Genomic DNA, 72,089 nt, shown 5'->3' with positions numbered 1-72,089 from the left:
GTCTCGAACGGGAGAGATACGTCTAAAACTGGGCTTTGACACTAGATGAAAAAATCATTTAAACATTTTAGAGCGCGTGATTGATGTGAGGACGCGCATGTGATTGTAATTGGGGTTTATGAAATAAAAAAAATTAATACATACATGACAGAAGTTTCGAGGGTTTGTCCGGGTCCATTAACCCAAGGCGTTAAAGTGAAAATAACGTTGTTTTCGTCATCGGTTGATGATGGTGATGGTGGAGAAGGGAAGCCGTTTAAAGGAAATAAAGTTTCTAATTCGTGAAAAGGTGAGCGGGAAAATGGAGTATCAACTCCGAGCAAATAACTAAGAGAGAGAGAGAGAGAATAAAAATTTAACAAAATCGCAATAAAGGTAATACTACTTACCAATCTGGTCCAGCGGTGCAAAAGTGAGTTTCTCCGTTTCGATCCATTTTTTAGTGACTTAGAAACCGATAAAATTTAGTTCCTAACTCGAGTTAAGTGAAGTCAAGAATGATGGTCCCGAAATAAGTCTTAATTCTCTTTATATAAAAGAAAAGGGATAGTAAAAAGAGGGTTTCCAAAACCATATGGTCTTTTTGACCAACCATGAAGTTTATTTAGGTGGTAGAATAAAGGGCCAGTAGAAGCAAAAAAAATGGGTTTTAAGATTGCTTCAAAGCAGTTTGAGGGCCTAGTTTCGCTTCTACAATGAAAGAGCAATATCTAATTTTAAAAAGTCTTATTTGTCAACCTTAACAACGTAAGACTTACGGACAAGTTTCACCACGAAACAAATGATCAGATAAACGAAGTAGTGCTTTTGGTAATGTCGAATGCTTTTCAGAGTTTTCTGGCGGAATATTTGGAACCTCTTATATTTCTAAGAGGCGTCAAAATTGTACAAATAATTATATTTTATTACATCATCATGATATACTTTATAATGCAATAATTACCGGCAACCGGAAACCGAGCGTGAGGAACATCGGCGTGGGGCTCTGGGAAACAGGTGCTTGTAAAGGTTTTAGCCAATTAGGATATTTCGCGGATACTTTGTGGTAAACGACTACAACCTCTTCAGGGAAAAATTCCCTTAAAACAGTTTCAGGGCCTAGTTTCGCTTCTACAATGAATGAGCAATATGAAATTTTAAAATAAGGGCGATGCTGCCATTGGGGTCGCGACAAAGAAATGTAGTAGACCAAGAGCCAGTGGCCTGGATCTTACCTCATAAAGTACAAAAGGTCTGACCATTGGAATGAGTTCAGTTTTGATGCTCATTAATAGATTTGGCCGTCTTACGCGTCACAGCTGGGGCATTTGAGGGGGGCGGGGTCATGTTTGACCCTAATGAGGTATGATTTCTTACCTCATGAGGTACATGAATAAAAAAGGTGGCAAATAATAGAACTGGAAATGGCGATTCCAAATATATGAAATCTGACGTAATCAAAGGGGGCCATCAATAAATCAGACGGCGGTTAAAATGGTCGAATGAGGTATGTATTTTTACCTCATGAGGTACATGTATGAATCCGGTTCTGTTTGATAGATCTGGTCGTGCTAAATAGCAGAATATAAAATCTGACTGGAAAATACGCGGCTTAGGTTTATTCTGACGGCCTGATTCTTGCGTCAGACTATCACAACTTCGTGCCACATAAAGCTAGATTCCCACTCGACCGAAAAAAACTGGTGCAAATCACGCAGCATACGGTAAAAATTTTACCTTACGCTGTAGACTGTTCACACTATGACTGAATTTTGAGTTTGGCGGTGGATATTTTTGGGTCACGTGACAGATTAGAGTGGTTTCCATAACATTTATTTCGCACTCTGAATTGGTAGCTCTGTCCCATTGTCGCTTAGATCGTACAAGAAAGTATATTTTCTAACCTCCTCAATAAAGACTTCCTTATTAACATCTTACCTCTATATACTTCCATTAGATACATTTTTCTTTCTTCGTGGCATGTTTCCGACCAAAAAAAAATACATGGCGGCTATCAATTTATCTAGTGTATGCGTGCACTCTTGAAATTTATGACGTAGTCAGTGGGATAATTTCATGGGCTGAGACACCGGCGTAACGCCGAACACGACCGAAAAATAGAACACAACTTGTGCCCGGCCGAGCGGAAATTCAGTCGGGCTCGGCGTAAAGATTTTTCGGTCGAACCCCTTTCTGCCGGGTCTCCGTCGTGATTTCCGTGGAGTGCGAGTCTAGCTTAAATGTAGCAGGTGATATATTGCAAAACCAGCCCCACTGATGTCAAGTCCATTAAACTTAACTTGTTTGAGCGAGTTGCCTCTGTTTCTATCGAGGTAATGTGGTGAAATATTTTTGACTGTGATAAATGAGATGAACTAAAATTGGCATCATTTTATAATATAGCTATTTCAATTCGGGGGTAAGGAGAGTTTTTGAGTTTGGGTTTCGTCAGTCCCCGCCTAGGTGCCTTATTGTGCGCTAAATTTAGCATAGAGTTTTACAGTGGCCCACACGGAGGGAGGGTGACTATGACGATGAAACCGTATATATTGATTATCAGACTGATTCGGATGATGAACCAGATGACGTTTAAAATGTAACATTTTTGTATCTTTATTTGCATTAAATAATAATTTAACGTTAGAAGGTTTCATTGAATGAGTGTGAAATAAAATGTGCCTGCATAGAGCTATATCAGTTGAAGGGGGAAACGTCTGCCAATAAACGGAGCCGATTTTCACCCTCCCTCCGTGTGGGCCACTGTAGAACTCTAATCTAAATTTTGCGCTCAATAAGGCACCTAGGCGGGGACTGACGAAACCCCGACTCAAAAACTCTCCTTACTCCCGAGTTGAAATAGCTCTATTGTTAAATGATGCCGATTTAAGTTCATTTCATTTATCACAGTCAAAAATATTTCACCACATTACCTCTATAACTCGCTCAAACAAGTTAAGATTAATGGACTTGACATCAATGGGGCTGATTTTACATTATATCACCTGCTACATTTAAGCTAGACTCGCACTCGACGGAAATCACGACGGAGACCCGGCAGAAAGGGAATCGACCGAAAAATCTTTACCCCGAGCCCGACGGAATTTCCGCTCGGCCGGGCACAAGTTGTGTTCTATTTTTCGGTCGTGTTCGGCGTTACGCCGGTGACTCAGCCAATGAAATTATCCCACTGACTAAGTCATAAATTTCAAGAGTGCACGCATACGCTAGATAAATTGATAGCCGGAAACATGCCACGAAGAAAGAAAAATGTATCTAATGGAAGTATATAGAGGTAAGATGTTAATAAGGAAGTCTTTATTGAGGAGGTTAGAAAATATACTTTCTTGTACGATCTAAGCGACAATGGGACAGAGCTACCCATTCAGAGTGCGAAATAAATGTTATGGAAACCACTCTAATCTGTCACGTGACCCAAAAATATCCACCGCCAAACTCAAAATTCAGTCATAGTGTGAACAGTCTAAAGCGTAAGGTAAAATTTGTACCGTATGCTGCGTGATTTGCACCGGTTTTTTTCGGTCGAGTGGGAATCTAGCTTTATGAGGCACGAAGTTTTCATAGTCTGACGCAAGAATCAGGCCGTCAGAATAAACCTAAGCCGCGTATTTTCCAGTCAGATTTTATATTCTGCTATTTAGCACGACCAGATCTATCAAACAGCACCGGATTCATACATGTACCTCATGAGGTAAGAATTCATACCTCATTCGACCATTTTAACCGCCGTCTGATTTATTGATGGCCCCCTTTGATGACGTCAGATTTCATACATTTGGAATCGCCATTTCCAGTTCTATCATTTGCCACCTTTTTTATTCATGTACAGACTGTTAAAAAAGTCTTTGCGCGTTGCAGTTTTCGCACATATTTTACTATATTTCAAAAACTATTCAAGCTAGCGCTCTGGAATAAAGTGCGTTATAAAAGTTTTGCATTTCTCTTATTTTACCCGTTTCACAGTTGTCCTTTGCATACTTATACCGGAAACCGGAAATGTCAAAATTATCAACTTTGAAAATATTGGATTCTCGAGGATATAAATGCGATTTTCGGATTCCTTGGGGTCGATTCATATTTGAAAAGTTTTCACCAAATTCAATTCGGATGAATAGGTCACGAGTAATCAGCCTTTATTCAAAATCTGGCAACTTCGATTTAAATGGCGATAATTCACAATCGAGTATCGAATCTATGTCGTAATAATGCTTGTTAGATGTTATGGCACTTTATGCATATATATATGATTGGTCTTGTGGCGCGATACTTTGAAACAATTCAGACGCTCGTTAAAGGGATGGTGAAGTGGAAAATTAAGTAATTTTTTATTGATTCTTCTATAAGACCAATCTGCATACAGTGCATAGTGAATTATCCAGGAAATAACACCGAACGATTTTTATACGTCAATTAGTTGGAAATTTCATGGACAATTTTAAATAAGGATCTCCGACCAATCGCGTCCTTTTATAAACAATTTTCTCGTGGCACGTTCCGTGTTGAATCAATTTATCGCGAGATTTGAAAAAATTTGCGCGATGTGACAATTGTGGCGCGAGACATGGAACGTGCCACGAGAATTTTGTTAACAAAAAGGCACGGCGTTACGCGATTGGTCGGAGGTCCTTATTTAAAATTATTCTTAAAATCTTAGCCTAATTTGAATATTAAAATCAATGGGAGGTATTTCCTAAATTTTTCATTATGCAGACTGGTCTTATAAGAACCGATAAAAAATCACTTTAATTTCCACTTCCCCCTCCCTTTAAGAGAAAACTCGCGTCTTTTGAAGAGGAGAAGCGGTTTGAAAATATTGTTATTTGGGCCATGATATCATAATATTTAGAACTCATATTAATTACGTCTAGGTCTTCAGCCCAACTCATTGAAGCCTAGTGAAAATCTCATTCATGATGGCATATGCGCTTCACGAGATCCCTTCAAATAGACATATTCGACTATTCCATTTAAGAAACAACATCAGAGGAGATGGCTTCTATAAGTTCTATGCTAGGAAGGTTGGCTACGCGATTGAGCTTCGCTAAACGGAGCCTGGGGTTGCCCATAGCCTCCCGCGGATAGAGCAAATGTCAGGCCATTGAAAGATTTTATTTTAGAGGTAGGAATAGGACAGAGTAATCTAGGCGCGCATCAAAGTCCCGGACCCCCTTCCTCGGGACGGTGGGATATGAAAGAAGAGGCGGCTCATAACGACAGAGGAAAAAAGGAATTACGTATTTTTCGCCGTCCCAGTCAGTAACGTCATAAAAACCTAGTTTAAGTGAGCCAATCTGAAATTTTAAACTTTTAATTACGTGTTGGAGGTAGGAGCTGTATACTGGGCTATGAGTCGGACTGAATTAAACACTAACCGTTCTCTATTCCTACTTCTAAAATTAAATATATCTCTGGTGAGGCTTAATAATAAAGCCGACCGCAACCAAAGCATGGGAAAGGCGTATTTCAAAACTGACGTTCAAAGCTACCGATGGAAAAGCCTAAAAACTAAATGGAAAAAATGAAAGGCGGTGACAATTATCACAACTAAAAATAACAGCTAACAGCTAAACCGAGCCCGAACGGTAAAAACTTGAAGTTGGTCTCTGCGCTGCTGGTCTGCTACTCCTTTTGTTTATTTTCTATGGCAAAAACACTATTTTTGGGCATCGAGGGGTAGTGAAAAAAAAACATCAATGCAGTTACTTGCTCGATCATTTATATAAATATATTACTTCGGGCGTGATAAATGCAGTTAGGGAGTAATGGGGATATTAGGGAATTTTGTGTTTTAAGACTTTTATTATGAGGGAAAGAAGACATGCCTTTTTTGAAGAATTTTTCGAAAACTTTTTTTATCTTTATTAATAATTAGTTAAAAGCTGACAAATATTAATAAAATTTGGAGGAAAATTCTCCTTTTGTTTATTTTCTATGGCAAAAACACTAACTTATGGAGGTAATGGGATATTAGGGAATTTTGTGTTTTAAAAAATTTATTGTGAAGGAAAGAAAACAAGCCTGTTTAAAGCTATTTCGAATAACTTTTAATTTCTTTAAAAGTTGAAAAATATCTATAAAATTATTTGGACGAAAATTTTCAAATAATAAGACTTCCTTCGAGTTTCAAATTGAAGAATGTTCGTGTGCTTTATTGAACTATTTTTTACAAACAAGGCAGTCACTTTCAGTTTTAATTGTTGCTTGATTTTTTATTGGACCTCCCCTAGCCTTTAAAGGGAGGATGAAGAGGAAAATAAAGTGATTTTTTATCTATTCTTCTTCTAATTATAAGTCCATTTTGCATAGTGAAAGTTCCAGGAAATAAAGTCTGCGAATGATTTTAAAATTCAAATTATTCTCAGATTTTATAGATAATTTGAAATAAGCAAGTCTGACCAATCGCTTAACACCCTGCCATCCTGTTAACAAAATTTCCGTTGCCCGCTCTATATCACGCATCACGATTCTCACATCGTGAGAAACTTTTATTAAACCTCGCGATAAATTCCATTGGGCATGGAGCGTACCACGAGAATTTTGTCAACAGGAAGGCAGGGCTTTACGCGATCGGTCGAAAGTTATTATTTTAAATTATCCATAAAACCTAAACCGAATTTGAATTTTAAAATCATTCTGAGATATTTCCTGGATGTTTCACTATGCAGAATAGTCTCATAATTAGTAGAAGAATCGATAAAAACACATTTTTTCACTTCAACCTCCCTTTAAAAACATTCTTCGTCTTATTCTTAAAGACAGACATAAAGTCTAATGAAATTAGGAGGTAAAGAATTGTAATATTCAACAGATCCGCCCGGTTCGCTGGTATTCTTTTCTGCGTAAGATTAACCAGCTCTAATCGTGACCGGTATTAATATAATTAATAAGCTAACAATTATTCTTATCTAACATAAAAAATAGTTTTAGTGTATGGTTTCAGGCTCTGAAGGACAATTGGCCAGCCCATGCGTCCCGACTCGTTGCAAGATTTCGGGCGAACGAAGGAAGTGACGCTTTTCACGGGGCCGCTCTTTCGCCCGACTTGAGCCCTATTTAGTGTTTATGTCTCTCATTAAATAAAAGAAGTGTTTAAGGGCAAGGGGAGGTTAAGTAAAATATTAAGCAACAATTGAAACTGAAAGTGACAGTTTTGTTTGTAATAAATAGTTCAATAAAGCAAACGAACTATCTTTAATTTAAAACTCGAAGGAAGTCTTGTAATTTGAAACTCGTAGGAAGTATTGTTATTTGAAAATTTTCCTCCAAATTTTATTAATATTTGTCAGCTTTTAACTAATTATTAATAAAGATAATAAAAGTTTTCGAAAAATTCTTCAAAAAAGGCATGTCTTCTTTCCCTCATAATTAAAGTCTTAAAACACAAAATTCCCTAATATCCCCATTACTCCCTAACTGCATTTATCACGCCCGAAGTAATATATTTATATAAATGATCGAGCAAGTAACTGCATTGATGTTTTTTTTTTCACTACCCCTCGATGCCCAAAAATAGTGTTTTTGCCATAGAAAATAAACAAAAGGAGTAGCAGACCAGCAGCGCAGAGACCAACTTCAAGTTTTTACCGTTCGGGCTCGGTTTAGCTGTTAGCTGTTATTTTTAGTTGTGATAATTGTCACCGCCTTTCATTTTTTCCATTTAGTTTTTAGGCTTTTCCATCGGTAGCTTTGAACGTCAGTTTTGAAATACGCCTTTCCCATGCTTTGGTTGCGGTCGGCTTTATTATTAATCCTCACCAGAGATATATTTAATTTTAGAAGTAGGAATAGAGAACGGTTAGTGTTTAATTCAGTCCGACTCATAGCCCAGTATACAGCTCCTACCTCCAACACGTAATTAAAAGTTTAAAATTTCAGATTGGCTCACTTAAACTAGGTTTTTATGACGTTACTGACTGGGACGGCGAAAAATTCGTAATTCCTTTTTTCCTCTGTCGTTATGAGCCGCCTCTTCTTTCATATCCCACCGTCCCGAGGAAGGGGGTCCGGGACTTTGATGCTCGCCTAGATTACTCTGTCCTATTCCTACCTCTAAAATAAAATCTTTCAATGGCCTGACATTTGTTCTATCCGCGGGAGGCTATGGGCAACCCCAGGCTCCGTTTAGCGAAGCTCAATCGCGTAGCCAACCTTCCTAGCATAGAACTTATAGAAGCCATCTCCTCTGATGTTGTTTCTTAAATGGAATAGTCGAATATGTCTATTTGAAGGGATCTCGTGAAGCGCATATGCCATCATGAATGAGATTTTCACTAGGCTTCAATGAGTTGGGCTGAAGACCTAGACGTAATTAATATGAGTTCTAAATATTATGATATCATGGCCCAAATAACAATATTTTCAAACCGCTTCTCCTCTTCAAAAGACGCGAGTTTTCTCTTAAAGGGAGGGGGAAGTGGAAATTAAAGTGATTTTTTATCGGTTCTTATAAGACCAGTCTGCATAATGAAAAATTTAGGAAATACCTCCCATTGATTTTAATATTCAAATTAGGCTAAGATTTTAAGAATAATTTTAAATAAGGACCTCCGACCAATCGCGTAACGCCGTGCCTTTTTGTTAACAAAATTCTCGTGGCACGTTCCATGTCTCGCGCCACAATTGTCACATCGCGCAAATTTTTTCAAATCTCGCGATAAATTGATTCAACACGGAACGTGCCACGAGAAAATTGTTTATAAAAGGACGCGATTGGTCGGAGATCCTTATTTAAAATTGTCCATGAAATTTCAAACTAATTGACGTATAAAAATCGTTCGGTGTTATTTCCTGGATAATTCACTATGCACTGTATGCAGATTGGTCTTATAGAAGAATCAATAAAAAATTACTTAATTTTCCACTTCACCATCCCTTTAACGAGCGTCTGAATTGTTTCAAAGTATCGCGCCACAAGACCAATCATATATATATGCATAAAGTGCCATAACATCTAACAAGCATTATTACGACATAGATTCGATACTCGATTGTGAATTATCGCCATTTAAATCGAAGTTGCCAGATTTTGAATAAAGGCTGATTACTCGTGACCTATTCATCCGAATTGAATTTGGTGAAAACTTTTCAAATATGAATCGACCCCAAGGAATCCGAAAATCGCATTTATATCCTCGAGAATCCAATATTTTCAAAGTTGATAATTTTGACATTTCCGGTTTCCGGTATAAGTATGCAAAGGACAACTGTGAAACGGGTAAAATATGAAAGAGAAATGCAAAACTTTTATAAAGCACTTTATTCCAGAGCGCTAGCTTGAATAGTTTTTGAAATATAGTAAAATATGTGCGAAAACTGCAACGCGCAAAGACTTTTTTAACAGTCTGTACCTTATGAGGTAAGAAATCATACCTCATTAGGGTCAAACATGACCCCGCCCCCCTCAAACGCCCCAGCTGTGACGCGTAAGACGGCCAAATCTATTAATGAGCATTGAAACTGAACTCATTCCAATGGTCAGACCTTTTGTACTTTATGAGGTAAGATCCAGGCCACTGGCTCTTGGTCTATAGTATTTCGAAGTTAAATGTATAAATTCGCGTCAACTATATATGCGTCTACTATTAAATATTTACATTTTACTTTCGAGTTACATCAAAGTCCGTTTGCTCTTTTTAGACACTTAGTATAATATTTTAAATTTTCAATATTGATTTCTCAACACTTACTCCCTTCAAAATAATTAATTTCATGATAAAATGTTTTCGGAAAATGGAATTATTCTTGAAAAAGCTAAGATATGTAACTTTTTAAATTAATTTAGAGGGAATTCTTGAAAAAGCTAAGATATGTAACTTTTTAAATTAATTTAGAGGGAATAGATCGATTAACAGTAAAATCAGTTGATTGAATTAAATATTGATTAAGGATTAAAGGAACAATAATAATTTAAAAAAGTTGCAATATCTGAACTTCAGTCAAATGATAAACCTCACACATATCGTTTGTTCTTTTCGGCCTTGGTACAAACCAAGACGTTTTTACTCGTGCGGGGGAGAATCCCCCCTCGCACGAGGTATTGGTCCCGGTTTTCAAGGTCTCTCTAGCGTAGCTTTGGCAATGCATGGCGACAGGAATACCGTGTGTTCGGGCTTTTCATCCCCATCATTGCGATTTCGATTTTTTAAAGTAAACACTTATTTGGTGACTTCACCAGAACGCACTCTAGCTGAAGCCGCAAAAAAGGATAAATAGACTCCGCCTCCTCCGAAGCACGCGTTGGTGCGGTGGGTTAAGGATGGTGGCGCGCGATGGTGCTAGTGGATAGCTTAAGTCTTTAGAAGGAGTTGTCTGCTGCGAGTTCTACTGTTAATATTTATTAGACTCTCACAAGTTCACAACTGGAGGTATGGCGTCTAGCATAGAATTGTTTATCTAATGGTCGCTTTTTTAGCTCCTATTGTTTAAATTTTTATTATCTTACATATCCCGCACGAGTGTCCGTTCTGCTGGGGCAGCTTGTTTTATATTAATAGTAAGATTTATTCACTTACTTGCTAAATTCGAAGCCGCGAACCTTGGCTTAGGCGTCCAACGTCTTATCCGATATCGATGGCGGTTTCCGAATCAGTCGTCTTCTCGTATATTAACGGCAGAAACACGCGTTGACGAACATACCAGGCGACGTTTTAGTTTACCCGGATCTCGATTAACTCTTTTTCTAGCCGTAATTAACATTGAAATTAATTAAACATTAGTAATTAATCCTAGTTTGACCCGGGTGGTAAATATAACTAAACCATCTTTCGAGGTATTCGAAATACCCCGGCAGCTTAGTCCAGAGTCTTTACGGTTCCAAAATCGGCGCTATAAATATAAATATAAAAATTGTAATTGGTTACGCTAGAGTTAATTATAATTCTAATAACTTACGGATAATAGAGAAAGCCAAGGATAAAGCCACACCCTCCTTTGTCCCGCTTTGAGAACAAACGTGCAAGCGCGGTGACGTCATAAAAGCCAACGAAAATTTTGAAATTTTGAAAACATTACTGCGCCATGTAGAAAAAACCCATTGGAATTTATTAATAAAACACTTTTTCGTTTTAAAAATAAAATACGAAAAGCGCTTAGGTTTTATAGTTCTATCTCCGTTATCGTAATTAAACATTCAAGTTACAAATTTAGTACAATATGTTAGCCCGCTTCTAATCGACCCCCAAGCTACTGGAATAAGCCTGGCTATTCAAAAACTTATTTCACTTTGAAAGATTAATTACTTAAACAATATAAGAGATAGGCGGAAGCCCATTCAGTAAAATACTATCCTATTAATCCTCTAATTAAAGTAACTAAAAACCCTCGGCTACGACGATGGAGGCTGGAAAAATTAAGAGAAACGTATCTTTAACTTTACAATCCGTAGGATTTCTCCTTCAGGACTAAAATTATTATGAAATTAAAACCGCGAAAAAACAAAAAACTTGCAATGGAAACTTGGGTTTTTTTCTTTCATAAAACTTCCGTTTCGGCAATTAATAAACAAAAATATAAGATATTTTAAATTTTTTTTGACATTAATAACAATATCTTAGGATTCTTTAAAGGAACTACGCCTTATGACAAACAATATGAAAATAGGAACTTGAAATGAAATTTTAAATGAATATTTTAGAACCATTCAAAGAACGCGCTTGGCGTAGTGTTTTCTGATGCATATTTTTGTTTTAAAAAAAAATATTATAATTCTTAATGTCTTTGTGAAAAATAGTTTTGTAGATAACACTTAATGTTATTGAAATTAATAATACTTTACATTGTTTATAAATATCAAAATTGTTATTAAAAATATCAAAATATCAATATTTTTCTTAAATATAAAACTATTTTAAAAATAACAAACAATTTTTTTAAATATATCAAACTAGTTTTTTCAAAATATAAAACTTTTTTACATAACTTTAACATTATTGAATTTAATAATACTATTATCTTAAATCAATGTATAGTAAACATTTTTTCTTAAATATCAAACTTATTTTTTGGAGTATCAAACATTTTATTCGAAATATCAAAAATTTATTTTAAATATATGATTTTTTTTTCAAAAAATATAGCTTTTAAAAATATCAAACTTTAACATTATTGAAACTAATAATACTTTTATTTTAAATCTATGTATATTTAACTTTTTTCAAAATATCTAACTTTTTTTAAAGATGTTTACCTTTTTTATCAAAATGTTTAGCTTTTTGAGAATATGTAACTTTTTCAGAATATTATTAAAATTAATATTTTAATAATAAAAAAATTTCAAGGGTTTCTAACTATTATTTTTTTTCCAATATGAAACTTGTTTTAAATTTCCTTTATTATTAAATGTATTTGTTTTGTAATATTTAACATTTTTTTAACACGAAAATAGTTTTTGAAATTCAATTTCACTCATTACGACATGCAAAGTCTTTTACATCACCGTAATTAATACGTAATACTAGGCTTCAAATATTGACCTACATTTACTCATTCTCTCTTATTCTTGTCTTGTTCCGTGTTACTCTCTCGGGCTGCTTTAAGCTCCTTGTCAGGGTTAAGGTCTTGAGCTGGTTGAAACTCTTGGGCTGCTTGAAACTCTTGGGCTGCTTGAAACTCTTGGGCTGCTTGAAGCTCTCCGGCTGCTTGAACCTCTCCGGCCGCTTGAACCTCTACGGCTGCTTGAAGCTCTCCGGCTGCTTGAAGTTCTCGTTTTGGTTGAAGGTCTGCGTCAGGGTTAAGCGCTTTGCCGGAGTTCTTGTTTTTAATTTGAAATAAGTCAGCATTACCTAAATTTTATATCTTATAGGAAATTTTTGACGTAGAATTAAATTTAGAAAGGTTGCGCCTCAAAATTTCTTAAAGGATATAAAAAGAAACACCACATACGAGAGGATTGGCCACTTATAAGTTTTCCTATCTTTTCCAAGATTTGACCTTTCACCTGATTATTGGCTCTTGTCATCAAAGATAATTCTGACCTATATTTGAAATGATTTTCTCTTTTGATCATATTATAAACGCTCGGTCCTAATTTCAAAAGGCGAAAAATGAACACTAAGATCAAGATAGAGAAACGAAACCATTTGACTGAGATTGAAAAAACTTCTGACCGAACACCTTGTCAATTCCCTGGTTATATTTTTCCATTAATAAATTGATTGAAAGGTTATCTTCGTCCCTCGTGTACCGGTTCCTTTTAGTTGGCCTAAAACTGAAGGAAAACAAAAATTAAAAATTATGCGTTCATGTTCCATTTATACCAAGAGGCCGAAATGAAATCCATTAACAGTAGTTTGAATTACGTTCTACACGTGAAAAAACCCATGAACGTATCGGTCAATGATTTCGTGAATCAAGTTGAATCTCGAGATTCGGAGCTCGAGAGTAATTTAGCGACTTTCATGGGCCACATTCGAGGAACCAAGGATTATTGGTATAAAGTTCTCAAATGTGTTTTGGCCATGATTAGGGAGTATGGCCCCCAACTTGGCTTTTAACTTTTAATCCGGCCGAATACGATGACATTGAACTTCACGACCACCAACGACGAGTGAATGTTGACGTGCCAGGGATCGAATCTATGTCGGTGGCTGAACTATTAAATTTAGATCCTCTTAGCGTTAGTTTACATTTTCACAACAAAGTGAGGTTTCTCCTTTGTAAAGAGAATCCGGTTCTAGGACCGATAGCGCATCATTTTGTGCGCGTCGAGTACCAATCTCGCGGCTTAGCCCATTACCATTGCTTGTTGTGGGCTAAGGAAGCTCCCGTGATTGGTTCCTCTTCGTCAATAGCTCTTTTGGAATACGTGCAGAAGTATGTCACGTGTTCAATCCCAAAAGCTGCTGAAAGTCCAGAACTTTACCGGCTAGTAAAAAAATTTCAAACACATAAATGTTGCAGCAGTTGCTACCGAAAGGTTAAGAGAGGAAATAAGGAGCTGAAAGTGTGTCGTTACGGTTTTCCTCGAAACGTAACAAACGTTGCGACATTGAACTCTGCTGAATCAGTTACGCGTCATCGTAAAATGAAACGAAGTCAAAAACGCCTGTATGATTTGCCCAGAAATGAGAGCGAAGTTTTTATCAATGACTACAATCCGGCATTACTTTTGGCATTGAAAGCCAATATGGATTTGCAGTTTGTCGCCGATTCCTCGGAACAAGTGGCGATATACGTCACGTCGTACGTGAAAAAGGGAGATCGGGCCGAAATGGATCAGTGTTTCGCAGAGTTGGCACACGAAAGCTTGTCTAAAAGACTGTTCACTTATGGACTGAAATCTTTGACAAATAAATCGTTCGGTATTTACGAAGCCTTTGACATGATGTTGGGTCAGAAATTGTTTCAAAAGTCTGACAGCACCAAGTTTATTAACACTAACGTGAAGGAAAACCGATCCAAAGTTTTGAAATGTTACAAGGATCTTGCGCGCTTGAGGGAAATTGATCCTGAAAGCGAAGACATTTGTCAAAAAGGGTTTGTGGACGATAAGTATCCCAACAGACCCGATAGCTTGGAAGATTTAAGCTTGCGCGAGTTCGGCCGATTTTACGATTACGTCAAGTACTCGGAGGCCGCGAAAAAATCTGAAAATGTAATCGACTAGAAAAATAATCTCGGTTTGATGAGAAAGAGGATTAAGCCCTACATAATAGAACATTACGTTCACGACCCAATGGAGGAACCAGAAAAGTACTGCCACGCTCTACTAATTCTGTTCAAACCATGGCGAAACAAAGCTGAGTTATTGGGCGAATTTGCAACTTTCGCTGAAGCTTTCAAAAGCTCATTATCGACTCTAGAACCCATGAGAGAATACCATGAGAAATTTTCGGTTTCCAAAGAAGTTGAAAAGAAGCGCAAAGCCTCTGAAAAAGCTAAAGAGACTTCTACTATTTCGGATGCAGAAAGCTATGACGATGAAAATGCCCTTCAAGGGAAAGAAATCGTCGTTGAAACGGAAAATGCGATGCACGATGTCGAAGCCGCTATGGAAATTGATTACGAGGGAATGACACTAAACCAAGTTGCGTTACTCAACACTGATCAAAAAAGGGTGTACGACAAAGTCATGGATCACTTTACCCAAGAGGGAGGGCAAAATGAAAATTTTTGCCATTTTGTGTCTGGTCCGGGTGGCACTGGAAAGTCCTTTCTTATTGCCACTATCGCCAACGCCGTTAGACGCCACTTTAAAAATGCTCGTAGCGTCGCGATCGCCGCTCCCACGGGCTTGGCTGCTCTAAATGTCAACGGCGTAACGTTGCATAGATTACTTATGTTGCCAGTAGAACATGGGCGTACCGCGGAATACTATTCCCTCAATTCTGAAAATATTTCCATTATGAAACAAACTCTGGGAAATTTGAAACTCTTGATAGTCGATGAGATCTCTATGGTGTCTTCGGTCTTACTAACTTACGTTCATTTGAGGCTAAATGAATTTTGGGAAATGAACAAGCCTTTCGGCGGTGTCGTTTGCATTCTCGTTTTTGGAGATTTCTTCCAATTGCCGCCTGTACAGGGTAATCCCGCGTTTTAAAAGTCACTTCCCAGAAAGCGAGACTAAGATTTAATAGCATTGGAGGCACTGATCTTTGGAAGTATTTCCAATACGATGAACTAACGCAAAACGTACGACAGAGTTTATGGCGACCTACTAAACCGAATTAGAATCGAAACACTTACGAAAGATGACGTTTCAACCTTAGAAAGTAGACTAGTTCCGGGAGGGAACAAAATTGAGGTGGCTATGAATCTTTACGTTAAGCTGGTTAAAAAAGGATTTCATCCCATCTGTTTGATGCCGAAATTGGCCATGTGCGATAAATTCAACATAAAAATGCTCGAAGAAAGCCGATAGAAAGTTGAATGCGAAGACAAACTCGTTGATTACGAGAAAAAAATTACCAAAAACATTGTCAGGAGACTCAAAATGATGGACAATGAGCCGTCTAAAACCGGAGGTGTTGAGAGCAAGCTGTATCTCTGCGTTGGATCTCGAGTAATGGTTAGGAGAAACATCAATTTCGAAGAAGGTGTTGTTAACGGCACCATGGCCGTTATAACGGGATTCCAAAAGAACGAGCGTGGGAACATCATTGGTATCCGGGTCAGAGTAGATCGGGAACCAAACGACGAGAACAATAAGCCCGACTTTGTAGTCGAGAAAATGAGCGTTAAGTTCTTGCTAATGACCAATTTATACGTGAAACGAACGCAGTCCCCCTTAATTTTGGCATACGCCATTACTATTCACAAAAGCCAGGGAATGAGTTTAAAATGCGCAAAAATTGATTTGGGATCAAGTTTATTTGGAACCGGCATGGCATACGTTGCTCTATCGCGAGTGACTTCCTTGGCCGATCTCCATCTATTGCAGTTAGACCCGAATAAAATTATGGCAGATGGACGAGCCATTGCGGAGTATAACAGGCTGCGTCAAAAACACAGACCTGATCTTCCACTTATAGAAATAGTGGGGTCGGAAGCAAAGAGAGGTACTAAAAGGCCAACGTCGAAGAGTATTTTAGAGGGTGAAGGAGAGCGATCTGATGAAACGGCAAAAGAAGGACCAAATAAAAAGATTAGACTACGTCTTCAGAGTGTAGACATTTTTCCCTTGAAAGGATTTGAAAATGGAGATGGATTAACGTGCTACGCAAATAGCGTTTTGCAAGTGCTCTTACTGATTCCGGAATTAAGAAACATGGTTAAAGGGCATAAAGGATCATTGAGCAATAAGCCTATTTTGAATTGCCTTCGTAACACTATTGATCATGTTGAAAATTCAAATTCGAGTTCCGGTAACGATGGTTTCAATTTGCGAACGGCTGTTGGTCTGCCATTTACCTACAAACAACAACAAGATGCTAGTGAATTCTTATGGGTTCTCTTACCAAAACTATGCGAAGAAATGGAAACTTGTGACTCTAACGCTCTTCAAGAACTATTATGGACAAAGTCGCTAAACGTTACCAAATGCCCGAACTGTCACCTTGAAAAAAGTTCTGGAAACATTATCCAAAGCTGCATCTTCACTCTTCCTTTGCCAAACCTCGCTAAAATTAATTGGAAACTATTAATCGAAAGAATGAGACCAACAATGATGGCATGCGGAACTTGTAAACACAGAGAAATTAATGAACGTGATGTATTGATTTCTGCCAGTAAGTAGGTATTTCTGTGGTTTCCAAGATTTACTGTAGTAAATTGTCACCCTATTAAGATTTTAACCAAAATATCGGGATTCGAAAATCAGAAAGTGGTTTTAAACCAAAGCGTTTACAAAACTAGGGACGTGATCATTCATAAAGGTTAATCTTTAAACCAAGGTCACTATCTGAATTTTATTCGAAAAGATAACAGCGGGTACGAGGTTAGTGATACAACAATCACCAAGCGTGACAGATTCGTCAGTAACTTGACTGATGTCTCAATCATCCTTCTAGAGTAAGTCTCTCCTTTTTAAAGAGAACCCAGCCAAAATAGCGTTGTTAAGGGTGATCACTATAAATTGGTAAATTAAGGAAACATAAGAAATTTGCCCTTGAAATATACGGCGATATTAGTGTAAAATGTAAGCGACAAAAAAATTAAATTGCAGGGTAAAAAAATAGGAAGAAATTGTAGGGGGAAAAAACTAGGAGGAAATTATAATTATAATTATATATTCCCCGCAAACGAATGGTCCCTACAAAATCGCAAAGAAGATAGACCGATTGCGATATCAATTAGAAGACCCAGAAACTGGAGAAAACAAAGGAATTGAGAATATCGCTCATCTAAAGCTGTATTGGTCAAACAAAGATGTCTGCCAACCGGAGGGAAGCCAGTCATCCTCAACTTCAAGCAGTCCCTCTTCAAGTTCTACAACGTCACAGTCCGTACCTATACTTCAGGACGCTGGAGTCAGTACTGGTGACGAACGTCGTGAGACTCGACGAGAACGAAGACAACGACTGTTGAGAGACCAAGAAGCGCAGACTGAGTCGTCTGGAGAAGAAACGAGGAGCAATCAAACCTCATTTTCATCCAATGATAATGATGGATCCTCTTATGTTCCCTCGGAAGAAGTACCAGATCTACCTGCGGAAGCTGAACCAGACCCATTCGCCTTATTCTCAGATCCTCCCGCGGTTTTCCGAGTGAATCGGATACCGCCAGACCTATCTCCTTCCTCTCCTGATAGGAGCTCGAGGGAGAAGTCTCTCCCTCTACCCTCTCCTTTATCTCACCCTGACGATTCCGGTTCTTCCTCTGAATCTGAGGAAGACGATACGGAATTGTCCAACCCTGTTCCCATAAATCCAATGCGATTTGTCAATCCTTTTCGTAAAGGATGGAAACGTGAGATAGTACTGAGGAAGAATTCAAAGCCTGGAGGTCCTGAACTGGACATAAATTATTACCGTCCAGCGAACTTTCCTCATAAGACTCTTCGGTCTCGCTCAGACGTAGAACAATATATGCACGCGCATGCAATCACAGATGTGACTTCTCGTGATTTCAACTTTTCGTGTCAAGCAATCTCGCGAGAACCATGGGAGACTGTACGGGACTCTCATTGACAAGCATCTATGCAAGGAGATTCAGCATCGGTAAAGCCGTTTCCCGTGGAACCCTCGGTGAGACCCAAGACTACTCCACCGCACATGGTCCCTGATGAAAGGTACACTGCGAGGCGTACAAGGCCCGCCGAAGACAAAGGCCAAATCAAGATGGCGCCGAATCTACGCCGCCTGACACACACGGGCCCAACTCGCCTTGCAGCAGACGACTTTTCTTTGGGGGGGAATGTAACCGTCCACACCAAGCACCTCCTTCCCGGGGAAAAACCGCGTCGTCTGCTTTGTTCATTTTTCATTTTTTACATTTAAATTGTCCCGAAGTGGCGCCTTAAGCGCCACTGCTGTCAAACTGACTAAAAAACGTTTTCGCGGAAATAAAAACCCCCGCCTCCGTCTGTAATGGGGTCAGAGGTCAGTAGTCAGTCAGTCAGTTGTAGTTCATTGTACTCGCGCTCATGTTGAGACGCGTTTTTTTCTTTGTCAAAATAAATACGAGTTATTTCTATCTATTTCTGCGTTTTCTTTCTACAATGGACTACCTAGTAAATATAGTTAGTCATGGACAATAAGTCCTTTAAACGGGTAGCCTGGGAATTTCTTAGTTTTCTAGTTTTAATTTAAATTCTTTGTGAGCCGTGAAAATTAGGCCCCTTTCCTACATTTAAATTTTACGGTTACAAGTGTAGTTTTAATTTTAATAATTATTTATTTTAATTATAAGGTATCCAAGAATTTAACCAAAAAAACTGTATTTTGGGTTAATTTCACCTTAATTTTACTTTTTAAGTTTAATTTATAGGTTTATCTCGATTAAGTTTAATTTATAGGTTTATCTCGATTAAGTTTAATTTATAGGTTTATCTCGATTAAGTTTAATTTATAGGTTTATCTCGATTAAGTTTAATTTATACGTTTATCTCGATTAAGTTTAATTTATACGTTTATCTCGATTAAGTTTAATTTATACGTTTATCTCGATTAAGTTTAATTTATAGGTTTATCTCGATTAAGTTTAATTTATAGGTTTATCTCGATTAAGTTTAATTTATAGGTTTATCTCGATTAAGTTTAATTTATATGTTTATCTCGATTAAGTTTAATTTATAGGTTTATCTCGATTAAGTTTAATTTTAAGGTTTATCTCGAATAAGTTTAATTTTTAGGTTTATCTCGAATAAGTTTAATTTATAGGTTTATCTCGATTAAGTTTAATTTATAGGTTTATCTCAGAGGTGGATTAGGGGAAGTTACGAAAGAGGCCGAATTTCTGGATGGGCAAATGCTTTATAAAAGCGATGGGGGAACATAGAGCTACTCTTTATTTTTAAGCCCCCCCAAAAATGAGAGAGAATTCGCGAGGATAGCAGGGTAACGATATCGCCACCTAACGGATTGAAAATAGCGTCTGCTTTAGTGTATGATGTACAAGGCTTACTCAGTCAAGAGTCGTTTATAGTTAGAAATGGAACAATCGTCGGGAAGCGCGGACTTTCCCATTATTAAGAAGTTAATAGAACAATTAAAAAATTATCTCAGCTATTTTGTGACTTCCTCTGAAACTAGAGTAGCGTTGGTGGCCCATTTTTTAAGTTCCAAAGCAGGGTAAATACCTTTCCGTTTAACATCCGATTTCTTTGGTGGTATTGTGACGGGGTTTATTAAAGTCAAGCACTGGGTTGAAACTGATTTAAACCGCGGCAAATGCTTAGCTATATTTTCCGATTTTTCGCTACTTTTTGTCGGTTTTTTATCTATGTTACAACCTACAGACTTATTACTCATATTTTGTTTGACCATTAAATAAAATTACATTGAGTTAATACTTCTTCATAAGTTTTAGAGCTGTTAATACTCATAATAGGTCGCGAAGAGTTTTCAAGCTTAACTTCGGAGGCCATTTTCTCAATTTCCCGTGTTACTTCTCTTAACATCCACTAGGTAGAGACCTTAATCTTACTCCGTTGATAGAGGGGAGGAATTTTAACCCACCCAGCCGTTCCTCTTCCTCTCTCTCGTAAATAAAATGCCCGCACAGTGAGCCCTATGGCTCGTTCATGACTTTCCCTAATCCACCTCTGGTTTAGTTTAAAGAACTGACATGTTAATGCGAATGTTAATTTATAACAATATTACAGTCTGGAATATTTTGAAGTTTTAATATTTCAAATGGTAAAAGGGAATGAAATTCAACTATTATGTGATTATTTAACAGTTGCTCAGCTTGAACAACTCCAAATTCTTTCTAAGACTTTCAAGGCATTCCAAATCCCGCACTATCTCGCAAAGCCATATTCATTGCGTCGCAGAAAGATTCGTAGCTTTCGTGGATTACTGGCAAGTACAATTTCAGGGCGCATGTACTAGTGTGAGGCAAGCGACTTACCAGTTTAATTATTTCTTCGGTATAACCCTGAAGATGTTCAAATTCTATGGAGGGTATGTTGTCAAAACCCAGTGGAGGAATATCTTCGCTTCCAGTCGCAAATATCAATATATCTGTGACAGTCGCGTTCGTAAGGCCATCCTGACAATCAAGTGTGTAGTCAATAAAATATTGCAAGACTTTGCACTCCACATCAAACATCATCGTGTGCTCTTCGGAGTAATTGATGTCTGAAAACAAAATTATCGATTTTGACGCAGTTATTTCGCTTCCATCATAGCAATACTCTGCCTTAAATTCATCTGGGAACATTTCAATCTTTTCATAAACTCCGAAAGATTTCAAGCCTTCTATAAACCTTTGTCGAGGTTCCGCCGTATTGGTAAAAACGCAAAAGTACAGCAAGTCTTTCAACAGCCTCTCTTTATCACCAATTTTTAAAATTGGATAAGTTTATCCTGCTAAGAATGTTAGATGAGAGTTTTTTTCCACGAGGTCTTGTAAAACTTTCACGTCCTCACAACTAGCAATCTCCTGCAGTAAAGCTCTCAATTCATAATCAGGAACGTCATCAAACGATGGTTGCAATAATTTTGTATCCAGAACCAACGAGTCGAAGGTTATTTTACTGAGACATCGGGGACCAAGACCCCCGTGTACCAACGAAAGTGCAAAAACTAGTCCGGCGTAGAAATATAGGTCTTTTTCTCGAGCAGAACTGTTACAACTAAGCATTTGCCCATGTTCTGGTCCAGCAAAAACATGGCTGTTCACTATATCCTTGACTAAAATTCTCAGGAACTCGCGGGTGGGGCCACCAACGTCGAAAGTCTCCTGTTTGGTAATTCCACTTGAAAGCTTTCTCAGATTATCAGTGAAACAAATGTTTAATTTCTTTTCTGGTTTAAATGACGGTCTTTTGAACGCCCTTAAATCTCATTCTAAGAGAGACTTGCGGTTTACAGATATGAAAAATATATTTTCGTCTTGACTTCAAAGAGAGAGCTCAGCTAGGATAGATTTCAGATCAGACTGATCAGTATTTTTCAAAATAATGACTTCATTGTTTTCTTCGTCGTGTACCTCATCTTCATCCTCAAAAGTAAGAATTTCGTCATCAAATAGGTCCAAATATTTGTCATACAAATTGGTTCATTTTTGGTCTTCAGTGTGCTTTGTGGCATCTATGCAATGCTTATCCTGAGAATTTTCAAGATCCTTTGCTTTAAATTCTTCCATTTTATCGCAATCTTGTTGCGTTTGCGGATTTTTTGGATTGGTGGTATCACTTTCTTCATTTTTGTTATAATCGTGGGTTTCATGCTTCTTCGGATCATTTGGTTTGGTGCTCTCAATATTTTCTATTATGCTCACGGCACAATATACAGAACCGGTAATATTATTGGACTGTTCAGCTGAGGGATTTCCAAAATTTTCTGTGATATCAGGTAGACTATTACTACTGTCAGCTTCTGATGATAAGCTTGGCCCGAGCTTTTTATCTACTTCTGTGCCTGTTATCAATTGCACACTTGGCCTAACATAGACTGGTTTTTGTTTCCAAATGCGGTGTACAAATTCTCCGTCCAATACAGCATTAGCGTTTTCCAACTTCGGCGGTAAAACTGAACTTCCCACCGAGTTAAGGAGCTCTAGTCTAAAAATGTATAAAACGAAATGATAAACAAGGTGTCGCATTTTAATAATTTAGTATCGTTGTATTCCGAGGAAACCGATGTTTGAGCAGTGTTAGACCCTCTAGTATGCTTCTATTGGGTTTTAAGCTGCAAAGCTAATAGTAATTAAAACATGAAACAATAGGAGATCACAACCATTAGGTTCAGAGAAGAGAAAAAACTGTGTTTATTAACAAAGACTCAGAAAAGAATAATAATACATACACAAGTATTTATATATGTTTTACTGCTCGGTTACATAGATGGCTCTAGCATCTCAGTAAATTTTATAATGCGGGAAAGTTGAATGTTCCAACACTCCCCCTTTTTCCCGTATTTGGGCTATTGTCTTATGCCCATTTCATACGTGCAGAAATCCAGTTTACGACGTTCTACTGACTTCCTTAAAACGTCTGCTAACATATCTTCGGTCGCTATCCATTGTACCGTAACATCTTGCCCTCTAATCGCTTCGCGAACAAAATGATGACGAACATCAATATGTTTGGTTCGCGCATGATATACGCTGTTCTTCGCGAGATCCACCGACCCTTTGTTGTCGCACAAAATTGGCGTGGAGGCTTTAGCGCGTTGAACTTGCAGTTCGATGAGAAAGCGACGAATCCAGATTCCTTCGGTACATGCCGCTGTTAGTGCCATGTACTCAGCTTCAGTCGTAGACAACGCTACCGTCGGCTGTTTCTTTGAGTTCCAGGCAATTGCTCCGTTGGATAAGGTAAAGACGTAGCCAGTAAATGACCTTCTATCGTTAATGCAATTGGCATAGTCTGCATCCGCATATCCCATGAGTTTAACATCGTCAGATTTCGAAAACGTTAACTTATAAGCCGTTGTACCTCGCAGGTAGCGCATTAGGCGTTTCGCAGCTACCCAGTGGGCTTTTCCTGGATTCGAACAATACTGACTCAAAACTCCAACAGCATGAGCCATATCTGGTCGAGTAGCCAATGCTGCGTAAAGCATCTTCCCAATGACTGATTGGTATGGACATTTTTCCATATCCTCTTTTTCGGACTCTGTCGTCGGCTCCATGAGTTTGGATAGCGGTGCGTTTTTATCTAGAGGCGTTGTGACTGGCTTGCTGTCATGCATATGAAAAGTTCTAAGTAGATCTTCTACATACATTGACTGATCCATAGTGATGGTTCCTTTGGCTCTGTCACGAATAATGCGAATGCCAAGTAGGTAATGCGCTTCTCCAAGGTCTGTCATTTCGAAATTTTTTCGCAGTTCAGACTGCAGCCATGACCTGCTTTCTTTGTTGCTTGAGAATATCAATAGATCTTCCACATATACCGCCACTATGAGCACGTCATTTTCGTTCAGACGATAGTAAACGCAACAATCAGAGGTGGCGCATGTTAATCCAATGCCTCGTAGCATACCATCTAATTTTGCATACCATGATCTTCCAGCATGTTTCAATCCATACAGGGCCTTCTGTAGTTTACAAACGAGGACGTTTCCGTTCGTGTCTTTCATTTCAAAACCCTTTGGTTGTTTCATGAAGATCTCTTCTTGGATGTCACCGTTTAAATAAGCTGTAACTACATCCATTTGATGCACGTCCCAATCGGAGTGTGCTGCCAATGCGAGTAGTACACGTAGTGTGGTGTATTTGACTACTGGCGCAAAGGTTTCAGCGTAGTCTATTCCATCTCTTTGGAAGCAGCCTTGAACCACTAGTCTAGCCTTATAGCGTTCTATGGATCCCTCGCCGTTTCGCTTGATTTTAAAGACCCATTTATTTCCTATCGGCGTACAACTGTCTGTGCGTTCCACGAGTGTAAAGGTGCCATTTTTCACAATGGAATCGTACTCTTGTTGCATGGCTTTCTTCCATTTCAAAGCATCTACGCTTCGCAACGCTTCTTCGTACGAACGCGGCTCATTTGTACAACCTTCGTTTTCTTCATTAGCTAGTACAGAAACAATTGGACTTTCTTCGTAGTCATCTGATTCCTTGAGGATGGGGACTTGCTGTTTGGCAAGCTCCACATATTCGTCTTGTCCATAGCGAACCGGGGGGTGCCGGTTGCGTACAGGATATCTTGGCTCTTGATCTACAATGATGTTAACTTGGTCGCGATCAATTTCTTCTTCTGGTCGATTGATGACTTCTTCCAGTGCACCCGCTTCAGGGTCGTACACGACCTGTCTTTCAACTGCCGGTTGCGGCTCGGGAAGGGCCGCTGCAATGACTTCTGTTGAGGCAGTTGGAAACGGTGTAACGTCAACGAGAAACGGTTCGGTGTCTTCTTTGGCGTCATTTGATCTTGCCATTTGACCTTCAATAAATGTGACATCTCTGGAAACAGTTAGCTCGTAGGTTTTTGGATTGATTAAGCGGTATCCCTTTTGGGTGGAACTGTATCCAATGAACATTAGTTCTATTGCTTTCTGATCCCATTTCGTACGCTTTTCTTTTGGAATGTGTGCAAACGCCTTGCAACCAAAAACCTTTAGATTCTTCAAGTTTGGCCTTTCGCCACTCCATACTTCTAATGGCGTTTTGTCCTTGACGGCTACGGTCGGTGACCTGTTCTTCAGGTAACACGCCGTACTGACTGCCTCGGCCCAAAATCGTTTTGGCAGATTGGCGTCAGCCAGCATTGCTCGCGCTCTTTCAACCAACGTACGATTCGTTCGTTCGGCTACTCCGTTCTACTCGGGACAATATGGTACCGTAGTTTGATGTGTAATACCATGTTCTTGAAGGAAATGGTTCATCCTCGTATTCACGTACTCGGTTCCGTTGTCCGTTCTTAAACGTTTGACATCTTTCCCCGTCTCTTTTTCAACTTGTACCTTGAATGCTTTGAAAACCTCAAGTACCTCGCTTTTCGCTTTCAGAAAATAGACGAAAGTCATTCGTGATACGTCATCAATGATGCAGAACATGTATCTGGCCCCACCGATCGAATTTTCCGTCATGGGTCCACATAAATCTGAGTGTAGTAGCTCTAGTATATTTTGGGCCCGCTGCACTTTCTTCTTTGGAAATGCAGTCCTATGCTGTTTCCCCATGATGCATGATACGCAAATCGTTTGATCAGGAATTAATGGGCAATCCATGCCATCTACCATCCCTCTTAGGCGACGCATTCCTCCAATGCTTAAGTGTCCTAAGCGTTGATGCCAAATTGTGAACGTTAACGTATCGGACGTGTGGTAGATCTTCTCCCAGGCAACGTCTAGCCTATAAAGACCATTATCTTCTACGGCATAGGCAAGGACTTGTCCAGTTTGTTTACATTTGATTCTAATCTTTTCATCAAATTCGACGACTAGACCATCTTCCAGAAGCTTAGAGACTGATATTAAATTCTCACGTAAGTTCGGAACGACCAAAACCTTGCTCAGGCGCAGAGTGGTCACTTGACCCCTGACTTTTACTGGTAGCGTGACGTTTCCAATGCCGCTGGATTGTAACGTTCCTCCTCCGGTCTGGATTCTTTTTGAGGTGTAATGTTGATAATCCTCAACCCATACTGCCTGCGCTGTCATATGTGATGTAGCGCCTGAGTCGATCAGCCAGTTGCCCTTCCCTTTTGCTGTACCATCTTCATAATAGATGTACGCCCTTTCCGACATTTCCTTCTTCTTGTGGTCACCCTTTTCTTTTGTTACATCCTTATCCTTGGACCAACAATCCACAGCTTTATGGCCTATTTTCTGGCATTTGTTGCATTTCCCTTTGAAACGTTTCTTCTTAGAGCTAGAGTTGACATTACCCGTGGAAATATGCGCTGACTCAATCGGCTTTGGCGCTGATTTATCTGCTTCTTGCAACAATTTCGTTACCACTAAATCAGTTGTGACAGTTTGTCCACAATTTTCTAGTGCCATAACTAATGGATTATACATTTCTGGTAAGCTGGCTAGGATAATACCCGCTAAAATCTCATCTTCGATATTAGTAGAAATCGCCTTTAGTTGTAATGCGAGGGTTTTCTTTTTATTTAGGTAATCAGCCATACCCTTGCAATCTTCAAATCGAACGTTGATTAATTCTGCGATGAGGGTTGCCTTGCGTGCAAATCCCTTGTCTTCGAAGCGTTTCTTTAGTATATCCCATGACGCCTTGCCATTCTTTGTTGCTAGATCTCGAATTTCTGTGTAAATATGAGGCTGAACGCCAAGACCAATTGTCGAGTACGCTTTCTTTGCCTTCACCGCATCATCTGCTTCCGTTTTTGTTCCATCAACAAAATCCCATAGATCCTTTTCAGTGAGGTATAGTTCCATAGCGAATTTCCATTCATTGTAGTTGGATTTCCCTTCTAATTTCTCAAAATTCATACCTCACGAACTCATTCCAGCCATTGATCCACTTAGGCCTTTGCTTTGGTGTATACGTATAACTTTATACGGATGGCGTGAAGCAAACCTAACTAATTTTATTAACTATCTAAGATAACTATTAATTACGCAGTGGAATCATAACTGGGCCCATAACCTATTGGGTTTTAAGCTGCAAAGCTAATAGTAATTAAAACATGAAACAATAGGAGATCACAACCATTAGGTTCAGAGAAGAGAAAAAACTGTGTTTATTAACAAAGACTCAGAAAAGAATAATAATACATACACAAGTATTTATATATGTTTTACTGCTCGGTTACATAGATGGCTCTAGCATCTCAGTAAATTTTATAATGCGGGAAAGTTGAATGTTCCAACAGCTTCTTTTTATCATATATATATATATATATATATATATATATATATATATATATAAACTTATTAGGTTGGGACTCAAGACTAATAAAGCTATTGAAAGAATGAATAATAAAACTAAAGAAAAAAAACGTACCTCTCTCCCATCCCCCATCATATAAGAGTGGCTATAAACAAATACAAAAAAAGAAATTAAAAGAACAACAGATAAAAACACAACTCCCACTCAATCAAATAATAAAATAAAACCCCCACTCCCAGAAACACTAAACAGTTCATACTCAGTATATTTTTCTTCTTAAAATTGAAACATATTGCCTTAAAATGGAAATATATTGGCTTAAATTGGAAATATATTTTTAAAATGGAAATATATTGCCTTAAAATGGAAATATATTGCCTTAAAATGGAAATATATTGCCTTAAAATGGAAATATATTGCCTTAAAATGGAAATATATTGCCTTAAAATGGAAATATATTGCCTTAAAATGGAAATATATTTTTTAAAATGGAAATATATTTTTTAAAATGGAAATATATATTAAAAGGTTGAATTATGTCCTGTTCGGCGCCCCATATTTAATGCAAGTTTTTTCATTTTAACCAGGGTTGAGAATGAAGTAGGAGAAAAATCGGCCGACCTTTCAAGGCCGAACTAACTAGCGTAGACTGTACTCGTTTTCCCTATCACCATTATCAAAGTGTACATAGTTCGTATTTTCTTCTAGACTTTGGGGACCTAGAAAACTAGAAAAGGAATTTTCTTTTTTTGGCGCTACCAGGCCTTCATCCTCCAATTTCTAGGGATTCAGTTTCAATAGTACTCTATTGATTTGAAAAGGTAGGGCTCTTCTTTAACCAGTAACGTCCCCCCCCCCCCGCTTCAAACGTCCGTTTTTAACCAAGGGCACCGACAACTAAATAATAAGACTGGTTTTTAGGATAATAAAATTTGCAAAGGAGCTATAAAAAGATTTAAAATTTTCGATGATTAATGATTTTAAATTGGTCGGACGTCCTTATTTAAAATTATTCTTAAAATCTCAACCTAATTTTAATTTTAAAATCACTCGGGATTATTTCCCGAATGTTAAACCATGCAGACTGGTTAGTAGAAGAATCGATAAAAAAATCACTTGATTTTGTACTTCACCCTCCCTATAAAGGTTAAGCATAATCCTTACACTGCAGGAAAAGGTACAGCGTATACACCGATTAATTTTCCTTATCCATTGATTATTAGCCACGAAACCAAAAGTTATCACGACCTTTGATTTTAACGCCAACATGCTAAAATTGCGTGCTTCACTTTTTCCCATTGCCGAATCACGCATAACTAACACTCTACCATTTCATTTCATTTTAAAACTTGTGTTCTTGAGAGTAGAAAGTTCAAAAAAATGGGAGACTTCCCAATTCCAATGAAATCGGGTTCAGCCGACCCGTTTTCTAATTGTTGTTCGTGTCGGTCCGTGTGTACTCGAGCCCATGGGCGCCTAGGGTATCCATGCAAGGCAAATGGTGTCGAGTTTACCGATCGATGTAACTGCGGGGTTGTGGGGAAAAAGGTGCTAGTCTGCAAAAACCAGCATATTCCTAGCACTTCCCGCCCCACAGACCCCCAAATAATTGTGGGAAGAGCAGGGGAGCCAACTCCGGACCTCATCGAAGAATTTGAAAGAGGTAGCTAGGATTCGCATTCCCAAGATGAGGATCCCAACGAAGATACATCCTCAGAAGAACTTTCCGAGCTGGAGGTTAGGTTTTGACTTAATAAAATTAATATAAAATAAGGCCAGTTTGACGGTCCGGAACATTTAGTGTTGCGACCGCCGCATCAAGCGTGGCATAGCGTGAAATTAGCCTGTCATTCTTTGTTAATTGGCCAGATTTCTTTAAAGACCATTTTAAAATAATTTTATAAAGCATTCGAGGGTAAATATTGCATGCACGCATGATTTGAATAACAGCCCAATTTTTTAGTTTTCATATGATGTAAAGGACAAAATATAAATTTTATAGCCCACCCCTGCTCTTAAGAAACGTTGTAGGAGTCGCGGTGCCCGGGCAAGATGCGAACCAGACTCCGTGCGCCAACCGGCTCAAAAAAGGCTGCGACAAGCCCAAGTGTATATATATATTTAATTAAATTCAATGGTAAACGACATTTTTTGTAGGATGTTATGGACGGTCTAGATATCACCACTAAAGATAGACTTCTCCGAAGATACGCCCGGTTGATTCCGGAATCGCAAGCCATTTTAGGAGAAAGTAAGACATTTTCTAATTGTCTAACAACAGAGACTTTCCGTGTCTCTTTCCATAGACATTTATAGCTGTGTTTTTAATTGGACTTCAGTAGTCCTACTTTCTATGCTATATAAGATTCTGACTGAACACGACTATGAATACGGTCTCTGCACGAAAACAATGGGATAAGAAGTAGGGGTCTAAAGCTGGTTTACGGGTTAGTGAATATGGCGTTGAAAGGACATACTCCTGTAAACAGCAAGGGGACAAGAAAGGGGGAATGAAATGACGTCACAGGCGAGGAGCCTATACTTTAAATGAAGAGGATAGAAAGAAGAGAAGTAGAAGCTAACGGCTTTGACAAGGCATTTTTAGAGTTCTCGCTTTTCGTTTTTAATTTTACACAGAATTATAGAATTATATTTATGGTAAAGTCCAAGCGTCTGGCATTTCCCGGACGCGCGCACGATTTGGAGAGAGAGAGAAGCTAAAGGTAAATTTAAGGAGTGGAAGACAGGGTTCAACTTGGAGAGATAGAGAGAGGCGAATGCGATGGCGCGCTGAATGAACAGAAGTTAGAGAAGGAAATTTAAAATTCCCCGGTTACTATATTTCAACCAATGTGAGGGCAGTGAAAGATACGCCCGCATGCTGCAAAATGCACAAAGCGAGAACTCTCGACCTCAGCCTTCTACCCCTCTACATTATACTCTCCTTGCTTTGAATAAGCTTCCCGAACCAAGGGTAAACGCTCATTGACCAAACCTAAGTATCACGCACACACTTCTACTCAAATCAGTTTCAAACTTCTATGTTTCTTTCATGCAATTTTAGTTTCAAAGCCTAAAATATGAACGGTTGATAATATTCAATGTTTTAATGAAATAGTTTTACGTGAAAACGACCACCCTGGATTCGGAGACGCACCACAAACAGACGCACAAACAAGCGATAGATTGGGGGAATGTCCTCCTCTTCCTCACCCCCTGCGCAGGGAGCAACTGTTCTGCCTATGCGGACACTGTATGCCTATGCCAACAGTGCTTGAGAATGTGTGCTGTCGTGCCATCCAAGGCACTATTCAATGCGAAACCCTGAGAGACCTGGTATTGCAAGGTGACATCACCCAAACTTTGCACTCCCGCTATTCTGATACTTTGAACTGTTATAAGAAGCTTAGGGAGCTGGGGTATAAAGTAATTGAAATGTGGGAATGCGTATTCTACAAATTAAGGTAGCAAGAGCCAGAAATTAATACTTTCTTTCTTCCATCCATGTCCAAATCGATGCGTGGCAACCACTTAATCCCCGTAACGCATTTTTTGGAGGCGTACTTCTTTCATCACAAGGTTAAGCCGGGAGAGGAGATAAAAGAGATAGGCGGAACTTGTGAGACAATAACTTCTGCTCAGCAAGGTTCAGGATTAAAGATAAAGAGACGTAAACTTAAACGCCTATCAGTTTATTGCCGCCAGTCAAAGCAGACACCACGCGATATATTTAGATCCTGAAAAATCATGATTTCTCTCCATGCTCTTAAGAGTGAACTGGACATTTTTGCCCCCGTGCCTATTCAAACTAGTGTCGAACATTCTTAATGTGTATGGGCCAAACCTTTGGCCGCCATTAGTGTAACCTCTACCCTTAAATACCACATCTCTGGTAATGGAGATAGCTACAACAATGTAACCCACACCATGCATTACAACAAAGTCAAAATCACCGAAGAAGATGGAAGTAATCTTCAGGATTCCGCCAAGGCAGCTTTCAAGAACAACGCTATCCTCGCATTGTAGAGAACCTGCGATGTTTTCTTGAACAATACCCGAGTTGCTCCATCCGCTCAAAACTGCTCGTACACTTCATTTATCAAAACTGTCTCAAATTACGGACCCACGGCCAAAAAAGGACGAAGCCGGAAAGTTCGACGACCTTTCAAATAAAGGTATCATCACCCAAAAGGCTAAAACTGCTAAATCGGCCGTGATCGAATTTTTTACACCCGTGTTCAGTGACGTGTTTCATATTGCCGAATAACATCAGTAATTAAAGCGCTACCGAAACACGGAGTCGCGATGAAGCACTTTCAAATGACTCAGGAACGAAGATGGAACGTCGAAAGCTTCGAGGATGCGAAAATGATAGGCATGATCCACAGGATCGAAAGCCTTTTCAAAGTCGATGTTGACAATGGCCAGGGGTTCATTGGAAGTGTTCGCGGTAGGAAGAAGGTCAGGTAGCGTTGATGTGGTTTGATGAATCGTACGACCGGGAATACCGTTCGAATGTGATTCATGTATAACCGAGGGAGCGACAGTCTTAAGCCGTATCGCGAGACATTTACCAATGTGATTCATGTATAACCGAGGGAGCGACAGTCTTAAGCCGTATCGCGAGACATTTACCAATGTGATTCATGTATAACCGAGGGAGCGACAGTCTTAAGCCGTATCGCGAGACATTTACCATATAATTTGTAGTCTGTATCAGTAACTGAGAGCGGTCTCCAATTACGTGTATCAAATAGATCGCCAGATTTTTCCAGAAGAGACATCACCGACTTCGAAAACCTGTGGTTAAAATGTGTATAGCATTGCAAGTGAGTAAAAATAGACCTCTGTAAAAAGTATGAAGAGTGGTTGAGACCCCAAAACATACCACTTTTGAAACAATTATGAGCGACCAAGAAGCGATGGATCTTTCCTCAAAAAAAGGAAGAAATACTTTTTTTTAGAGGAGACCTAAAAAATATTTCTCTCTAGCTACGTACTAGGGATGCACCGATATATCGGCCGATTTATCGGCCTATCTTTTTCATATCGGTATCGGCCAATATCGGCTTGGTGTAAACCGATATTTTCGGGAAAAATTTGACAAGTTATAAGGTGCTCTCGAAGTTGGAGACGCAAGCTGGATGGCGCGCTTAATTTCCCCCCTTGCTTTGCTGCTCAGCCTTACCTTTCGCTTGCGCGACCGCCAGCTTGGGTCCTCAACAGTGCGTTGTATCACACCTCCTCGGTGGTGAGAGCTGGGCAACCACTGCGTTTTGTGGGCTGAGCTGATACGCGCCCTTCCCAAGCCAAGGTGTGCAGGTATCGTGCTGAGGGCTGTGTGGTACCGGGGAAGTTAATCTACGGTATCTCGAACGATCCCCTCGGGGCACCAGGCGAAACCCCGTTGTAACTAGCCTTCCACCCGGGTTGAGGACTACCGGGTGGCGACCTTTTATTTGCCTCTTTACTCGTGGGATCTCTATGGATTCTTTAAAAACAAAAACCAAAACAAAACCTGGGCATGGAGCCGGTTCTACCGGTACCCAGCCTTCTCTCAGGGAAGGAGGCAACTCCCAACCTGCTTCTGGGCGAGATGCTGCCTCTGGCAGCAGCCACCCGCAATCGGCGGAAGGCCAAAAGTCGCCTCCTGCTCCTCAATCGGGTTCCACCAGGTTGAGTGAAGCAAATAGGAGGCGCAGGGCCAACCGCCGAAGAAAACAACCCCAAAAAGGTGGCCAGAACTCTGCACTGGGTGCAGGAGATACGGGCCGAGATGTGACTCCTGTACCTTCGGGTGCTGGGAGAAACGTCCCGGGTACGGACTCTACGCCTGGTGCAAGAGAAGCTACCACCCTTTCTGGCAAGAGAGCTAGGACAGAGGACCCTGATCCCTCGCCTAGCTTACAAGCTGCGGCGTCAAAGAAGACCAAGTCTTACTGCGACGTCGCCAGTATTGTCAAGATGGCCATCGTTAAAGATGGCTATCCGACTAATGCGGTCACGGAGGAGGACGTCGTTCCTATCCAGGCCGCTATACTTGACGCATTGGACGCTGAGCTTTCTTCGGGAAGCTCGCTGCCACGTCCTCTCAATTTCCACATCATGGCTGGGGCCATGATCTATTCATGTGGGGATTCTGCGACCAGTGAATGGCTCGTGAAGGTGCTACACCATAATGAGCGTGCCATAGGGGGAACACGGCTTTCAGTGATGAAGGCCAGTGAACTCCCGAAGCCGTTCAAGGTGTCCTTCCGGACCAAGGACCGTCGCACCACTGATCCGGCGGCTCTTCTCCGGCGATTGAAGGCCTACAATGGAAGGTTTCTGACCGACTGTTGGCGGTGCCTGAAGTCGTTCGATGAGAAGAGCACCAGACGCTGGATCTTCCTAATTGATGGCTCCTCCATGGAGGCCATCAAGGAAGCCGGCTTCGAGGGTCTTACTGGTGTAGATGTCGGGACATTTAAAGTCCTGAATGCGCCAAAGGACCCTCTCCAGAATGCCTCTGAGGCTTCTGAAGAAGAGGGTAATACTGCAGCCAGCGTGAGTGGGGAGCTGGCAGCAAATATTGCTAGTATTAATTTAGAGCCATCCCTTCCAGATAGCTCAGACATTGACCTCGGGACAGAGTCCGACTTCTTGAAGGACTCTGATACCGAGAGGACCTGCGCTCCTGTTACTGGGATGGAGCTGGGGGCCGAGGGTGCTGCTGGTGGTGGCGAAGGAGATACCGGTCCTGGATCGGGACTCCACGCTACCGCCAAGCGGTAGCCGGGGCCGCCTCTCTCCCTAAGTCATGAGCATCAAGGTGATCCAGATCAACCTGCATCACTGCAAAGCAGCCTCGGCAGTTCTCTGCCGGAGGTTTGCCTTAGAGGGCCTGGATGTGGCCCTCATTCAGGAACCTTGGATTCATAATGGCAAAATCCTTGGTTTAAAGAATGCAGGTAATATCTCTTATGACTTTACCTCACCCAACCCCAGGGCGTGTGTTCTGACCAGGAAGGGTCTTGACATCCTTCCGCTTCCGAACTACCTCACTAGGGATACTGCTGTGATTAAGGTAATGCCCTCCTCTTCTGGAGAGGCAACTGGCCTTATCATGGCGTCTGCTTACTTTCCCCATGATGCCACTGGCTCCCCTCCACCACAGGAGGTTGTCACTCTTGTCGACCGCTGTGAGAGGCAGGGGGACAGGCTCATTCTGGGTTGCGATGCCAATGCCCACCATGTCACGTGGGGCAGTAGTGACTGCAACAGACGTGGTGATGAACTGCTAGAATATCTGGTCGGTACGAACCTGCATATTCTCAACAGGCACAATGAGCCAACCTTCGTTACTTCTAACAGAAAGGAGGTCATTGATGTCACCCTGGCCACAGGCAATATCAGTCTGTCGGTTTCTAACTGGCATGTGTCTAATGAACCGTCTCTTTCGGATCATAGGCACATCTGCTTCTCGGTCGCGGTCAAGTCAACTTCGGTTAAGACGGAACTGCGTAATCCCCGTCGGACCGACTGGTCCGGCTACAGGGAGGAACTTTGCATCCTACTCAGAGGTAATGCTCCAAAGCTTTCCTCGGTGCTGGAATTTGATTTGGCAGTTGATCTCATGCAACAAGCCATTATCAATTCCTACCACCACAACTGTCCGGCGAAGCCTGCCAGCCGGCCGAGGCTCGTTCCTTGGTGGAATACGGAACTTGGCAAGCTTCGCAAGCTCACTCGTAAACTCTTTAATAGGGCTAGGAGGACTGGGGACTGGACTATTTATAGACAGACCCTTAACAAGTATAATAAAGCCATCCGGGAGGCCAAAAGGAACTCCTGGAGGGACTTCTGCGGTAGCATCTCTGATGCCCCCGCTACTGCCAAGATCATGAGGATCCTGGCTCACGATAACACTCACCAGCTCAGCACCATCAAGGTGGCAGAAGGTGAGTTTACCAAGTCAGGGACTGACACCCTTAAGCATATGCTTAAGGTACACTTTCCGGACTCCGAGGCTTTTGACCCCACAAGCACCGACACTCCCCCCGTGCACTTTCGAAGAGCACACAGGGCGGACTGGGGCATCGCCAATAAGATAGTTACATACTCTAGACTTAAGTGGGCTGTAAATTCGTTTCAGCCCTATAAGTCCCCTGGCCCAGATGGCGTCTTTCCCGCCCTCCTTCAGGAAGGCATAGACGCCATTGGCCCCTATCTGTGCAGGATATTTAGAGCCTGCATTGCTCTGGCGCATATTCCAGATATCTGGAAGCGCTCGAAGGTTATCTTTATTCCCAAACCTGGGAAGACGAGCTATCTTGAGGCTAAGGCATTCAGACCTATCTGTCTTACCTCTTTCTTCCTAAAGACTTTAGAGAAATTGGTGGACAGGTATTTGCGGGATGGTGTTCTTTCCCACACACCCCTGTCCACTTTTCAGTTTGCCTATCAGAAAGGCAAATCTACAGAGACGGCGCTCCATGGCATCTTGAACTGCCTTGACAGGGCCATCGAGTTCAAGGAGATGTCTTTGGCCATCTTCCTTGATATTGAGGGGGCCTTTGATAGGGTCTCTAGTGAAGTTATCCTTCGCGCTGCGGAGCGGTTTGGTATTGACGACACTTTGTGTCGTTGGATAAAATCCATGCTCACGTACCGTAGGGTGACGGCGTCTCTTCTCGGGGAATCCTTGGAGATCTCCACCGACCGTGGCTGTCCTCAGGGAGGGGTTCTTTCCCCTCTTCTTTGGTGCCTGGTGGTGGATGAGCTGCTGGGCCGACTCGGGGAGGGGGGGTGTCACTGCTTTGGCTATGCGGATGACATCGCAGTGATTGTTACAGGGAGGTTCCCTGCAACTATCGCTGCACTGATGAAATCTGTCTTACATGATGTTGAGGAATGGTGTAGGGAAGTTAACCTCACCGTCAATCCCAATAAGACTGTTCTTATACCGTTTACCCGGAAAAGGACTAATGACCTCTTCAATGATATTTCCTTCTTTGGACAGGTTTTAAAGAAGTCCTCCGAGGTCAAGTACCTTGGCGTGACTCTTGATGCCAAGCTTACTTGGAAATCCCATCTTGATCTGAGCATCAAGAAAGCCAAAATTCTATTTTGGCGTTTAAGGAGTTCAGTCAGCAAGTCCTGGGGTTTAAGCCCTAGCGCTGTAAACTGGATTTATACTAGGATCATCAGGCCAGTGGTCTCCTATGGAGCCCTTGTCTGGTGGCCCAGGGTTCGCCTTAAGACAGCCCAAGATGAACTACGCAAGCTTCAAAGGCTGGCGTGCATCGGTATCACGGGGTCCATGAGGACAGCCCCCACAGCCTCTCTGGAAATCCTTCTCAATATGCTTCCCCTTCACCTCTTTATTGAGGAAGAAGCTATTATGGGAGCCTGTAGGCTCAACAACCTCGGCTGGTGGAAGCCCAAGCACTGGGACTTCAGTCACACCAAGCTTTTCAGTGAGTACAGCAGTACTGAGCCATCACTTGTGATGGTCTCAGATAAGTCTGTTATATCACACCACTTCGACAAGCCCTTCAGCGTGCACTTTCCCAGTCGCGCTGTTTGGGAGACCACCCCAGTCCTTGGAACTGGGGGGGAGTCCGTCTGGTTCACGGACGGCTCTAAAACGGACTCTGGAGTTGGTGCCGGGGTCTACTGCTTGACCAAGAAGTTTGGTTTTTACGAGAGCCTTGGCAACTTTGCCAGCGTTTTTCAGGCGGAAATCATGGCCATTTGTTTATGTGTGGATTTCTGCAACAAGAAAAACTACCGCGGACGGACGATTCAGATTTATTCGGATAGTCAGGCCGCTCTCAAGGCGCTAAATCAGTGCCTTGTCGATTCTAGACTGGTGCTCAGCTGCCTGGATCTGCTGAGTTCTTTGGCTGCCCGCAACAAGGTTCAATTGCTGTGGGTGCCAGGGCACTGCGGATACCTGGGCAATGAGAGGGCTGATATGTATGCCAAAAGGGGGGCTGAGGCGAAGTTCTTCGGACCTGAGCCTGCGGTTCCCATCCCCCATGGCATCATTCGCCATAGGATTCACTGCCGGATGTCTGCACTTCAACTGCAACTCTGGCTAGACATGGATGGGCAGAGACAAGCCAAGGAGTTTGTCCCGGGTCCTTCTATTACTAGGGCAAAGGAACTGCTTGCCCTTACCAAAAGCAAAATTAGGCTGGTCACCAGTCTCCTCACTGGACACTGCCGGCTGAATAGACACCTGCACCTACTGGGCATCGTTGATGACCCACTCTGTAGGTTCTGCCGGGAGGAAGAGGAAACCTCCTCCCATATCCTATGCTGCTGCGACTATCTCGCGGCCATGAGGTTTGAGCATTTCGATATGCATACTATGGAACCTCACCAGTTCTCTACTGTCTCGGTCAATCGGATTCTCCGATTCATCGAGGCGACAGGACTCTTCGCAGTCTAACCAGTTCGGGGCGCACAATATACCCTTGGTATCGGTGCTCGACGCGGCGACGCGTCACCCCCTTCAACAATAACAATAACAATAACAATAACAAGGTACTCAATGAATACTAATTGAAACATATCACACAAATTTATTCCCACAATTTAACATTTCCCTTTAAACATGCAAGGTTTACCACAATCTCTGTTATATGCCGCTGTTTACGACCATGACAAAGTAATTTCCCTAGTTTCCCATACCTCCCGCAATCAATCGAAGTCAAGCGACACTGACGCTTTCTAATGTGTTTGGTGTCACTAATGTACACTTTGAACTTTTCACTTGTGGTCCCTAAGTTAGCTTAAAACGCTACTTCATGTTGAACAAGGAAAGGCTAAAATATGTATCGATACCACATTAAACGAAAACGATGTGACACATGTCTCTAATAAAACAAAGTAAAAACGTAAATGGTCCAAAATAATGCTGATTCTACTCTTGAAAACGATGTTCATGGAGAAATATTATTTTTTTATTGGCCGATATATCGGCTGTACCCATATCGGTGCATCCCTACCCCCAACGGCAGGTATCAAATCCCAGATACACCCGGCCCCCAACTTGAAATGGGTGTCAATATGGACTTGAAATGGGTGTCAATATGGACTTGAAATGGGTGTCAATATGGACTTGAAATTTGTTGTCAATATGGACTTGAAATGGGTGTCAATATGGACTTGAAATGGGTGTCAATATGGACTTGAAATGGGTGTCAATATGGACTTGAAATGGGTGTCAATATGTACTTGAAATGGGTGTCAATATGGACTTGAAATGGGGGTAAATATGGACTTGAAATGGGGGTAAATATGGACTTGAAATGGGGGTAAATATGGACTTGAAATGGGGGTAAATATGGACTTGAAATGGGGGTAAATATGGACTTGAAATGGGGGTAAATATGGACTTGAAATGGGGGTAAATATGGACTTGAAATGGGGGTAAATATGGACTTGAAATGGGTGTCAATATCGACTTGAAATGGGTGTCAATATCGACTTGAAATGGGTGTCAATATCGACTTGAAATGGGTGTAAATATGGACTTGAAATGGGTGTAAATATGGACTTGAAATGGGTGTAAATATCGACTTGAAATGGGTGTAAATATCGACTTGAAATGGGTGTAAATATCGACTTGAAATGGGTGTAAATATCGACTTGAAATGGGTGTAAATATCGACTTGAAATGGGTGTAAATATCGACTTGAAATGGGGGTAAATATGGATTTGAAATGGGTGTAAATATCAACTTGAATCCTCATTTAATTGTAAAGATTAAAATGGAAAATTGAGACTGGGTGAAAGATAAATTTAGTTTTAATTTTAATTAAATAAGGTATCCATGAATTGAACCAAAAAAAATCGTGTTTTGGGTTAATTTCACCTTAATTTTATTTAAGTTTAAAGGTTTATCTCGATTAAGTTTAATTTAATTTAAAGGTATATCTCGATTAAGTTTAATTTAATTTAAAGGTATATCTCGATTAAGTTTAATTTAATTTAAAGGTATATCTCGATTAAGTTTAATTTAATTTAAAGGTATATCTCGATTAAGTTTAATTTAATTTAAAGGTATATCTCGATTAACTCTAATTTAATTTAAAGGTATATCTCGATTAACTTTAATTTAATTTAAAGGTATATCTCGATTAACTTTAATTTAATTTAAAGGTATATCTCGATTAAGTTTAATTTAATTTAAAGGTATATCTCGATTAAGTTTAATTTAATTTAAAGGTATATCTCGATTAAGTTTAATTTAAAGGTATATCTCGATTAAGTTTAATTTAAAGGTATTTCTCGATTAAGTTTAATTTGAAGGTATATCTCGATTAAGTTTAATTTGAAGGTATATCTCGATTAAGTTTAATTTAAAGGTTTAATCTTGATTAAGTTTAATTTAAAGGTTTTAGGCTTAATTGAGTTGAAATTAATGATGGATTATGGTTTGGCAATATTGATTTAGCTTATAAATTGAGCTTGTTTAGATGAGTTTTTAATTAGTTCCAACACAGCCCCGTGATAAATTTGCGGTAACGTGAAGATTAACAATAAAATATGTTGTACCGGGGAGCCCGTTACAACGGATCACTACAAAGGTTACAATGTTAATGAATGCTGTGATTCCAGAGTTTCGCTTAAATACCAGTAATTAAATCAAATACCTAAACAATTCATAGCAATTCTGACATATAAACAAACGGCAATGAGGACTGTGGAAATAGCGAACGTAACCCTCTGTTTACGTTGAAAAGATCTCCACACGTAATTTATTTGACTAATTAAATTACGTAAAGACAATGTTCTCCTGGATTAACCAGCACCACTGTTACTTATATTTCTGAATTAAACAATCCACTCTTGGTAACAAATAATTTATAAAACGAAATATCATATACGGACTGTTGCAACAGGAAAAAATTGTTTTAACGAATCATGTCGTCCTCTACATTGGTTGAGTTTCAGGAATTATACCACACACCTTCTGAATTAGTAGCATTTTTCTGAGATTAACAAATACTAAAACCCTGTATACCTCAAAGGAATGTTGAATTAACTGCTATAGAAACAGTTATTGTAACGGTTGCGGAGCTTCTGAAATTTTAATAATACTTCTAAAATAAAATAAAGATAAGTCCTTCAAGTAGCAGCTCTTTTTCTACAACATACTGTTTCTATCCTAAAGAGTAAAGATCAAGAAGCATCACTATTATTAAAATTATCCAAGTCTGTAAACCAAAAACGTTGCAACATAACCTTCAGCTTAAAAACGTGACAAGAGCGTAAGCCAAACTAGACGACACTGGAGGCTCGGAAGCTGGGTAAGTGTAACTGGGTTCTCCCGACTCCCGAGTCCCGATTCCGAGAATCAAGAATATATACAAATACAATACATTAGAAACCTAAGCCTTGGTCTTAAAGAACATCCAAAAACCAATATCTTATAATATAATGAAATCAATTACCTTTAGTTTTATACCTGGATTGCTTTATTAAACAAAATTTCGACCTGATAGCAAAGTGTTTCTTAGCAAGAGTGTTACAGAAAATTTATAAAATGAAATAAATATTTTAAGCCGGTAAAATACTAAACAAGCGTCGACGGCTCAAAAACAAGTTCAACCATGGAGCCTGTATCTTTTTAAGATTCAGGCTCCATGGTTCAACTTCCACAGAATGAACCAAACTTAAAATGTCAACTTAACTTGTTATTAGGCACAAAGCTAGGCCCTCCCTTGTTCTCAATATGCTTGATAATTGAAGAAATGGGTATCAGCGCGCTAACAGGTTAACCTGACGTTTAACTCAAGAGCTGTACTTCCGTAATTAACTAAAATTAACATACTTAGACTTAATTGTTTCTGATAAGACTAGCGGATCGCACACCCTGAATACTTAATTGTTAAATTAAGAGTATTCCGAAAAGTAACTTCGCTCTAGTTTTTCGGTTAGAGGTGGCTAAATATCACAAAAAACCCCATGTTAATCTCCATAGGAAAATTGGCAAAAGCATGTGAATTTTGCTTTAACGTTACAAAAGAGTATCAAGTCATATTCTAGGAGAGCGATAGCTCTCTTAGATAAGACCTCATACCGACTTTAATGTATAAGGATGGTTTTTTGATTGGTTATAACTTTTTTTGTATCGTATTAACTGCTTTGAAAAAATTCCACAGAACTACAATTCGGGACCTAAATATGTGGTTAAAATTTCAAAAAGATCCATCCATTAGTTTTTCTTATAAAAAATAAAGTTGCTAAGGGTGGTTTTCATTTCCATAAAAATTTTACGATATTTTGATGAAAATCATGAAATTTTCCATAGAAATAACATGGGAAAAATTTAACAGATAGCCTTTTTGTGGAAGCCGTCATGAAATAACTATACGTTTGTTTGATTTGAAAACGGTTTCAAATGAAAGCCTCATATTTAGTATTTGTGCTTTCCAGCTTTCATTGATTAATTTTAAGTTTAAGTATGTTTAATTTTAAATTTTCAAAATTACCCCAATCTGCGTTATTTAAGCATGGATAGACTGATTTACTAGAAAATTGCAGCGCGACCAAAATTGGCCTTTTTTTGCGTTTAGTTGCGTCATATTAATCCGATTGTTTTTTCTTAATGCCTTTTGGTTGAAATGCCCTATCGGTAGTGAGATAAGACTGCTTTAATATTGCCGCCGTGACAAATACCCCGTTTGTGGTCGCCATTTTTTTAAGGGGAAAAAATTTGAGAGTGGGTCCTTTATCGTTGTCATTTTCATATTTTTTGAGGATTTGCTGATGGATAGATTTTAAATATAATATAAAGTAGGTTTCAAGTTTTAATATAAGCCTAATTTCATAATTTTCCACCTTTCTATTGTCCCACAATCTGTTTCTAAACTTGCCACTTTTTTTAAGGCGGTGAAACCCGTGAAATTGCGCTAAGCCTTGGTCGCTTCAGCCCCTTTAATGCTTCTAATCGTGGTGCGCAGCCATGGTGAATTAATTTCTCTAAGCCTTGGTCAAAACAATATCCATAGTGCACCAGGCCCGTCAATCTTATTTCCCATCCTGGTTTCCTCATATATGCTCTGTCTTCGAAGTCTGCTTTGTATTATGCTATGAATTTATGCTTTATTTATTTCGTAAGCATAGGTAACAGTAGTGATAGTTAAAAATGCCGTTATTTATTTACTCAAATCAGGGTTCCATTGTATTAATTAAAACCTTGTATTCTACCTAAATGATTAAAATGTTTCATTTGGTAATGCTTTATGAAAAACAACGCTCACTACAGAAGATTTATACACATATTCCTCACCAACGTAACACGTTTGTTTACCTTGTAAACTATTAAATACAATAAATACTATTGCCATTAACGGTGATTTTCTGGAAAGTATTGACAGCAAACCTTATTTTCTTAATTAATAGTTTACATATTTATAATTTAACTCAAACACACTTTTAACAAGTTATATTAATTGTGGTTATATGTAATATTTCATGAATGAAGCTCAGTTTCGAACAAAACCACTATTAGTGAGCCATCCAACAAACAATGGTTTGGAACTAATAATAATAATAATAGATGGAAATGATTAACGCAAGTTGATAAAGAAATTAATAATCTTTTGATTAATTATGTTAGAAAGGAAATGATTTACGCAAGTTGATAAAGAAATTAATAATCTTTTGATTAATTATGTTAGGAAGGAAATGATTTACGCAAGTTGATAAAGAAATTAATAATCTTTTGATTAATTATGTTAGGAAGGAAATGATAAACGCAAGTTGATAAAGAAATTAATAATCTTTTAATTAGTTATGTTAGGAAGGAAATGATTTACACAAGTTGATAAAGAAATTAATAATCTTTTAATTAGTTATGTTAGGAAGGAAATGATTAACGCAAGTTGATAAAGAAATTAATAATCTTTTAATTAGTTATGTTAGGAAGGAAATGATTAACGCAAGTTGATAAAGAAATTAATAATCTTTTAATTAGTTATGTTAGGAAGGAAATGATTTACGCAAGTTGATAAAGAAATTAATAATCTTTTAATTAGTTATGTTAGGAAGGAAATGATTAACGCAAGTTGATAAAGAAATTAATAATCTTTTAATTAGTTATGTTAGGAAGGAAATGATTTACGCAAGTTGATAAAGAAATTAATAATCTTTTAATTAGTTATGTTAGGAAGGAAATGATTAACGCAAGTTGATAAAGAAATTAATAATCTTTTAATTAGTTATGTTAGGAAGGAAATGATTAACGCAAGTTGATAAAGAAATTAATAATCTTTTAATTAGTTATGTTAGGAAGGAAATGATTTACACAAGTTGATAAAGAAATTAATAATCTTTTAATTAGTTATGTTAGGAAGGAAATGATTAACGCAAGTTGATAAAGAAATTAATAATCTTTTAATTAGTTATGTTAGGAAGGAAATGATTAACGCAAGTTGATAAAGAAATTAATAATCTTTTAATTAGTTATGTTAGGAAGGAAATGATTAACGCAAGTTGATAAAGAAATTAATAATCTTTTAATTAGTTATGTTAGGAAGGAAATGATTTACACAAGTTGATAAAGAAATTAATAATCTTTTAATTAGTTATGTTAGGAAGGAAATGATTAACGCAAGTTGATAAAGAAATTAATAATCTTTTAATTAGTTATGTTAGGAAGGAAATGATTAACGCAAGTTGATAAAGAAATTAATAATCTTTTAATTAGTTATGTTAGGAAGGAAATGATTAACGCAAGTTGATAAAGAAATTAATAATCTTTTAATTAGTTATGTTAGGAAGGAAATGATTTACGCAAGTTGATAAAGAAATTAATAATCTTTTAATTAGTTATGTTAGGAAGGAAATGATTAACGCAAGTTGATAAAGAAATTAATAAATTAATAATAATTTGATAAATATTATGGGGAAGAATATAATACTTCTTTTCCCCTTCTGATATGGGAACTCATGACGGAGACAATAGGGAGCTAACAGTTCTGACCCTGAAACGTCACACCCTTCTATCTCTTACTGGAGTTTCATCCCCCCTAACGGTTGGAAACAGTATTCTACTCGCAAAAATTCCAACCAGAGAGGGGCTGTGTGACGTCAGACTATCTGTTCCCCCTAGCCAGTTGTTAGCTCCTTATAGCTTTTAGACCAAACTACATTTTAAATGTCAGGAAGCTTTGACTGTAATTGGCTTTAGGAATATTTTGAACTAATAATTCTACCCAAATGATTAAAATCTTAAATTAGGTAAGGCTTTATGAAAAACCACGCTTTCTACAGAAGATATCCACATATTTCTCGCCAACGTAACATCTTTGTTTATCTTGCAAACTATTAAACATAAGAAAAAGCACTGTCGTTAACAGTGATTTTCCAAGGAAAGTAATGACAGCACACCTTATTTTGTTAACTAATGGACCCCAGATTTATAATTTATCTCAAACACTTTTAACAAGTTTTATTAATGTTTATTTTGTTACATTTTAAATATTTTTTGTTTTATTACATTTTTAAATATTTTTGGTTTAATACATTTTAAAAAGTTTTGCTTTATTAAATTTATATTTTTTGACAGTTATGATTATTAATTTTTTTGAAAAAAGACGCTCTACAGTGCTGCCCCCAATAATTCGTCTTCAACGCTAGCTAGGTTAGTGGTGGTCTTTAGAACTTTCGTAACCGACCAATCAAAATTGTTTTTGCTGGTTTGCAATCAGGGTTGGAAATAAGAAATATTTCTTATAGGACGTGTGTCCAGTGACCCCCTATTTGACTCGAAAATTTATAGGACATTGTAACTGGAGTGTGCGTGCCAAAATATTGTCGCTTCTCCATAGTCAAGATATCAAAATTTCGGGATACTCATTGGTCAAACTGTCCATAGTTTAAAAAAAAGTTATGGGACATTTTAAAATTTTATTAGACAATGTCCACTGTCCTGTGCTTATTTTCGGTTTCGGGCTGCCAGATTCTGAGTGAGTCTGACGTAGCAGACGACAAATGAGTTTTCCTTTAAAATCCTCATAGAGTGGCACAGGCTTAGCAATTTTAATTAATATTTTAGTTAAAAATGGTTTATTGTTCAGTTTTTAAGTGTAAAAGTCGCACGGAAAAAGATAAGGGGATTTCGTTTTACTGTTTTCCTTGTGTAAATAAGAAATATGGGCCTTATATTGAAGAACTTTCGCGTAAAAGAAGGCAGGCTTGGGTTAACGCCCTTCATCTTGAAAAAAAATTTTCAACTTTTGATCTAATACAGAAATGGCATAGAATATGTAGTCGTCATTTTATTTCAGGTAAGAAATACTAAAATTAAAGAAATGGTACAAGTTTTAAAATTTTTTCATTAATGCAATGTATTTTAATTTAGGAAAACCATCAAATTTGGAAGATGAGACGCACCCTGATTGGGTTCCATCACTTTTCCTGGGATATAGAAGTGTGCAAAGCTTAAGATCTCCAAAATCTAGACTAGATTTACATAATCGGTATTTAGAGCGTTCTGAGAAGAAGAGAGAATTGGAATCAAAAAGTGAAAATGCGATCTCAATGTCATCATTGGGAAATGATCTCTTCGTTTCTGTGTTAACGGAAGATAGTCAAGATGATTCTGTGTTAACGGTAGACAGTCTAGATGATTCTGTGATTATGGAAATAAGCATTCTTGAAGACAGAATTGAAGATTCTGGAAGAGCTGAAGTTGCTTGTCAATGCGTACCACTTTTTTTAAATGCATCTGTTCAAGCTAATGTTAAAATGGTGGAGGCATCGAGTCAGACAAGCAATAATACATACAAAACTGCCGAAATTCAAACTGATCTAACCATAGAAAATATAAATTTTTATGAAGACTTCAAAAAATACAATCAAATGAAACGAGGACCGTTTATTATACTTGCCTTCCATCAATTCTGTAGTACCATTTGATTAGATTTAAGATGTTCATAGTATATTTTTGCAAATTTTAAATTTTTTATTGCACAATTAAGGTGGAAGGAATAAAAATTATCACAAATTAAGTTTTATCACTTTTTCTTTCCTGGTCTACCTCTACCTCGGTTTTTGGGTTGGTTTTTAGAAAATATTTTGTACTTGGGGCCTTTGTAATTTTTAAAGATATGTAATGAAAGTTATTATGAAACTATTTCTATCACAGTTCTCATTATCACAAGCTATCATTCTCCCCTCTTCCCCTTTACCGCAATAACAATACTTTTTATTGACCAGATTTTTACAATTGCGGCTAGAGAGTTCACTGGAATTTCTCTAATGCCATTATAGAGAACATTTCTTCTAAAATGCTTACAAACCAATTCTAATAATATGCACTTGTAAAAATTTTTTATACATTTTTGAATTATTTCTTCCCAAAGTTCAGTCAGGTAAAATTCTTTCAATTTTGACTTCATTCAGTGTCCAAATGACAAAAATCACAATAACTTCTATCACGGATCATCATTTGGGTTTGTACTTGATAATAGTAAGCGTAACTAGAGGACAGTTTATACTTCTTCGTTTGTTAACAATATTCCAAGCATGAAGATTTCGTAGTTGCATACTCGTCTATTTTTATTTCTCTTACTGAATAAGGGCATTTGATTTCTAATAATCCAAGACCGCAGCATTCGCAAGAAATTTTGTTATCAGGTGAAGCTCCCATGAATGGGAAATCTGGGTTTATAACCAATCCTGACATAAAACACAGATTTGCAGGAGCATGTTTTGAAATTTCCAAAAATATTCAAACAAACATCTCACCTCATGTCATTGTTTTCAAGCAAATTGCTTTAATTTTTAAACCGTTTTCTTCCCTTTTATGACTGCATACTTATACTTTAAGACTTGGGCTCTTTCCACTAACATCTCTTTCTGCCACTTTCTACAAACTCTATATACTCCAAAAGGAGAATAATCGTTTGTTCAACAACGTTCAATTCTATGATATAAATGTAATTATAATTTTGCCCGTTAAAACCTAAAAACTACCCTTATGTGATAGATTTAACCAAGGTTTAACTAGTAAAACTTCCTTACATACAGCCGCAATTTTGATTTTTAATAGGGCACCTTCCCCCTCTTTAAAGTTCACTTTTTTTCGGCTTTTCGCCCTTACCACAACCCACTCAGGGAGCACATTATCCTATTTTTGAGCTCACTGCCCCACTCGATCACGCAAGTTGCACGCACTTGCGTGATCGAGTGGGCTACACCCTTACGAACTCTGCCTCTTCAAAGTTCACTTTTAGGCGGCAACTTTCCGAAGCCAGGCTTAAGGTTCGTATTCCTCTATTAAAAACCTGTATTTAATTATATCTATTACTTCAAATTATATTTAGAAGTATTTTATGGGTTAATAAGTTGGTTATTTAAACCAACTTCATACATCGTTTGTGCTCAATTATTTTTTTCTTTCCAATTTTCCTTTTGTTAAAGTTTATGATAAGCCTATTTTTTATTACTCACATTTCATTATTACCTACATCATTGAAATCTGAGTGTTTTGCAAAGGGTTCTTTGTGTACCTTTGCAAATTCAAGGGTTTCTTTGTGTACCTTTGCAAATTCAAGGGTTTCTTTGTGTACCTTTGCAAATTCAAGGGTTTCTTTGTGTACCTTTGCAAATTCAAGGGTTTCTTTGTGTACCTTTGCAAATTCAAGGGTTTCTTTGTGTACCTTTGCAAATTTAAAGGGTTTCTTTGTGTACCTTTGCAAATTCAAGGGTTTCTTTGTGTACCTCTGCAAATTCAAGGGTTTCTTTGTGTACCTTTGCAAATTCAAGGGTTTCTTTGTGTACCTTTGCAAATTCAAGGGTTTCTTTGTGTACCTTTGCAAATTCAAGGGTTTCTTTGTGTACCTTTGCAAATTTAAAGGGTTCTGTGTGTACCTTTGCCAATTCAAAGAGTTCTTAAAAAGTTCCTTGTGAACTGCTGGGTGTAACAAACATATTTGCAAAACCCGTTGCAATATATTATTAAATACATTATTGTGACAGCCATTCTTGACTATTTAAAATGGTTACTCGAGAACAAGCTAAGCGGAAAAAAAAACGCCTTGCAATGGGGAAATCTAGAACAGAAGCTAACTTAAAATTGCAAGCTGAGAGTAAAGCTTTGCAAAAGAAGCAAAGTAGGCAACTTTGCCTTAAAAAGCACTATTTGAAAAAGAAGGAGTGCTTTCAGAGAAAATACGCAAATAATCAAGTTGCGCGTAAATCTGGCCTTGGTATTGCGAAAAAAAAAAATTGGACTAAACCACGTGGTGGCACTACTAATGTGGGTTCCCAATCAAAAAATAAAAAAAAATATATGAAACCCACTAAACAAGATAAGTTTGGTTTTGCGAAAAAGCTTCTCAATGCGGGAATTTTCAAAACGAAAAACAAAAAAATTATAGCTGAAAGCTATAAAAGGTTTCTAGTCAAACGTCTAACTGAAAGACTGGCGGCGTCAGAGTCTTTCAACGGTGAGACTAAAAAACAACGCACGAAGTCTATCTCTCACAACCTAAAATGCCAAGTGCTAGCTGGTAGAATATTGCATTTCAAAAGGCAATTATATTCGGCTTACCACGCCCAAGTAACGAGGATAGTTAGTGAATTTAAGGATTTTGTTCAGAAAATCAAAGAAATTGGGTCCATTGATCCTGGTAATTTGGCAGAAGTTGTGGGTGGTAAAAGGCTTCACAGTAGCATGAAAGAGGCCTATTTCCATGAAACTACCTATTATCCGATTGGAAATAATGGTAAAATATTGAAAAATGACGATGAGTCACATTACGGCAAAATTTTTCAATTGGATTCTGATGGTCGTGTACGAAAAGTTCTGAGAGACCGTGTTACCACTTCGACTAAAGAATTGTTTGTTGACGAAATGGGAAATATCGTTGACATGAAAAACAATAACGCAACTAGTAATGTTGAACTAGTTTTACAAGTTAATGAATCGGGAGATGTTACGAATCTTTTCAACATTGTTGAAACTGAAGAGAAGAATCCAAAAGCAAATTTTGTGATCAATGAAGGTGGGTTTATTGAAACCCAAAACAAAACTGTATATTGGGAATGCAGTGATATTTGTAATGTTCGAACTCGAGCCATTGCAAAAGTACTAGCTTTCGTAAACACAGTAGCCAATGCGAATGAAAAATCTTTGACTAAAATTTTTGAGTCTGATTTGGACCTTTGCGAATTAAGAAAAGAATTTTGCAAAAAATCAAACGTGTTTATACCACCAGATGGAGCCGAAGTAATGGTGAAAATAGTTCCGTTCCTAGGACACACTGCTTACTGCGCTGATAGCGAAGAGTGCCAAAGTTATTTGCGTGCTTTCGCTGAACTGGCTCCTCACTATTCGGGAATTAGAAATATTCTGAATAATATTTATCACATCAAAGCGTTGCTTAACGCGCTAACTAAAATTTCAACTGAAATTGAACGTGGTGATTACGAGTCTGTGACGAATGTCATGGCGGAATTAAGGAAAACCCTTGCTACACGTGGGAAAAATTTAAATAAGGAACAAAACGATGCTCCTGAAGGAAGCGTTAACGCTCCTCGGCCGAGTCTCGATGCTACTAAATAATTTGTTGATCCTATTATTTCCTATATTCAATGATAAATCTAAGCACAGTTCCATTGCCAGACTCCCGTAGTACGCTGGCTAATCATTTATCATCTATCCCAATGGCTAAATCCAATTAAAATTGTACTTAAGGACAGAGCGAAAAATAAAATATGCCAAACTACCACACTATACGGAAGAGAAAATCTTTTTAAGACGCGTTATATTTATATTATATTATAATTATTATGATATTGCCAGCTTTTCCAAAACACTACAAAATTGTATTTCTTTTCCCCTGAAATATTGCCAAATTATTGCTAGTTGTCTTATTTAATGCCACTTTTAACAAAAAAAATTACTATTTTAGTTTCTTAAATTAGGTTAAAGTTAATCACAAAAGATGGTAATCTATATGTTGAATCTCGTGTAAAGGTTAAGAGAAATATCCGTTCTGAATAAGATCTTGTTGACACAATGACATTGGAAATGGGGTTCAAAATTAACGTGAAAGCAACTGGTATATTCTGGTCTGGGTTCATCAGAAATAGTCGAACTAAAATCTTTGTCATGACATCACACCCTCGTATATCTACGAATTTCATCAGCTTAAATTAAGACTAAAAATATTGATGTGACGTCCCCTTAGCTAATAACTCTCAGTCTATTGAATGACAAACTATTTCCTTTTCTGCAGCTAGCGGGAATGAGCACTGAAATAAATTAATCACCACCGCATGTACGCAAAATTAATAAAAATTAAGACCGAAGTAACAGATATTAATCAAAACGCGTCTTGGATTTAACCAAGACCTACAAAGTATCGATAAGAACAAGGTTAATCACTTGACTGAATGCGCAGATATTGAAACTTTTTTTTTAATTAAAACATACATGCTTAAGAAAGTATGTTCCATCACCCTATTCCATTGAATAAACTTACTTTACTGGTAGTAAATTTTTTCCCTCTCAATAATTTGAAAAATTTACTTATCTCGGGTTTTCGAGCACAATTCCATTCCCCGAAAACATTTTATAACTACATTTATTATCACTTTTAAGAGTTTTCGTGTGGAAAAATACCTTATAACTAGTAACTACACGTAACAATGACCAGCGTGGGAAATAAGGCGGTGGCACAGGGCAAATGACCAGTTTAAAAATTGCCTGGACCAGTTTAAAAATTAAATCGGAGGGGGGTCAGTGGTCCACGGGACCACTAAGAAAATGCAAGGGTAACCAGAGTCCAGACATTATCTCAAATATTTTAATTATCCACTAATTTAGTTTAGCAGACGACGCGCCCTGGTCAATGGTCATGGACCAGTTTATTTATTCCAGGCCAGGGGGGTCGCTGGCCCAATGTCCAGTTTAAAAAAAATCCTTATTTCCCACCCTGACAATGACAAAACGATTAGGGGGTAGTCTGCTTTAGCTTGTGCTGCGCCCGATACGAACAAGGAGGATATATAGTTGTATACCCCCCTTGATAGAAGTACGCCTTGTGCCATTCTCATGCCTTGTCTTTCGCTGGCCTCGTCACCAAGGCAATAGCCCACTCAATTACGCGTTAAGCTGCTCGAGAATTCTGTGTGAATCACTTTTTAAGGTATTCGTCAGCAAATAGTAATTGTTTTTGAGAGCATTCCTCGCCTTGAAATAGGACAACTACGAAATAATTCGACCAAATTGAAGTTTAAATATTCGAACAAATCTTATTTTATAAATATCTTCTACCATTTCAATTTCTATAAAACTGTTCTACCAAATGCATAAAGAGTGCTACCAGAAGTCTCTGGGGCTACTAGAAATACAACATTTACTATAGGAAGATTCGCAGCGACAAGTTTAAAAATCCCATATTCCTTTAAAAACCGTTAATGCATTATCCTTGTTCCTGAAGATATACAGACTAAGTAGCAGAGTCGAGCCACAGCGTCGTAGATCACGCGACTTGGTGAACGCAGGCTATTTTTCAAAATAACCAAGTCATAAATTTCAGGCTACGACCACGCTTAAGTTAACAATTACAACAAAGAAAATCAAAAAATTACGAATATCATGCACGCCCCTACTGCTTGCGAACCATAGAAACGCCATGGCAGAACCGTTTGAACATTGTCTGTCGTACCGTTGCTATAGACCCTTTTTACGTAAAAAAGAGATGTCAATCCTTAGTATCGGGACATATGGGAGGGGGGGGGGGGTTTGACCCCTCGCCGTCTCTGCTCTATTTATGATCTTTCCATCGACTCGACTCACTCGAGCGAGATGGAAGGCAAAGTTTTACCCCCGTGTCTTCCCATGTCGAAGTGGTCTATTAACATAAGTCAGTTTAACCAAGAGTAAAAATCATAACGTCCATGTTGAATGTGCTGCCATTGTTGAAATTTGCACTAAAATTAACAAAAGGTTTCACTATGGAGCGTTCAGGGCATAAACGGGGATATGTTAGCAACCTATTAACGACACAATGTCATACACGTACTCTCTTAAAAGTGATAATAAATGTAGTTATAAAATGTTTTCGGGGAATGGAATTGTGCTCGAAAACCCGAGATAAGTAAATTTTTCAAATTATTGAGAGGGAAAAAATTTACTACCAGTAAAGTAAGTTTATTCAATGGAATAGGGTGATGGAACATACTTTCTTAAGCATGTATGTTTTAATTAAAAAAAAAGTTTCAATATCTGCGCATTCAGTCAAGTGATTAACCTTGTTCTTATCGATACTTTGTAGGTCTTGGTTAAATCCAAGACGCGTTTTGATTATCTACAAGGGCCTACCGGCCCTGTAGAATATTTCGTCCCGATCTTCGAGGATGCCCATTTCCGCTCAAGTTTGGAGAATCATAGCTCAATTCCACACACTTTTATGGCACATTTCCGCGCACTTTTTACATTGAAATTTTATTCCACATTTTTTTACCATAGCCCATTTCCGCTCAATTTTTAAAGACTATTTCTACCAAGTTTTTAAATTTAATTTTTAGTCTCACTTTATTTTTTAGAATTCTTTTAAATGTGATACCTTATCACTAATAAGTGTTGGGAGTTTGATTTAATGGATTTCGAAATAGTTGTCAATAATAGGGGAGGTGATTCCCTTGTTTTAGAAAATTTCAAATATAGAAAAGTACGCGAAATCAAGAAAACAGGCCATATTGTTTGGCGATGTTATATCAAAACGTGTTACGCCACCATTAAAACGGATGCGACTAAAAGCATAATAGTGTCTAAAAACGAAGTTGACCACAACCACGAATGCTTTACTAAGCATGATTTGCAACGACCAGAAATACGAAATAAATGTAAAACTAAAGCATTAAGTGATATTTGTGTTACGCCTTTGAAGATATTTAGAACAGAACTGAAACATTCTGAGAATCAAGACAGCTTAGTTGCGAGTGATGTATCTGTTGTGATAAAATCCATTTATAGGGAGCGACGAAAGTTATTGCCTGTTTTACCTAAATCTTTACCCGAAGCCTTAGTTGCAGTGAAAAGTATTCAATTTTAAACAGCTAGCAACGAAAGGTTTTGTTTTGTAAACGAAGAATCGCCAATAGTTTTTGTAACATGCAAATCTAATATTGAATTTTTAATATCCGAGTGTCAAGAACTATTATGTGATGGTAAATTTACTTACTTTATAATTTGTAAAAATTTATTACTTACTGCCCTAAGTTGTCTTACCAACTGTATACTATTCATGGTCATACCAAGGGGGTATATTTACCACTTGTTTCTTGTTTTCTGCCTGGTAAATCGGTAAAATGCTATACAGATATGTGGGAGTTTCTGAAACAGATATGTCACGAATTTGGGCTTAACCTTATACCGACGATTTTAATGTTTGACTTTGAGCTAGCCGCCCACTTAGCAGAGAAAGATATATTCCCAAAGACTAGAATTAAGGGGTGTAGATTTCATCTTTGGCAGTCATGGTGGCGAAAAAAGTGTGAAAACGTTACGAGACGAATATAATAAGGCTGACTCAAATATTGGTAAATGGCTTAAAATGTTTTTCGGCATTCCGTTTTTACCACCAGAAGTAAGGTTTCCCACAGTTCGGTTCAAATCGGTTTTGGACTAAAACTGAAACTGAACTGAAACTTTTCAGTTAAGATTTTCAAGAACTGAAACTGAACTGAAATTATCAGTTCGGTTCAGCCAGGAAACCGAACTGATCAGTTCAGTTTTCAGTTATAACTGAACTGAACCGAAAACCCCTTTATGAGGTTATCAAGAAGAAAAATTCGGGGTCAGAGGCCGAAAATACCCAGATTGTAACTATTAACCGCTAACATTTTCTACTACTACTAAGTTTTTTGGAATCGTGAAGTTCCACCCCTAAAAAGTCCTGTTTATTTCACTAACTACTAATTATTAACATTGAAAATTTAACTTTGACTAATTAACTAATTATGATACCCTTTTTAGTTACTAATTTTTGGTATTCTTTTAGCCTGTGTCTCTCTGCAGAGGGTCCCAACTAATCACGGGACTTAAAGTAATAGCTTATTTCTATGCACAATTAAATACGTATATTTAATTATGCATAGAAATAAGCTATTACTTTAAGTCCCGTGATTAGCTGGGACCCTCTGCAGAGAGACATAAATGATGAAATATACGCGACACTAATAAGGTAACTTTACGCGACACATCCCCCAAAATATCATCCAGCATGCAATACTAAACGATGCCAGTTTTCTATTGTTCTACTAATGTTTGTGGGAACGTATTGATATCGTTTCTCGCGATAGATCGAAATCGTACTTAACTATCTCTTCAGTTCAGTTTTCATCAGTTCAGTTTAATAAATAAACCGAACCGAACTGAAAACTGATCAGTTTGGAGATTTGCAAACTGAAACTGAACTGAAGCAATCAAATCAGTTTAGGGCCTAAACTGAAACCGAAAATAACTGAACTGAACCGAAAACTGAACTGTTTGAACTGAACTGTGGGAAACCTTAACCAGAAGAGGTGTCCGATATCTTTGTAAAACTTGTTGAAATATGTCCATCTCCAGATTGTTTTGAGTTTTCAGACTACGTAGAAAATTATATAGAAACTGAACATGGGCCGAAACACCTGAAGTGGTGTTACAAACGTAGGACTGCTGAACCGATTACAATTGAAATGTGAAGTGTAAGTGTGTTTATTGCGTGGGCTTCTGTACCGTACTTTCGGAAATATCGGCTGCCGAAGTTTAGGGCGAAAATGGGGGTTCAAACATTTTAACGTGACTGCCGTATCTTGATTTTTCTGTACCGGGAGAACCCCTAACCCTCGATTTTCTGTACCAGTAGAACGGAATTTTTTAGACGACTCGCTGCTCTATTCTTATTCGGTCGCGAGTCATTATCTGTACCAGGAGAACCCTTTAGCAGAAAATCCGGTTTTTAATTGCTACTCTACTAGGAGAGGTTTATTAAATTGGTTTCCCAACTTGTTTTAAGGGATCATCCGTAAAACACAAACACAAATCGCAACTTTTTTTTAGGCGGTGCCTCCATTGTGACAAAAGCGGCTGGTCATAGAAGTATAGAACATTTTAGACTCAAAATCGACTCGAGTAAATCACCTTGTACTTCGGCCCTAACACCCTTAATGGATCACCGAGTATTAAGTAAGGGGGCATTTCAGGCTATGGTTGACGACGCTACAACTATATGGAAACGTTTGATTGACCCGAATGACTTTGAGGTCAAAATGATGCACGATGGATATTTGAAACTTCATCAATTGCGGAAACAATTTACCAGGGTTACGATTGTATTTTGATTGACGAAGCCCAAGATTGTAATCCAACTATATTAAGCATCATTTTGAATTAAAAAGTCCCTAAAATCTTTGTGGGCGACCCCAAATCAACAAATTTACGCTTTTCGTGGCGCCGTAAATGCTTTGGAAAGCATAGAACATACCCACGTTTATTATCTTTTGCAAGTAGGTCTTTGCCTACTTGAATATAGAAGTAATACATTGTTACACCCGTTTCGATTTGGTCCCGAAATTGCCTCATCGCGAATACGATTTTATTTGAAGCTATAAAAAGAGCGCGTAGCCAAACTTTAGTCGGAGGAAAGCAAAAAGGGTTGGTTTGATTTTTTGAAGTTTGAAGTTGATGGGCTGATCACACTTCGCGTAATCCGCGTACAAGTTTTAGACATAATTACGTAATCATATTGTAATATTCGTAATTCGTGTAATACTGATGTAATCTCAGCTCACACGTGATGTATACTCCGTGGTCTTCGTGCAGTGTTCATACAAATAGGGAAATTCTGGAAAACTAATGGGAATCAGTCAAGTTTTTGATTTTTTAGTGAGTTGTCTCTGAAGGGGTTGCTTCAACTATAAAAAAACATTCTCTTTGGGGAAAAAACATGGAAAACTCAGGAAAGTCGGTATTCCAAAACGTTTTATCATGAAGTGATATCTAGTTTACTAGGGGGAAGGTATAAGTTCGCCCCACATTTCCAGCTTTTTCTCCGGTCCAAACGTAGGTCCGGACTCAGTTAATCCTCGCCCCTAAATTACAACCAGCATCTCATTGGTTCTTGAAAACGAACGTCAGCGCGACGCGAGTGACGAAAATTACGTATTTTCCGACTGGGGAGAGGCAGCGAAATAGCCCAGCCTACTTTTACGCCCTCCCTGCTTTGTATTTTGAAAGGGGGACTGGGACAATGGCGCGCCAATACTTAGGCATCTTATACCTTCTTGTCTTTCATCAGCCGAATTAATAAAGGTTTCGAAGGTTGTCAGAACAGCTCCTCTATAGCGATCTAACTCAACGGTCCTTTGCTATGTTTATAACTTTTGAAATCTAATTTCTCCAAATCTTTGGGATTCATTGAAGCAATCTCGAATTCATAAACGTTCTCGACGTCAATTGCGCGATAAGCCAATGAATGCGCCGTACGACATTCGACATTAGGAGGGAAAATCGTTATTGCTTGATTGCAAACTGACCTACGATAATGACAATGTACCTCGTTATGATAAGTAACAACTAAATTGATAATGGGTGATAAACGTTAAGTACCTATTGAAAACAATGTTCAAGAATTTTAGCCCCGGACGTTTTTTTGGTGTATTCGACTAAAGTCGATGTTTTGCCGGTTCTGGCATAAGCAACAATTTTAACGATTTGATTTGGAGCTAGTTCGTGATTTATGATACGGATCTGTTGACTTGTTAGACGCGTTCTCCCACCTCTAATGCATTGAAATTCATAATATATTTATGGGGTAATTTGCAGACTCGGTAACTAGGGGTATCGATGCGTCAGACAATGTCATAATTGTGAACAGATTACCATCTTATCTGACAAGATTTATAGCTTTGCCCTAGCGTATAACTACACCCACTTAGCCTTTTTACATATACATAAATTTGGTTGGATGGGGGATAATAGACATTTTCAACGTAATAAAGGGGCTTGCCAAAGTTACCAACCCTCTAAAGCGCAGGCTCCAAAAAGCAAGATAGAAGGCAGTTTTACTCCCCTAGTCTCTTCACTTCAATACCCCTAGTCCTAAGACAACAAGTTAAAATACCCGTATTTATCAATGCACTGCTGTCCAACATTACTTTGTCTCGCAATTTGCATATCTTTCTGGGTTCCAAACCACGAATTTTCGTAATGATATAAGGCATAATACAGCCTATAATGAATGCTAATTTAGCCCAGAAATAAAAATTGTAATCTTACCCTTTCCCGACTTTGTGTTTCAACGTGGGGAAATAATAAATGCACGCCAACTAATAGAAGCATTCCAATAGGTCATTTAGATAACAGGAAGACTTTGAGGGTATCTTCCCATCGCTCAGAATTCCATTAGACCGAATCCCACCAATGTTTTTAATGAATTTAGCCCAACCGCGGTTTTGGTATTTACAATTCAAACGACGCTATTTGTCGAATTAAGCGACCTCAAAAATGCTATGTAGTTTAATTTCTATTTATGTCGTTATTAATGAAAGCGTTTCAAATACATTTTTATTGCCTTGGAAACGCCATTATTTGACGACTATACAACAAGATGATAATTAAAAACGACTTTTGGAAGTTCTCATTACAGTGTGTTCTAAAAGTATAATATAATAATATACAGAAAAGCTGAAAACAGCACTTTGACTAATTGGGCATGGGTTAAGGATTAATCAAAAACGCTTTCATCCAATAAAGCGTTCTTGTTCAAAACCAGGTTAGGTTAGGTAAGGTTGGGTTAGCAATATCTTCATTGACTTTTCAAATAAAATGCCTTTTCCAAAAAATTACTCTTAGGTTAGTAATATTTTATAAATCATTTAACAATGTTACGCCTTTTCCAAAATATTGATGTTTATCTTCATTGACTTCCCAAATAATATGCCTTTTCCAAAAAATTACTGAAAGGTTAGAGTTAGGTTGGGTTTGGATAAGTTAGGTTAGTAATATTTGTAAATCATTTGACAATGTTAAGCCTTTTCCAAAATATTGATGTTTATCTTCATTGACTTCTCTAATAATATGCCTTTTCCAAAAAATTACAGTTAGGTTAGGTTAGTATTATTTTATGTTACGCCTTTTCCAAAATATTGATGTTGATCTTTATTGACTTGTCAAATAATATGCCTTCTCAAAAAATTACTTTTAGGTTAGGGTTAGGTTGGCTTAGGTTTAGTTAGGTTAGCAATATTTGTAAATCATTTAACAATGTTTTGCCTTTTAGGTTGGCTTAGGTTTAGTTAGGTTAGCAATATTTGTAAATCATTTAACAATGTTTTGCCTTTTCCAAAATATTGATGTTCATCTTCATTGACTTCTCAAATAAAATGCATGTTCCAAAAAATTACTGTTAGGATAGGGTTTGGTTTGGTTTGTTTAGGAGGACGTCTCTTCGTCTTACTCTTAGGAGCGGTTATACACTTCAAGTACAGTAAAACGGCTGGCTTAAAGTATTTTCGTGATAAATATTACATATAATAATAAATCAATATTAGCAATTGATTTTATTATGTCATATATTGCTCATTTATTACTATTTTGTTCATATAATCCTTAGTTTTAAAATAATAATTTAGAAAAGTTTTGGATCTTGTGTTCATTTTACGTAGGCCTTAAATTGTTTTAATTTTATTTAAATTTCATCGAGAAAAACCCGAAGTGCGGGTTTTTCGGTGCAATGGGATTGTCCCATTGGACAGATTTGTAAATCCGCCAAAGTGCGGGTTTTTCGGTCGAATGGTATTGGTTTCGGTTGAATGGGATTCGGCGCAATGGTAGTGAAGCGACTTTGAGTGCGTTAGCAGTTTTGATATTCTGCTTATTGGTTTCGGTTGAATGGGATTCGGCGCAATGGTAGTGAAGCGACTTTGAGTGCGTTAGCAGTTTTGATATTCTGCCTATATCCTCGAAAGTTTCTGATATCGCTACAATAGCCCCGATAATCGCGTAAGGATTTAGGTCATTGTCTGATTCGACCTCTGGGAACTGCTTTCTAACAAGCGTTAACGCTCCAGGGTATTTGCGGTGATTTGATAACCTATCATTTCTACCTTAGTTTCGGCTCGAGTATTTTTCCTTTCAAAAACAGCGATATCTTGAATGATTCCAAAAATAAGCTCTTCTGGGCTAAAAAGTTCGAGATCCTCTAAATACAGGATTACTATTATTTTAACATGCTGGGCTTCCACCAAAGGTTCACGCAATTGTGCATTTTCTTATTCCTTAACGTGAATCAATCGCCATATATAACAAAAGTTCTGAATTAGGTGTTCGCTAGAAGTGAAACGTTAACAATAGCTATGTTTAAAATTATTTTAGGTATAAAATTTCTTAAATCGACGTATCCATAGTTTCGTGGCTTGGCAAGCGCAGGTCATCCCCTTCGATTATTTTAAAATCGGCAACGATTTAGTGAATATCCCTTCGATTATTTTAAAATCAGCAACGATTTAGTGAATATCCCCTCGACTTCCTTTTAATATTACTTACCTGCGATTGCCAAGTCACGATATTTTTGATACGAACAAAGATGTACAATTATGATAGAGTCAAAGAATATTGGTTAGTAATTAGGAAAAGGACTTAATTTATAACATAATTGTTCAATTGGCGATTGAATGAGAACAAAAGGCAGACTTGGCTCTACATGGGATCTCAGAACGTTTTACGGCGGAAAGGGCACGAGGCGAGGCTTGGCCCATTTTTGTACATGTTAATGTTTTTCATAGGATCTCACTTCTTTTTGTAGACCCTCTCGTTATACTTCGGTAGTTATATTAAAACAAGACCCTCTCGTGGTACTTCGTTTGCCAATATAATCGCTAACGTTTGTCCTTATTTACGCTGAATTTTTTTATTTCAGCTAGCTAATTGGACCAAGTCATCTTGCGACTTATTGCCACTTATCTAACGCCTATACAATGCATAGAGGGGTGGTGGCTAGCCCCTATGCCACAGCTAACCGACAGCGCCCTATACTAACTATTACCGTTAACCTCTGCAAGTTTTTATGGAAAGGAGAAACCGGGTTAGACCGCGGAGGAAAACTCCTTTAACAAGCGGGGAGAGAACTTGCAAACTCTACGCAGAAGGATTTCTTCCCAGATTTTTCACCCGGTGCCACAGTCCGGGATCGAACCCGGGATCCTCTTGCTGCGAGGCGAAAGCGCTAACCGCTACGCCACCCACCCCTTTCGACCCGCAGAGAATATGTAATAAAGATTGTACGCGATATCCTAATATAAGAATGTAGCATCAGTTACGACACATTTCTTTTAAACTACTACTCTTATTAGCTTTAATATATATTTAACTTTCGGTTAACTTTGGACCATTACGTCCATTCATCAAGAACACACACTATTTCTGTTGAAAAGACGGCAGCGCCATCTAGTTTCAAAATAAAGAACTAAAGAACAATTTTATAAAAATTTCACGATGTTTTAATTTTTCTGTGCCTTATAAAATAAATGAAAACTAAATCCTGAATTTTAAGTTTCTATCTACCCTAGAAGTACCTTAGAATTTTGATGATCGGTGAGTGAGTGAGTGACAAAATAAGGTAAATTTCACCTTCGATATTTCGAAAAGTATATAGGGTAGGAACTTGAAATTTGGAAGCTATAGCTAGGATTGACAGTTCTCGCGGCAAGCAAAATTTCAGGCTTTTACCTATACCCATCACGAAGTTACAGTGGGCTTAAAAGTGTCGTGAGTTGCTTCGAGAAAAGGGTGTCAGTGCTCGACTTGGCTGGGAGCACTACCGTGCTCCCAGATAAGAACCCCGACTTAAGGCTTTCCTTCGTTACGTCAGGGGAGCCAAGAATTGAAATACAATGCTCCACCTAACCAGCGACGAAGGGAAACTCAAATACCGCACGGATGACTGGGGAGTCTGTGTTAATTAGGCCGTTGAGGCGATTAACTGCATTTAAAGGCATGGTTTTTGTAAAGTTCGGAAGTCCTAAACCGCCCGATTTGGGCGCAGTGTAAAAAACCCATTGGGCTTTTAGTGGGGCATACGTAACACTTTCTTACAGAAATCGCGAACCAAAGCATCTAATCTCTGAAGGAGACATTTGCTAAGTCGCGACAAAGTTAAAACATGAGAATAACGTGTAAGTACAAAAGTCTTAAGTAAAATAATCTTCTGTTGAGGCTTGAGGCAGCTACGTTCCAAATAAGTCTGTAAATTGTCTGTCAACGGGTTAGTCTTACCATTATGTCCGAAAGAAATACCAATGTACTTGAAGAAATCAGTCGCAGATATAGGGCGGTCCTCTAGACCGCCGACTGAGTTGAAATGAAGGAGACTGAGCCACGACGACCTTACCCGATTTACCGATCTTGCGAAAGACCAGAGAGTAGCACTTCTTGGCATTGACCTGCAACCCGCGAGCCGAGAAAAATACAGTGGCACAGTCAAGGAGCGCTTGCATCCCGAGCTCCAATTCCGATACAAGAAATAAGTCGTCCGCAAAACGCGAGGACATATAGACGATGATCGCCGAGGGGAATACCGATGGTCGGAGGTATAGAGTCGAGGAGCTCGTCAAACGGTCAAGGACAGCATTAAATAGGAGAGGTGATAGGGGGTCACCCTGTTTCACGCCCCGCGTCATGGCAAACGGACCGCAGTTGACCGAACCACAAGAGATTGATGTATTGACGAACGCATAAGTGTTGAGAATATACGAAACTGTTTCAACTGTGTTAACTAGCACTGCGGGCATGCTTAAGGGCGTACTCAGAAGAGTGTTTATTTAATAATAGTGGCTGTAGCCATGATAAAATGAGGTTGAAATTAAAACAGGGGGATTAATAGGTAACACGCTCCCGATATAGCCGAACTTGACGATTGTAGACTTCGCATCGCGTGTCGCTGGTTTCATGATAAACATCAAAAGAGGTACGATGACGGCGATTGTGATTCCAACAGTTAAAGCAGGTAGGACATTGTACAGAAGTACATTGGGCGTAAGTATGGGCTTTACTTCAATACCCACAGACAGGTCGAGAACTAGGACATTGAGCGCTTGTGTTCCCGTAATCTTGACAGTGAAAGCATCAACGGATATTGATACGCTCGCGAAAAGAGCACTGACGGAAACCGATATACAGTTTGCCACGGCTTAAGATAGCCTGAAAGTGATCGGGAGGTAGTTCCAACACGCAGTTCTTACCACGGTAAGTGGTATATATAGGGATTTTACGGAAAAGTCCGAGGGTGATGCTTCTAACTTGTTTTGGCGGATCACAGAAGGGATAATGTCATCATCAATAGGGAATCATCAATCTGGTAAATTACCAATTGGGGGCGGCGGAGTTGTGGTACGTCACACCGAACGGCATTGGACAGCGTAGGGTCCTCAGTAACAAAAGCACGAAGAGCGTCCAAGTCACGCTTTTCTAAAACCGAAATAACGACATCGATATTGGCGCAATATCGCACCCGGACAACACCAATGTTAAGTTGATCCGCCATCACCGCGTCTGAAGTTGAAAGTGTAGTTGTATCGAAGAGACCCCTTCGCCCGTGGGGTAGAAAACTAGCGTGGGAACGCCAGAGGCGTCGGGTAGCGGTATGGGTAGTCGCGGAGCAGCCTGGACACGCGACGTTTCCGAACGGTTTGGAAGACGAGGAGTGGACGCTGCTTGAGAGAACAGCGGCTTCGGTGACGTAGCGTCAACGTCCACAGACGGAATATTAGCGGTGGTTGGTGTTTGGGCGAGCAGTTTATCTGTAATCCGTTTATTTTTAGCTTACGCGCCCTCAATATGAGCAGCAGCAAAAGGAGATGATCTAAAAGTACATAGCTTTCCAGCCTAGGAATGAGGGTATTGTGTGTCAGGTTCTCTCTAACGAACGTCTCATCTCGAGTGTTCCTAAAACTTGATATCCCAAGGCTAGGCCGAATGTATTTACTGTAGAGTAAATGTCAGTTGAACACCCAAAGTTTTTCTCTACTAACATTTTTCTCGGCGCCAACTAACATCAGCCGCGGGAAGCTGGGTCTCACCATGAGTTAATAATATGTTAGGTCCCTATAAGTTACTCAGGCAATTCATTTTTAAACTCCAGCGTTTTCTCCCGCGCCGCCGGCTTCCCAATTATATGCGACGCTCTGCGGCCGCCACGTGAACGAAAATCTTATTCACTCTTCTTTCCGGTTTTTCCCCGGAAGCGCGTGTAGTGGAAGCTAGCCAATGATATCGGAACTACTTAAGCAGCCGAATATTTCGCTCAGTTGCCTCGGTTAAGAAAACATTTAAGAGATCAGTGGATTATATTTAGCTCAGTTGTATAATTTTCTGGTTTCAAGTCACAATAACAACTCATATCTTTAGTATTCTTTATCAATATCGGCAAATTGCATTGAGTTCCTACATTTTTTGTCTCAGTACTGACTCAAACGCCATGATTTAATGTTAAATTGTTAAAACATAAACATTCAAGACTAAAACACTCCCTTTGTGAAAAAGCAGCCGTCGACTCGAGGAGCCGTGCGAGCGAGATTTTTTTTTTCGACAAGCGAGAGCGCAACATTCGGATGTTTTTCCAGCGCGGGCGAAATGAGAAGAAATCGCTAACATATTATTAACTCATGGTCTCACTAAAAAAATTCCACCCCCTTAAAAAATGTACGAAACTTTAAATTTTGGATTGGAGGTTGGGTCCGCTTGTGGTGAGTTACTCAGCCAATTGAGAGACGGAGATCTTATAAGACGATCGGAGCTTACGTTATTTCGGAGCAAGTTTCGAATAACGAATCGGGTGTAAATGTATTAATTTAGAAATGGATGAAAGGCTCTCAAAACAAACTCGGAGTATTTCCGCGCCAGAAAAATATAATTCCGTCGGCTTTCTTTAAAAACGTTTGCAATCCACACGATACACCGTTGCCATAAAAAACGCAAACACCGTGCACTTGGATGAACCCTCCATGCTTGAACTTACTCGGATAAAAAAATTAACCCCGCCTGTTTTACTTCACTCTCCACCGCTGTGGAGCGCTGCTTCAAAAGCTCGTTCTCGGTCGTGGCCGATATTTTAGAAATTTTATCTCTCCATTCATGCGAGCTCCGTTGGGAACTTTAAAAAGCTTAACGTCAGAACTTTCAGACACAGATGCTACGGCAAAAAATCTTACATAGGAACTTGGTGTATGATTATTCTACTTGTGGCAGCAGTACTTTGCAGGTCAATGCCCTTAGAGCGCGAGCAGATTCGCGGGAGGCCTTGTTGAATTTTTTTCCCTACCACCCACACTTAGAGCGTATAGCCGTGAGGCTTTATGCTCCAGGAAGACTTAATGGAGTGTGAGACCCTACGCAGTCCAACACTGACGGGGGTCGCTAGGTCGTATGTGTGTAAACAGGGAAGGAAATGAGGTTTACTTGGGAGGTGACGGAAGGTGGAATTGGGGTAAGTCACCTCCGGCGGACACGGGACAGTCGGCACCTATAGGGTAGGATCGCCGACATGTGTTGTATTCCTTCAAACTTTGCCGCCCAGAAGCTTGGCTTACAGGAGTGCGCCACACTCCCGGCTTGTTGAATACTTTCTTATTTGATTCAAGTTTGGCGGAGAGCTCCAACAAGCGAGAGATAGGCGTGTGAGACGTAGCGGATGAGCCAAAGGGCAACGGTGAAGCGGGACGCTGATTCGACTCAACCTGATTAGAATCGACGTGGGACTGGGTAAACGAGTCCAGTGAATTTGGAGAATTGTCAAGGTTTATGGCACTAGAGGCAATGCCGTTAAGAGATTCACGCGGTATAGGCGTTTTGGCCTTTATAGCAGCATCGTCTTCTTCAGAACTAGATCCCGACATGATGAAATACGGCGTAGAATGTCGAAGAACCGATTTTTAAGTCACAAAACCGTGAAAAAACCGTTTTAAAAAATTAGTGCATAAAATTGCATGTGCGCGCGATCCGGAAGGCAACTATGGGTATGCGCGCGATTCTGAAGGCTATGACGGAAAACCGAAATACAGTAAATTGCTCATAAATCACCAAAAATGAGCGTAGAGAGTCAAGTTTAGGGCTGCGAATAGTAACACTCATCAGGAAAAACATCGATGTTTGGGAAATTGAAATCGGTGTTCCTTTGACGTCATGATGATGTTGCCGTTGTTGAACGGCACAATTTTGTGTAATCGATGCTTTTCAAAATGGCGACGATATTATGATAACGTTACGGCAGAGGCTTAAATAATAAATCCGAACTATTTACAAAGATATTGTACTTCAATTTATCAATTAAATCAAAATTCTGTCAGAATTCATTTTTTTTACCGAAGTAATATATTGCTTTTAGTTTTAGTATTATTATCCATAAATATAGATAATATTTGTCAATTCATCATTATTTTAAATTGGTGGAGATTGGGATGTAGTTCCCCCCATTTTTTGTCGCGGCGCCAAATGACGAAATTTACGTCATGAATCCGATGCTCATAGAAAAAACCTCAAACGTCACGCCCAAAGACGCGAAAAACCGTTCAGTAAGACATCGATGTCATCTTTTAGTCATCGTTGTTTTTGATGCCGGTTACTGAACGCAGCCTGGGCTTAAAAGAATGAGCGTGAAGAGTTCTATAAGAAACTGTGGTATAAAACCGGCCAACGTGGGCGAAAAATCCACTACGAGCAAGTTTGAGTTAATGCGTTAGTGTTTCCCACATACATTAACTTGGTTCCCCAGGTGCTCAAATCGCCACCAAACATACATGGATCAATTGCACCAAGCATGCACCATAATGCACCACCCTTAGCTTAGCTTGCACCACTACGGTTCCGCTCTACTTAATGAAAGATTTTGGGGGGCTGACGAAATGGCAGCCCCCAGGTATCCGAAATGGAAAATTAATCTCATATTCTATGTGCACCATCCTTGCACCAATATGCACGGCCATTTTTATTTTTCTCACTGTTAATTTATTACTAAATACTGCAATCGCTAGCAAACTACATGTATCAATTGCACCAAGCATGCACCATCATACACCACAATTAACTTAGCTTGCACCACTACGGTTCGCCTCTACTTAAAGATTTTGGGGGGGCTGACGAAATGAAAGCCCCCAGGTATCCGAAATGTAAGTGCTCAAATCGCCACCAAACATACATGGATCAATGGCACCAAGCATGCACCACCCTAAACGTAGCTTGTTCCACTACGGTTCGCCTCTACTTTATTAAATTTTTTGGGGGCTGACGAAATGAAAGCCCCCAGGTATCCGAAATATAAAAATGATGCCATATTCTATGTGCACCAATATACACCACTATTTTTATTTTTCTCTCTGTTAATTTATTACTTAATACAGCAATCGCCGCCAAACATACATGGATTAATTGCACCAAGCATGAACCACCCTTAACTTAGCTTGCACCACTACGGTTCGCCTCTACTTAAAGATTTTGGGGGGCTGACGAAATGACAGTCCCCCATGTATCCGAAATGGAAAATTAATGTCATATTCTATGAGCACCAACCTTGCACCAATATGCACCACCAAAACATAGAAGTAACTTTCAAAGAAAAGGAGGCATATATTCCCCAATATCCCAAAGAACGCCTTAAGGATTTCGAAAGAAGTTTCCCACGAAATTTTCTTAAGCGTTCAAAAGAAGTTTTTTGCAAGACATTGGTGAAAAGTTGGTGCACATAGAATATGAGATTAGTTTACCATTTCGGATACCTGGGGCTAACATTTCGCCAGGCCCCAACCTTTTTAATTAGCTATAGGCGAACCGAAGTGGTGCAAGCTAAGCCAAGTCTGGTGCATGATAGGGCATGCTTGGTGCAATTAATCCATGTATGTTTTTGTGGTGTATATTGGTGCAAGGTTGGTGCTCATAGAATATGACATTAATTTTCCATTTCGGATACATGGGGGACTATCATTTCATCAGCCCCCCAAAATCTTTAAGTAGAGGCGAACCGTAGTAGTGACAGCTAAGTTAAGGGTGGTTCATGCTTGGTGCAATTAATCCATGTATGTTTGGCGGCGATTGCGGTACTTAGTAATAAATTAACAGAGAGAAAAATAAAAATGGTGGTGTATAAGGATGCACATAGAATATGACATCATTTTTATTTTTCGGATACCTGGGGGATTTCATTTCGTCAGCCCCCAAAAAATTTAATGATGTAGAGGCGATTCGTAGTGGAACAAGCTAAGTTTAGCGGGGTGCATGATGGTGCGATTGATCCATGTATGTTTGGTAGCGATTGCAGTATTTAGTAATAAATTAACTGCGAGAAAAATAAAAATGGACGTGCATATTGGTGCAAGGATGGTGCACATAGAATATGACATTAATTTTCCATTTCGGATACCTGGGGGGCTGCCATTTCGTCAGCCCCCCAAAATCTTTCATTATGTAGAGCGGAACCGTAGTGGTGCAAGCTAAGTTAAGGGTGGTGCATGATGGTGCATGCTTGGTGCAATTGATCCATGTATGTTTGGTAGCGATTGCAGTATTTAGTAATAAATTAACAGTGCGAAAAATAAAAATGGCCGTGCATATTGGTGCAAGGATGGTGCACATAGAATATGACATTAATTTTCCATTTCGGACACCTGGGGGGCTACCATTTCGTCAGCCCCCCAAAATCTTTCATAAAGTAAAGGGGAACCGTAGTGGTGCAAGCTAAGTTAAGGGTGGTGCATGATGGTGCATGCTTGGTGCAATTGATCCATGTATGTTTGGTGGCGATTTGAGCACCTGGGGGGGGGGCAAGTTAATGTACGTAGTGTTCCATGCTGGTAGCGAAGAATTAAAACAGTACTTATCTTGCGAACGGTAAATCGGAGAGTATTCCGGTTGATCTGAGAAGAAAGATCAGCTGGCGGGGCTTCAGAAAAACCTCAATAACACACTCCTAAAACGCTTACCGCGTCACCACGAGAAGAAAATTAGTATCACTGAAAAATCCCGCTACTTATACAGAGCTAAACGGTTTTCTAGGACTTATCTTTATCATAGAAGGTCCAAAGAGGGTTAAACGTTCAGCGGGTGGTAACAAAAGATATGCGTGGTTAAAACTGGCACAGCAACCACGTGGGCTGGCCTTCTGTCCAGCAACAGGTTAACGCTATGGGCAGTTAAAATTCAGGACTTATCTTTATAATGACTGGTCGCAGAAGGTTCAGAGAGGTCTTGAAACGTGCAGATGGTGATGACGAAGAAACTGAGTGGGCTCAAAAGTTCCAGGAACCACTTGGGCGAGCGCCCAGGCCAGCAATATGTGCCCAGGTGGCTATTTTCAAGAATAGCCCCTGCTCACCCAAATGCAATAAATCATATACCAAAAGAAAGCTTACGTCTCCCTCCATTCATTGCACACCGTTAAACTGAGCGCAAACGATAATTAATCGATATAATTAATAATATTAGATAGCGGTGCCGTAAGCACCGCAATATACAATGGAGGCCTCTTGGAGGGTAGCCGAGACCCAGTGTTGCCAAGGTTCAAAGTGTCAATTTCCCGCCTGACGACCCAAAATTTCCCGCCGACGGTCATTATTTCCCGCAACTCCTTTTAGAGCAAAATTGTCGTAAATTTTACGTTTTCAGCCGCACTACAATTTAAGTAAGCATTGTGAAGGTGTTGCCTGAGAAGCACTAAATACCCAATTATAAGTAAGGTCCCATTTGGGGGACCAAAACTATGAAGGAAACATTTCTGGTCGGTTGGAAAAAATCGGATGCACCAAGCCAAAAGATTAAAATTTTACCAAAGGTTTAAAAAATATGATCAAAACCCTACGGTCATTGAAATTCCCGCCAAATCGATTGATTTATCAAAAAACTACCTTTTTCCCGCCAAAGCCAAAATACCATCGAAAAATCCCGCAAAACGGGAAATTTCCCGCACATTGGCAACACTGCCGAGACCTTTAAAGGTTGATAAGCGCATGCGCAGGCGTTACAAAAAACTAGAGTTAAATCTAGCTTCAAACCAGCTAGGTCTCAGCGATCCGGTGGCCCAGTGGTTACGGCGGTAGTATTGTGGAGTAAATGATTATTGGTTCGAACCCAGTCGAGAATAAGTCAAAATGTTATTTCGTTATCATAACGAAATTAAACTAATTTGGTGAATTTATATGCATTTCAGTTAAAATATAGTGAAATTGTTGGAGTAATTGTATAAATAAAAAAATTTAAGTGAAATTTTTATTTCGTTTTTTGATTATTTTCAATAGTTTTCTTGGAAAAGGAAATAACAAATACATGTGAAAATGGTTTTAAACCAAGAAAATCTTATGCTATCAGGTGTTTTCAGTTTCTCTTTTTCTTTAGCCTTATCGTTTTGACTGTTTCCCGTCTTTTTTCACACATTGGTGTGAAAATGGTTAGGAAACAAAAACCATATGCTACCCTCCTTTTCCAGAAATATTCAGGTGTTTTTAGTTCTCTTTTTTTTTGCCTTATCTTTTTGCCTGTGTCCTGTCTTTTTTTCACACATTGGTGTAATTTTACTTCTCTAAAATGTTAAAAAATTTCTGAAACATTCATTTCTCCTCACAATTCGGTTTGCACGGTCATCCAAAAATTTCCAAAAATATTTCAATTTAAAAATAAAAATGTCGAGTTCTTCGGAGAGATCTTCATCTTCGGATGAAGAAGTTTTAGTATTCGAAGCTGAGCTAATAACCTCTTTCGAAATACACGATATGTGTATAAAAAACCAGATGTTATTGAGTAGTTAAGAGAAAAGAAATTAATCGCCAATTCAAGAATTTGCAGCGTTTGCAATGAACCCATGGTATTATCCGTTAGGGAAAATACTATTGTTGAACATGCTTGGCGATGCCAAAGAAAAAGAAAAGTGCCCAAAAAGAAGGAGAGAAAGGTGTTTTCCACCGAAATTTTAATAAGGAAAAACTCTTTCTTTGATAGATCGAAATTAAGTTTAAGAGAAATTCTTCTCATTGCCCATTATTATGTGTACAATGTCAACCCGCAGACGTATGTCTGGCGAGAACTTTACGTCTCGGCGAGAAGTTGCCTATGACGCGGTCTTTCGCCGAAATGAAGTGATTTGTGGCGTAGGAAAAACAGTGGAGGTGGATGAATCCAAATTTGGGAAGAGAAAATACAATCGAGGAAAAAGAGTGGAGGGACAGTGGGTCCTAGGAGGAGTAGAGAGGGAGACTGGGAGATTTTTTATGGTGCCAGTAGAGAAAAGAGACGCCGCGACACTGGTTCCGATACTGAAGAACTGGATCCTTCCTGGTACTACAATCCGTAAGGATTGTTGGAAATGTTACGGTAAATTAGACCAGGAAGGATTCCAGCACTACACAGTGAACCACTCAAAAAACTTTAAAGATCCAGTGTCCGGAGTTCAAACCAATAAAATTGAAGGCGCTTGGGCACATGCTAAAGCCGCAATGCCAAGAGGAGGGCGAAGGAAGCATTTTTACTTTGGCTACTTCGCCATTTACATGCCTATTTGGCTTTTTTGGAGGCAGCCGCCCTTCTGTATGATCCCTCAAAGCCATCCGAAGAAGATCTACAAGCTGCAGGGCCAGCTCCAAAATACTAACTTTTAAGCCTTTTCTTTTAAATTAAATTTCAAAAAAAAAACATTTTTCCTGACAATTCTTTCGTTGGAAGCACTCAAACTGAAGCTGACACGTTCCGATTAAAGAAATTAACCAAAAACCGCAACAAAAAGCACGAAAAATTACTCAAATTAACCGAAAGTCCGGAGCGCGGCAAAAACGCGACCTAAGCAGACGACGTTAAATTGAGTCATAGTTACTCCCGCCGTTTACCCGCGCTTGGTTGAATTTCTTCACTTAAACATTCAGAGCACTGAGCAGAAATCACATTGCGTCAACACCGATCAACTGCCATCGCAATGCTTTGTTTTAATTAGACAGTCGGATTACCCTGGTCCGTGCTAGTTCTGAGTTGGCTGTTAGTTGCCGACCGAAACGGTCGCGCCAGGCACGAGACCCAACACGCCGGGCAACCTAAATAATCCACGGGAAGGCCTCGACGCTGGTCCGGGCTCAACCAAACCGTTGCCGGTCGGTCTCGCCCAGTCCCGGTGCAGTGCCAGACCCGCTTCGGACCTCAGCCCGATCGGCCCAGCCCTCAGAGTCAATCCTTGTCCCGAAGTTACGTTCGAAGATGTTTCCATAGAATCAAAAATTGTTATTTGACCATTACTTCGTATGACACCTAGAAGGCAATGGTCTGAAGAGCCAACATTACGTGGAATAGCCAGGATCAAATGGCGGTCACTTCCACCTAAATATGCACAGTTAATCTTTTGAAAAAAGGCATTAATTGCCATTGGCTTTGCCCTTCGTCTTCAATAAACATGTATTGGTAAATGGTAATGGGTACTACCAAAAACACGTCGTTCATTTCTAAGTGCTTGACAAGAGTAATCAGTACTTTGTCCAAAATGCAAAATTCAACTAAGCTCTCTAGGTCTAAGGCTTCAATAACGAAGGAACCTCCTGAACGTGAAAGGTCTTGTTTTTTGGTCTCATTCATTTTACTTTTTATACGTCTTCTTTTGACTGTATTATCTTGATTTTTTTCCTCTGTTCCATAGCTCCATAGTTTGAATTTCTGAAGGGCTTATTAAAAATAATAGCCATTTTCGATGCAGAATCAAATTAAGGGCTCCACCTTCTTCTGGGACTAT

General features: G+C 39.0%; 3 protein-coding genes and 3 long non-coding RNA genes across 6 annotated transcripts; 4 read left to right on the top strand and 2 right to left on the bottom strand.

Annotated features, from left to right (window-relative positions):
- Positions 1 to 25,960: 25,960 nt before the first annotated feature.
- On the top strand, positions 25,961 to 27,322 carry LOC149663418 (uncharacterized). Its single transcript, XM_089842160.1, has 2 exons — positions 25,961 to 26,515; positions 26,610 to 27,322. The coding sequence occupies exons 1-2, from the start codon at positions 26,218 to 26,220 to the stop codon at positions 26,648 to 26,650; spliced, it is 339 nt and encodes a 112-aa protein (XP_089698286.1). The 5' UTR covers positions 25,961 to 26,217; the 3' UTR covers positions 26,651 to 27,322.
- A 5,501-nt stretch (positions 27,323 to 32,823) lies between these two features.
- On the top strand, positions 32,824 to 34,088 carry LOC149663417 (uncharacterized). Its single transcript, XM_089842159.1, has 2 exons — positions 32,824 to 33,891; positions 33,950 to 34,088. The coding sequence occupies exons 1-2, from the start codon at positions 32,830 to 32,832 to the stop codon at positions 33,989 to 33,991; spliced, it is 1,104 nt and encodes a 367-aa protein (XP_089698285.1). The 5' UTR covers positions 32,824 to 32,829; the 3' UTR covers positions 33,992 to 34,088.
- A 6,100-nt stretch (positions 34,089 to 40,188) lies between these two features.
- LOC149663416 (uncharacterized) lies at positions 40,189 to 40,641 on the bottom strand. The gene is made up of 2 exons (XR_016368547.1): positions 40,364 to 40,641; positions 40,189 to 40,312 (listed from the first exon to the last, which is right to left on the bottom strand). It is a non-coding gene; the product is annotated as an uncharacterized LOC149663416 (long non-coding RNA).
- Positions 40,642 to 41,384: 743 nt separating this feature from the next.
- LOC149663415 (uncharacterized) lies at positions 41,385 to 42,715 on the top strand. Its single transcript, XR_016368509.1, has 2 exons — positions 41,385 to 42,138; positions 42,232 to 42,715. It is a non-coding gene; the product is annotated as an uncharacterized LOC149663415 (long non-coding RNA).
- Positions 42,716 to 45,409: 2,694 nt separating this feature from the next.
- On the top strand, positions 45,410 to 46,358 carry LOC149663414 (uncharacterized). Its single transcript, XM_089842158.1, has 2 exons — positions 45,410 to 45,635; positions 45,710 to 46,358. Exons 1-2 carry the CDS (start codon positions 45,410 to 45,412, stop codon positions 46,264 to 46,266), a joined length of 783 nt encoding a protein of 260 aa, XP_089698284.1. The 3' UTR covers positions 46,267 to 46,358.
- LOC149663413 (uncharacterized) lies at positions 45,505 to 47,987 on the bottom strand. Its single transcript, XR_016368508.1, has 3 exons — positions 47,098 to 47,987; positions 45,742 to 47,028; positions 45,505 to 45,645 (listed from the first exon to the last, which is right to left on the bottom strand). It is a non-coding gene; the product is annotated as an uncharacterized LOC149663413 (long non-coding RNA).
- Positions 47,988 to 72,089: the final 24,102 nt, after the last annotated feature.

Source organism: Phalangium opilio, unplaced genomic scaffold (assembly GCF_054372755.1).
Source record: "Phalangium opilio isolate 3A_F unplaced genomic scaffold, DU_Popi_V2 ptg000062l_1, whole genome shotgun sequence".
In the NCBI taxonomy this organism is placed as follows: domain Eukaryota; kingdom Metazoa; phylum Arthropoda; class Arachnida; order Opiliones; family Phalangiidae; genus Phalangium; species Phalangium opilio.
The sequence above is the reverse complement of the archived record's forward strand: the minus strand, read 5'-3'. Positions and strand labels throughout refer to the sequence as shown.

What these genes read in the sequence shown, in the direction of transcription:
- LOC149663418 (XM_089842160.1), top strand. Translation starts at nt 26,218, where the DNA reads ATGTACGCCCTTTCCGACATTTCCTTCTTCTTGTGGTCACCCTTTTCT. An exon ending in TAATGGATTATACATTTCTG is followed by an intron (nt 26,516 to 26,609) that starts GTAAGCTGGCTA and finishes CTTTTTATTTAG; the next exon opens with GTAATCAGCCATACCCTTGC.
- LOC149663417 (XM_089842159.1), top strand. Translation starts at nt 32,830, where the DNA reads ATGGATTCTTTAAAAACAAAAACCAAAACAAAACCTGGGCATGGAGCC. An exon ending in AGGGTAATACTGCAGCCAGC is followed by an intron (nt 33,892 to 33,949) that starts GTGAGTGGGGAG and finishes CATCCCTTCCAG; the next exon opens with ATAGCTCAGACATTGACCTC.
- LOC149663414 (XM_089842158.1), top strand. Translation starts at nt 45,410, where the DNA reads ATGGTTTATTGTTCAGTTTTTAAGTGTAAAAGTCGCACGGAAAAAGAT. An exon ending in TAGTCGTCATTTTATTTCAG is followed by an intron (nt 45,636 to 45,709) that starts GTAAGAAATACT and finishes ATTTTAATTTAG; the next exon opens with GAAAACCATCAAATTTGGAA.